Source organism: Mixophyes fleayi, chromosome 5 (genome assembly GCF_038048845.1).
Source record: "Mixophyes fleayi isolate aMixFle1 chromosome 5, aMixFle1.hap1, whole genome shotgun sequence".
Lineage (NCBI taxonomy): Eukaryota > Metazoa > Chordata > Amphibia > Anura > Limnodynastidae > Mixophyes > Mixophyes fleayi.
The window spans coordinates 230,093,404-230,165,492 of NC_134406.1; the positions used below are offsets into that span (position 1 = coordinate 230,093,404).

Consider the following 72,089-nt stretch of genomic DNA (forward strand, 5'->3'; position numbering starts at 1 on the left):
GCTTAAATTCTTCAACGCTAGTTTAGACAAGTATTATCAAAACTATGTTGCTATAATACACAAATAATCAGTATGTAATTCATGTTATAACAATGAAAACATTTCACAATACTGTCCATAGCACACATGGGACTGATTGCTCAGATTATAATAAATTAGATCTCTGTTCCCCCTCAAGTTTTATGTTTTCGTATTGTAATTTCATGCAAAGTTCACTAGGTTTGGCCATTTTATATGCTGGTATGAACTGTTTAGCCTAAAAAATTCAATTATGGTCAATGGTGAATTGCCATGTGTGTGTGTGTGTTCTATTTTTGTAAAGATTGGGTTGTTTTAAGAGTCGTCTCACATTTTACATTCCTGGTACTGGCACAAACAAAACACTTCAACTAGAAAGTTATTAGCTGTATTTCAGTTTCTGGTTTGTATTCCTTCATGTTCCTGCCCTCCCCTGCTGTCAGTCACTACTGTGGTAATGTCTAGATCTCCTTTGCATTAAGGATATTCTGTCACCCCCCTACCCTACACCCCAGGAGTCGCACATCTGCATAATGTACCATCATAGCTGCAATTTGCAGCTGTATCAGGGCACTAGGAGGTTTTCCAGGCTGGAATTTCCCATACAAGCTCTAATACCACTGCAATTTACAGTGCTGATTAAACATTAAGGGGTCTATGCATCCAGCTTAATTAACACTTAAAAGATGCGAAAACTACTGTTTCCTCATCTTTTAAGTATGTTTCCTATGCATGAACTGCCACAGCCTAACGGAGAAGAAATCTCCTCCATTAAGGCAAATACCTTTCATAAATTACTATGGGGACTGCGATGTTCTGCAATGCATTGAAAAGCACAGTGGCTAAGTGGTTAGCACTTATGTCTCACAATGCTGGGGCCATGAGTTCAATTCCTGACCATGGCCTTATCTGTGTGGAGTTTGTATGTTCTCCCCGTGTTTGCGTGGGTTTCCTCTGGGTGCTCCGGTTTCCTCCCACACTCCAAAAACATACTTGCAGGTTAATTGGCTGCTATCAAATTGACCCTAGTTGGTCTGGCTTTGCAGAATCCGATACAAGGTTACTGATACAACACCTCCTCCAGGTATGAGATAGTGGGAGGTGGGGGGGGGGGGTCATTTCACTGGGGCTCACAGAGTAGCCCTGGCATGATGCATTCAAGCGGTGCATAAATATGCATCACTGTAATGCGCAGTGATGCTTATTTAGTTGCCCCGCACCTAATTGCTGTGTAGACCCCTAATATACATAAAGCTGAATGCATCATGCTGTGATAGTTGCAGATTATTTTTTAGGAGGTGGGGGGGGGGGGGGTAGTGAGGCAAAGGAAATTTTTGCTCTGGTCTTTACTTGATCTGGAACTGACACTAATAACACCACTTTCAATTGAATAAAATGTTCAGTTTTTCTCCTAAAATAATTCTCAGTTTAGCCTTATGTATGACTTGGATATGATATCATGAGACTAAGGGGACTTTATGTTTTATTACATGTGTACTTTATTTGCAAGGTTTTATTACATTGCTTGGAGAGCACCTAGAAATGCACTTTCCCGCTGAAGGGTTACACTTTTAATGGAGCTTGTTCGGACTCACCAGTTGTAGTACAGCATTCTATGTGTACAGTCCCCTGTGTTAAAAAATATATAGTACATATTATAAAAACAGGCAGCATGCCCCCCCACCCCCTCTCCTTTCTTCAATCATCCGCAATTCAAGACAACCTGTGCTGGTTTCCACCATAACAGGGAAATCACAAATGTGTCTCATTGGGGGAGTGGGTGTGTAGGGTTTGCTCCTCCAGAGACCTACACTGAAAAGTGCTGGGGCTCTTCATGACGCCCCTTGGCCCAAACAAGGTGGTCTTTTTTAAGCTGGATTTACCTTAATTTACCTTGAAAAAGACCCTCTTGTTAGGGCCATAACGTGGATAATACTGGTGATGTGAGGCAGGAGCTACTGCTTGAATGAATAAGGGTGGTCAGCTACCATATGACATCTACTTGATATGCTTGCTATCTGCATGCATCTGGTAGGAATACCTGCACATTTTATGTGCCTGTTTGGATTTTTATCTGTTCTAGTGTAAAATAATACATTTTTATTTTATTTTTATTTTTTGCACTAGATATTTATTTTTAAATTTACATGGCTATGATCCATATGGGAATATTCTCTTCGTGATTTTGTCTAGGGATGAGCGCGCTCGGATTTCTGAAATCCGAGCCCACCCGAACGTTGCGGATCCGAGTCGGATCCGAGACAGATCCGGGTATTGGCGCCAAATTCAAAAGTGAAACTGAGGCTCTGACTCATAATCCCGTTGTCGGATCTCGCGATACTCGGATCCTATAAATTCCCCGCTAGTCGCCGCCATCTTCACTCGGGCATTGATCAGGGTAGAGGGAGGGTGTGTTAGGTGGTCCTCTGTGCTGTTTAGTTCTGTGCTGTTTAGTTCTGTGCTGTTTAGTTCTGTGCTGTTTAGTTCTGTGCTGTTTAGTTCTGTGCTGTTTAGTGCTGTGCTGTGCTGTGCTGTTTAGTGCTGTGCTGTGCTGTGCTGTGCTGTGCTGTGCTGTGCTGTGTTCTGCAGTATCAGTCCAGTGGTGCTGTGTGCTGTGCTCTGTCCTTCTGAGGTCAGTGGTGCTGCTGGGTCCTGTGCTGTGTCCTGTTCAGTCCAGTGGTGCTGTGTCCTGTGCTCTGTGCTTCTAAGGGCATAGTTATTTCCCCAATATTCCCCTGTGTTTAAAAAAATAAAAAAAAGTTTTTTTAAAAAATACCAAAAACTACTTTAATATTTTTTAATTACCACAAAATTTTCACAACCAATCCTGCAGTATAAGCCCATTGGTACTGCAATATTACCAAGTTCACACATTCAGCAGTAAAAGTCCAGTGGTACTGCAATATTACAAAGTTTACACATTCTGCAGTATCAGTCCAGTGGTGCTGTGTCCTGTGCTCTGTCCTGCTGAGTTCCGTAGTGCTGCTGGGTCCTGTGCCGTGTCCTGTTCAGTCCAGTGGTGCTGTGTCCTGTGCTCTGTGCTTCTAAGGGCATAGTTATTTCCCCATTATTCCCAAGTTTTTAAAAAATAAAAAAAAAGTAAAAAATAATAAAAAATTTAAAAAAAAAAATAAATATAATAATTATAACCAAATTTGCAAAACCAATCCAGCATTATAAGTCCATTGGTACTGCAATATTACCAAGTTCACACATTCTGCAGTATCAGTCCAGTGGTGCTGTGTCCTGTGCTCTGTCCTGCTGAGTTCCGTAGTGCTGCTGGGTCCTGTGCCGTGTCCTGTTCAGTCCAGTGGTGCTGTGTCCTGTGCTCTGTGCTTCTAAGGGCATAGTTATTTCCCCACTATTCCCAAGTTTTTTAAAAATAAAAAAAAAGTAAAAAAAAATAAAAAATTAAAAAAAAAAATATATATAATAATTATAACCAAATTTGCAAAACCAATCCAGCAGTATAAGTCCATTGGTACTGCAATATTACCAAGTTCACACATTCTGCAGTATCTTGTGCTACATATAATGGAGACCAAAAATTTGGAGGATAAAGTAGGGAAAGATCAAGACCCACTTCCTCCTAATGCTGAAGCTGCTGCCACTAGTCATGACATAGACGATGAAATGCCATCAACGTCGTCTTCCAAGCCCGATGCCCAATCTCGTAGTACCGGGCATGTAAAATCCAAAAAGCCCAAGTTAAGAAAAAGTAGCAAAAAGAGAAACTTAAAATCATCTGAGGAGAAACGTAAAGTTGCCAATATGCCATTTACGACACGGAGTGGCAAGGAACGGCTTAGGCCCTGGCCCGTGTTCATGACTAGTGGTTCAGCTTCACCCACGGATCTTAGCCCTCCTCCTCCTCCCCCCCCCTACAAAAAATTGAAGAGAGTTATGCTGTCAGCAACAAAACAGCAAACAACTCTGCCTTCTAAAGAGAAATTATCACAAATCCCCAAGGCGAGTCCAAGGGTGTTGGTGGTTGTCAAGCCTGACCTTCCCATCACTGTACGGGAAGAGGTGGCTCGGGAGGAGGCTATTGATGATGTAGCTGGCGCTGTGGAGGAACTTGATGATGAGGATGGTGATGTGGTTATTGTAAATGAGGCACCAGGGGGGGAAACAGCTGATGTCCATGGGATGAAAAAGCCCATCGTCATGCCTGGTCAGAAGACCAAAAAATGCACCTCTTCGGTCTGGAGTTATTTTTATCCAAATCCAGACAACCAATGTATGGCAATATGTAGCTTATGTAAAGCTCAAATAAGCAGGGGTAAGGATCTTGCCCACCTAGGAACATCCTCCCTTATACGTCACCTGAATAACCTTCATAGTTCAGTGGTTAGTTCAGGAACTGGGGCTAGGACCCTCATCGGTACAGGGACACCTAAATCCCGTGGTCCAGTTGGATACACACCAGCAACACCCTCCTCGTCAACTTCCTCCACAATCTCCATCAGATTCAGTCCTGCAGCCCAAGTCAGCAGCCAGACTGAGTCCTCCTCAATACGGGATTCATCCGAGGAATCCTGCAGCGGTACGCCTACTACTGCCACTGCTGCTGTTGCTGCTGTTAGTCGGTCATCTTCCCAGAGGGGAAGTCGTAAAACCGCTAAGTCTTTCACCAAACAATTGACCGTCCAACAGTCGTTTGCCATGACCACCAAATACGATAGTAGTCACCCTATTGCAAAGCGTATAACTGCGGCTGTAACTGCAATGTTGGTGTTAGACGTGCGCCCGGTGTCCGCCATCAGTGGAGTGGGATTTAGAGGGTTGATGGAGGTATTGTGTCCCCGGTACCAAATCCCCTCGAGATTCCACTTCACTAGGCAGGCGATACCAAAAATGTACAGAGAAGTACGATCAAGTGTCCTCAGTGCTCTTAAAAATGCGGTTGTACCCACTGTCCACTTAACCACGGACATGTGGACAAGTGGTTCTGGGCAAACGAAGGACTATATGACTGTGACAGCCCACTGGGTAGATGCATCCCCTTCCGCAGCAACAGCAACAGCTGCATCAGTAGCAGCATCTACAAAATGGCTGCTCATGCAAAGGCAGGCAACATTGTGCATTACAGGCTTTAATAAGAGGCACAACGCTGACAACATATTAGAGAAAATGAGGGAAATTATCTCCCAGTGGCTTACCCCACTTAGACTCTCATGGGGATTTGTGGTGTCAGACAATGCCAGTAACATTGTGCGGGCATTAAATATGGGCAATTTCCAGCACGTCCCATGTTTTGCCCACACCATTAATTTGGTGGTGCAGCATTACCTCAAGAGTGACAGGGGTGTGCAGGAGATGCTTGCGGTGGCGCGCAAAATTGCTGGACACTTTCGGCATTCAGCCAGTGCCTACCGCAGACTAGAGGCACATCAAAAAAGCTTGAACCTGCCCTGCCATCACCTCAAACAAGAGGTTGTGACGCGCTGGAACTCCACCCTCTATATGCTGCAGAGGATGGAGGAGCAGCAAAAGGCCATTCAGGCCTACACAGCCACCTACGACATAGGCAAAGGAGTGGGGATGCGCCTGAGTCAAGCGCAGTGGAGACTGATTTCCGTGTTGTGCAAGGTTCTGCAGCCATTTGAACTTGCCACACGAGAAGTCAGTTCCGACACTGCCAGCTTGAGTCAGGTCATTCCCCTGATCAGGCTGTTGCAGAAGCAGCTGGAGAAAGTGAGGGAGGAGCTGGTAAGCCATTGCGATTACAGCAAGCATGTAGCTCTTGTGGATGTAGCCCTTCGTACGCTTTGCCAGGATCCGAGGGTGGTCACTCTTTTAAAGTCAGAGGAATACATTCTGGCCACCGTGCTCGATCCTCGGTTTAAAGCGTATGTTGTGTCTCTGTTTCCGGCGGACACAAATCTACAGCGGTGCAAAGACCTGCTGGTCAGGAGATTGTCCTCTGAAGAGGACCGTGACATGCCAACAGCTCCACCCTCATTTTCTTCCACATCTATGGCTGCGAGGAAAAAGCTCAGTTTTCCCAAAAGAGGCACTGGCGGGGATGCTGATAACATCTGGTCCGGACTGAAGGACCTGCCAACCATTGCAGACATGTCTACTCTCGCTGCATTGGATGCTGTGACAATAGAAAAAATTGTGGATGATTACTTTGCTGACACCATCCAAGTAGACATGTCAGACAGTCCATATTGTTACTGGCAGGAAAAAAAGGCAGTTTGGAAGCCCCTGTACAAACTGGCTCTATTTTACCTGAGTTGTCCCCCCTCCAGTGTGTACTCGGAAAGAGTTTTTAGTGCAGCGGGGAACCTGGTCAGTGAGCGGCGAAGGAGGTTGCTTCCTCACAACGTTGAAAAAATGATGTTTATAAAAATGAATAATCAATTCCTCAATGAAGTACAGCACTGCCCTCCAGATACTACAGAGGGACCTGTGGTTGTGGAGTCCAGCGGGGACGAATTGATAATGTGTGATGAGGAGGAAGTACACACTGTAGGGGGAGAGGAATCAGAGGTTGAGGATGAGGACGACATCTTGCCTCAGTAGAGCCTGTTTAGTCTGTACAGGGAGAGATGAATAGCTTTTTTGGTGTGGGGGCCCAAACAAACCAATCATTTCAGTCAAAGTTGTTTGGTAGGCCCTGTCGCTGAAATGATTGGTTTGTTAAAGTGTGCATGTCCTATTTCAACAACAGACCTCTCAACTGCAGCTCATCCCTCCTCTGCGGGGATAATGTCTCCTGTGCTCTGACACGTCACTCTGTGTACTCTCAGCCTCAGGATCTGACACTACAGCTACCATGCCTCTTGTAGCAGCCCTCACTCCAGGGCCTCTTCCATGTGCAGTGTCCCCCTCTCTCTTGGGTTCACTATAGTGGCATGGAGTTCTCCCCCTCATCCAGGGCACACATTCCTTGCCCTGGCTCAGTCACCACGCTCAGACTTCCAGGCAATGCTGGGGGAGCCTGGGAGCTTCCACCCCAGGTCCCCAGCTACAACTCTCCTCTCCTGTGTCTTCTCTCTCTTTCTGACACTTTAAAGATCGTGCCTTTAAATGAAAAAGTCAGTCTTCATTGCACGACTATGTGCAAGTGCAACAGGGACATTTTTTTGGGTTTACAAAGTCAAACAATAACACTACGACCCTGTCTGTCTGGGGTCTGTCAATGACGAATTGTCTGGAGCATGTTTGGAGGAGGTATTGTGGCCCCGGTATCAAATTGGGTACCGGGGCCACCCCACTATGCAGTCCAGATACTTGTTTGGTGGAATTCTGACACGTGGAGGGTGTATTTATTTTATTGTGGCCCCGGTATCAAATTGGGTACCGGGGCCACCCCACTACGCAGTCCAGATACTTGTTTGGTGGAATTCTGACACGTGGAGGGTGTATTTATTTTATTGTGGCCCCGGTATCAAATTGGGTACCGGGGCCACCCCACTACGCAGTCAAGATAGATAGATGCGTATCATAGATAAAGTACATTCAGTGGTGTGGGGCAAATTGAAAAATATTCAAAATGCACTGACATTATCAAAAACAAGAGGTTGTCACACGCTAAAACTCCAACATGTATATGATGGAGAGGATGGAGGAGCAGCCGTATGTGTAGTGTAATGCAGACCTGTTGAAGGTTTTTTATATATTTTATTGTGGTGCCCAGTGCCCACTCCTCTAGGCAGTCCAGGTACATTTATTGGTGCGATTCATAAAAGTTCAGGGTTTTTAATATATTGTGGTGACCCACTCCTCTACGCAGTCCAGGTACAATTATTGGTGCGAATCATAAAAGTTCAGGGTTTTTAATATATTGTGGTGACCCACTCCTCTACGCAGTCCAGGTACATTTATTGGTGCGAATCATAAAAGTTCAGGGTTTTTAATATATCTTGTGGTGACCCACTCCTCTACGCAGTCCAGGTACATTTATTGGTGCGATTCATAAAAGTTCAGGGTTTTTAATATATTGTGGTGACCCACTCCTCTACGCAGTCCAGGTACATTTATTGGTGCGAATCAAACAAGTTGATGGTTTTCTTATTATATATATTGTGGTGACCCACTCCTCTACGCAGTCCAGGTACATTTATTGGTGCGATTCATAAAAGTTCAGGGTTTTTAATATATTGTGGTGACCCACTCCTCTACGCAGTCCAGGTACATTTATTGGTGCGAATCATAAAAGTTCAGGGTTTTTAATATATCTTGTGGTGACCCACTCCTCTACGCAGTCCAGGTACATTTATTGGTGCGATTCATAAAAGTTCAGGGTTTTTAATATATTGTGGTGACCCACTCCTCTACGCAGTCCAGGTACATTTATTGGTGCGAATCAAACAAGTTGATGGTTTTCTTATTATATATATTGTGGTGACCCACTCCTCTACGCAGTCCAGGTACATTTATTGGTGCGATTCATAAAAGTTCAGGGTTTTTAATATATTGTGGTGACCCACTCCTCTACGCAGTCCAGGTACAATTATTGGTGCGAATCATAAAAGTTCAGGGTTTTTAAGATATTGTGGTGACCCACTCCTCTACGCAGTCCAGGTACAATTATTGGTGCGAATCATAAAAGTTCAGGGTTTTTAAGATATTGTGGTGACCCACTCCTCTACGCAGTCCAGGTACAATTATTGGTGCGAATCATAAAAGTTCAGGGTTTTTAAGATATTGTGGTGACCCACTCCTCTACGCAGTCCAGGTACAATTATTGGTGCGAATCATAAAAGTTCAGGGTTTTTAAGATATTGTGGTGACCCACTCCTCTACGCAGTCCAGGTACAATTATTGGTGCGAATCATAAAAGTTCAGGGTTTTTAATATATATTGTGGTGACCCACTCCTCTACGCAGTCCGGAAAGATACCTTTTTGCAACGTTTTGGACTAATAACTATATTGTGAGGTGTTCAGAATACACTGTAAATTAGTGGAAATGCTTGTTATTGAATGTTATTAAGGTTAATAATAGCCTAGGAGTGAAAATAAGCCCAAAAACTTGATTTTTAAACTTTTTATGTTTTTTTCAAAAAAAATCCGAATCCAATACCTTAAATCCGAACCGAGACCTTTCGTCAAGTGTTTTGCGAGACAAATCCGAACCTCAAAAATAACGAAAATCCGGATCCAAAACACAAAACACGAGACCTCAAAAGTCGCCGGTGCACATCCCTAATTTTGTCAAAACGTCCCTCCATACACTATTGAGGAGCCATTGAGGCTAGAGATATGTGAAAAACCAGACTGTTTCCAGTAAGTGCGCCACCTAGAGGGGATATTCACTATGGAATGCGGTTCACAGATTCACACTTTATGATAAGTGATTCCCAAGTTTTGGTCTTGTAAGGAGAAGTCACACTGTGAAAGAATAAAAAGAACAAAAAGAATCACAGACTATATATTTTGAATGTTTACGATATATGTATATTAATTCATACAATATTACAGTATTCTGTTTGAATAATTATGTTTTTCATGTTTGGATCACACCATTGAGAATCCTATTGGGGAACACCTGCCCAAAAGATCAAATATAAGTATTTCTTATTTATATATTTGTAATATATATATATATATATATATATATATATATATATATATGGGAGATTGATAGTGTTCTAATCTTAATATGTTCTTGATGTTTAAAAAATTTAATAAGCCAAAAACAGACCTGGTGAATAACGTATAACACATTGAGATTCAAATTACACCAGTATTACCAATTAACAGACCTGGGGCCTAATTCATTAAGATTCTTAACTTGAGAAACTTCTTATTTCAGTCTCCTGGACAAAACCATGTTACAATGCAAGGGGTGCAAATGAGTGTTCTGTTTTGCATATAAGTTAAATACTGACTGTTTTTTCATGTAGCACACAAATACTTGTTAGCTTATTTGTACACAGACATTTAAAGTTGATATTTGTGTGCTACATGAAAAAACAGACAGTATTTAACTTATGTGCAAAACAGAATACTAATTTACACCCCTTGCATTGTAACATGGTTTTGTCCAGGAGACTGAAATAAGAAGTTTCTCAAGTTAAGATCCTTAATGAATCAGGCCCCTAATCTGTTCCTTAAACATGAGGCTTTTTGGATATGGATGATAGAATTGTACTTGATCCTTTTCTCTTACCTTGTTATAAGAGTAATCATGTGTCTAAATACATTTTACAGAAGTATAGATGAATGATATATGAATATTTATAATAGTTTACTTGTCATCAGTATTTCCTGATGTAGCTTTATTTTTAAATACATAGGGGGGGTATTCAATTGTTCGGCTTGACGGCCGAAAAACTCGCGCACTAAAACTATTACCATTAATACGGTAAAATTGCGCTTAAAAACCGTTCATACAGTAATTTACTCTCTGAATTTCAGCTTGCAGCTCAGGGAACTGCGAGCTGAAATTCAGCAAGTAATTATCGTATTAACGGTAATAGTTTTAGAGCGCGAGTATTTCGGCCGTCAAGCCGAACAATTGAATACCCCTCATAGTGTTTGTCTTTGTTTTTTATTTGTCTTTTGTGTATTCTTTGCAATGATGATTGGTGGTATTAAAATGAATATATGGGGTAAATGTATCAAACCTTCTAAAAAGTAAATGTAGGGGTGTTGCCCATATCAACCAATCAGATTATCGCTATCATTTTCTAGAATGTGCTAGATAAGTGACTTGTTAAGCCACGCCTTCTCATGAACTGACTTACATGTTCTGACTCACTAAGAGGTCTATTTGTGACCCATTGCATATTGTTCACATTAATTATTGCAATGATTGCATTTCTTATTGCAATGATAAGAGCGGAATTATCTTCATTTAGCTTAATTTATTAAAATTGATTAGCCAGGACAGGGGCGCCGATAGAAACCTATTAATTTGAAAGGGGTGATACTAAAGGGCTAGGGATGGTAATAAAAGGCTAAGGGCTAGTTTTGGATTATACATTATGCTGAGAGACAGTGTAAGACCATGTAACACCCTATGAGAATGAACAGATTGCTACGGCTGTCTTACCTGGTTTACTGGAGACACTCAGGAATCCACACAGACCCACCCAAGTTGCTCCTCCTGTTCACACAGTCTTTGCTGAGGGGCTGGCGGCCGGATCCGCCTGCTGGTGTTGATCCTGATGGTCTTCAGGAAGCAGAGTAGCTCTATGCCCTGACAAAGGCTCTCTGCCTCGGCTCACTGTTCTTGTCCGTCCGTCGCCTTCTTGCTTCTTTGCTTGAGTGCGACATCTTCTTTTTTTTCCGTCATCTTCCTTCTTCTACTGTTGCTCGCGGCGTCTTCTTCTCCTTCTTCTTTCGCACCATCTGTCCCCCGACATCTGCTCCCATTGAACTTATAACAATGGTGGTACATGCCGGCTTAAGTAGCCAGCAGCGTGCCAATGTCATACGGCCAATCAGGGCTCGCCATGGTGCCAAGCAATGAAGCCCACCAGACGCCGGACTCACTGGTGAGTTCCCAACAACCACAGCAGGAGTATGTGATCTATTTAAGTCTGCATTGTGTTGCCACCAGAGATCTAGGTCTGCATTGTTTTACCATCAAAGATTTGGGTGGTGACCTCAATTATAAAGACTGCAGAGATTTGTGGACTTTGCATTTTAAAGTCACCATAGGTTTGGGGAATAGGGTCTACATTGTTAAGCCACCAGAGAACTGGAGTCTGTATTATAGATATTGGCACTCCAGACTGGTTACTAGCATGCACTGTGGTTCACATAATGGTCAATAAAATGCTCTCTGTTTTCTATGTTGGTCACTCGGGGGGTCTATATATTGTGTATTTTTCAATATAATGGTCTCTGTATTGTATATCAGTCACTTAGATGCACTCTCTTATTTTATATCAATCACCAAGATCATCTCTGTTCTGTATCGTGGTCACTAGCATGCACTCTGTACTGTACAGAGGTCATTAAAATGCTCTATGAATTGTATATCAGTCACTCAAATGTTCTCTGTATTGTATATCAGTCACTTAGATGCACTCCCTTATTTTATATCAATCACCAAGATGACCTCTGTTCTGTATAGTGGCCACTACAATGCTCTCTGTACTGTACAGAGGTCATTAAAATGCTCTATGAATTGTAGATCAGTCACTCAAATGTTCTCTGTATTGTACATTGTTCACTAGGGTGCTCTTTGTATTTTTTTGTCACTGGACTGTTAACTATTTTACATAGCGGTCACTCAAATTCTCTTATTATTGTATATCGGTCACTATGGTTTCTGAATTGTTTATTTGTCACTAAAATGCTTTCTGTATTGAATAGGGGTCACTGCATTATATTCTTGCTATATGGAAACAAGAAATCTCTTTGTATTGTATGAAGGTCACTAGAATAAACTCTATGTTGAATACTGGCGAGATAGCGCTAGGTTGGGTCACATTCTAGCTCTTTAAAATAACAATTTTCCCTATATTTCATTGGCTGTGTTGAACCACACACACATTAAGCAAATCACGTTCACATCATAGTTTTAGCAGAACCCTGGACCTCTTATTTGAGCTTGCACTATCTTGTGTTTGCACTCAAGGCCAAAATTTGCCCACTCATCCCTGAGTTGTTACCCAGATGAACTAATGCATGGGTAAGAAAGTCTCTATCTTACACATGATCCTAACTTACCACACATGAGCCTACACCTAATCTGGATATTTATTAACCATTGGCGCCTGAGAAAATGGTGTAGGTTTGCCTAATGGTAGCGCCAGCCATGATAGGAGTCTATATTTATATTAGTTTTCCAATGCACAAAACACGTCTATTTATTGTTGCTTTATACTTTTCTTTGCATTATTAATATTATTATCAGTAGTAGAAGTGATTTTGTTTCTTTTAATTCTTCATGGTTACTACAGGAATATATACAAGGAGAAAATCCATGATCAAGCCTAATTAATATATTATGTAATTTATATCAATGACATCACAATAGCAACGTGTCATTAATATTGCAATACTGCTTAGGTTTTCAGGAGAGCTCGTGGATAGAATTTCAAAGTAACAATAAGTAATAGGACCCCATTTGCCACAACTACGCCCCATCCTCTTACCTGAGACGGAATAAAAGCAGAAGCATTGCAGCAGGTAAGACATTTCCCAAATACATTTTTTTTTATTTAGCAAAATTACAGGTATAACGATGATTGCATTGTTTAGTCTATAAATATGCCTTTATTCTAGTAATATGTCATCCTATGGTTGTATTGTATTCTTATATGGTACAAAAAGGCTATTGGTGGCTCTCATGTCTTTTTTCCAACTTTGTGGAGTGTAGTTTAAAGTTTAACTTTTTTTTTATAATTCTTGGCATTCATTTTGCATGTGGGGATTGCTTAGTTGTAGTTTGTTGGTTTGCTAATTGTTACTGTAAAATTACTGGTACATTTTTCTTTAGTATATCAGTTACACAGGTGTGTAACTAAATTGAATGAATGACACATCTTAGGGAACATTTCTTCTTTTTTCCCCAATGCATTTTGTTGCCTATTTAGAACATTGGAGCTGCTGGGGTACTGAATGGTGGGGTAGAGAGGCTCCTAGTGCCTGGTTCTTGTGAGTTACCTGTTACCGATGTCTGATGTTCATTAGAAGCTAAGTAGTTTACCTCCCTCATTACTGTCATCGCTGTCATTACCTGTCACCTACTGACTCCCCCATTCATTCTCAGTTTATAGTTATTATAACAATCAAGGTGTTTTATTTGCATCCTCTATTCATATGGATACTTTTGCTACACATGTGCTTTTCACTGCTACTGATTTCGTCATAGCTCTCACAAGAAGAAAATCCTTATCAGAAAGCGTTTTTACATAAAGTGTAAGCCGTTGTACGTTTGTGATTTTACTGGGAGAGATTAGTAAGGCATCAAGGTATTTCTACAACTACATTGACTATTATGTACATGTGTGGCATGATAAATTAACACAATTGCTGGTTTATTTTTTTGCAATGGGGTGCTTTACCTTGGAGTAAGTTGTTCTTTTACAACAGTCATTAAAACCACACATACATGCCAATATGATCCACAGCCAATTAGATTTATGCTCAGGCCTGTAACCAATCTAGTTGATTTCAATCTTATTTTGTTATTAAGTAAAGAGTTCAATTTGAGACCATACACGTGGTGATTTCAGAACGATGGCAGATGAAATCTCCTCGTATGTGACCAGCAGTTTTTTCAGCACATTTATCCTCCCAGAGATGGACAGGGGATAAAATGTGAAAAAAACAAAACATGCTCTATACCAAAAAATAACTAAAATATTTACTTAAATATATCTTTCTCATTATTTTAATTATTAATTTAAATAATGCATTCCTTTTATTTTATTTTTTTTAACTGTATATGATGTTTCCTTTGTTTAAATAAAACAAACATAACAATTAATTTAAGTTTATTGATTCATGTAATGCCTAAATTACTTTGTATCATTTAACAAACCACTTGGGATTTTTTTTGTGCTATCATTATAATCCCCTGTTTTATACACTCTTACGGTCTGAATTGAGCTAAAACACTGCATAATACAAATATTTTATTGTAGGGAAACTGATTACCGTCCTTGATTAATTATGAATGAACAGTGGATTAAGTTTCTTGCAGCCGAAAGCTCCATATGATAGGGACTAGGATATGCCCCCAGTTTACTTGAAGTTACAAAGTAATGTATAACAAGCTATTATTTCATTTGTTATTTAATACTTCAATATCCTCCCATGACTTGGAGTTTTATAAACCTCTTCATGTTCAAGAACAGAAGGCTTTAAAACATCTTGGTGACTTGGACTAGCTATTTATTGGTCTTCATAAAGAAAAGTAGGAAACATTAGGAATAAATTGAATTGATGCTAAAACGTTTAAGCTGTAAGCCAGTTAATAAAACATGAAACAGAAAGGAAATGAATAATGAACTTTATCACCTATAATTGCGATTAGATTTCCCTAAGGCTCATAAGGTTTGAATGGTAGAGTTAGTTTACAGCACAGCAACATATTTCCTGAAGATATCATGCACCACACAAAATTAGAACCTCCCTGTTCACAATTACAAATCAATGTATTCATATAGCCAGGTCTGTTGCAGTATATCTCATTTTGCTGGCACACTAAGTATATCTGTGTTTTTTTAACAGGGAGTACAGTTTGCAATATGGTTTAATACTTTAGACCATTCATTTTTAAACTTATTTAATTTTATTTCATTGTTATGTGCAAACACTTTCATGTATTTAATCAGTTTATATATAGTTTTACAGAGGATAGTTTATAAATTAAAATATGTAAGACTATTTAACAACTAATTAACAACTACACTTGATCTTTAATAAGATATTGACTTGTTAACATTCCCATAGATTGTAAGCTTGCGAGCAGGGCCTTCTCACCTCTCTGTCTATTTTACCCAGTTTATTTATTAGTTTACGTTGTTTGTCCCCAATTGTAAAGCTCTACGGAATATGTTGGCTCTATATAAATAAATGATGATGATGATGTGACTCCATGAAAATCACCCATTATAGGTAACGTGTTTAAACTAGTGACCCGTTGTGTTCTGGTGTATACTTAGTTTGTATGCAGTGCAGCTGTAATTAAATGACTTATTATAGTAAGTTACAATTATATTTTACTATTGTTCATTCTGTTAAGGCTGGTATATGTTGTATTTATTACATATTTTACAGCCTACTTTCATCTTGCATAATGTTGTGAACAATGAAATGAAAAGATAGGACTTGTAACTGCATCCCCACATACCACTATCTATTCTTAACCAATTTTACAAAAAAAACCAACTAATTCTCTTGAAGTTTCCTAGAACATGGTCTTTATTCCCCCTGGAAATTCCCAACATCCGGTCGTGTCAACTCAGCTGTGGTCTGTGGGGGTTGGCCATCCATCGATAAAGGCATTTGGAGATGGGCTGCACTGAGCGGGAGCATAGTGAAGGAGTGTATCCCTGGATTTTCCACAGGGATAGCTCCAATGTGGCTGGATGGAAAACTAGGGAAATAAGACAGTTAATCCAGAGAGAAAGGGCCACGATAAGATAGTGGAACTATGTATATGCTTACACAGGTGTATTCATTATTTCCTAATGACGGACTAGAAATGAATTTGATGGGCGGTCACAACTTGAGTACGAGAAGCAGGATCCATCAATTCACAGTTTTCAGCAAGCCCAGATTTCCTCCTTAATATTGAGGCATTTGCATTGTGCCAGGTATTCTTTTCCATATCAGCCCTCTTCCATGATGAACCAAGTTAATGGTGACATTTTATTCCTCTAACACGCTCCTCCATATTTTATTACCATGCTGCTTTTCATTATAATGTTTTTACCTTTATGGGAAATGTTACAGAGTTCCTGTAGTCTTGAATATGTGTTTATTTAAAGCTTACTCAACAATTTTAGTTATTTCAGATTTAATTTGTAAAAACCACTCTATAGGGAAGGAGAGGTGCAAGAACAGCCACCCCGATTATCAAAGGCCTTCAACTTGGAGATAGGGGTGATTTTCAAAACTGTTCCTCCATGTGAATTTGACCTTAAGTGTTCCACAAAGAATCTCCCTATTCCTACCCCAATCACACCACAGAAAATTATATCACTGGAACTTCGCACCTATGGGAAATGGAATATTCCACCATGAAAATTGATTTGAGTGACATTCGACCACTACTTTGCTCATCTATACTTCTCTTTAATGATAATCTCAAAGTGGCCATTTATCCCAACAGTGGACTTCTAACATTTTGAAATCATGGGCAGTAGTTGCAAAGGAAATATACAATGTCTGTGCTCCAAAGTTAAGATGTAAAATACGACCAGTATAAGGGAGATTGTAGTTCTGTTCCAAGTTAGGGAATGCAAACTTAGAGACAGTACAAAGAGTATGGCTTGCTAGTGCCATTCTATTAATCGGTTGTTATGACTGAGTACAGATTTGAGTAAAGATTTAACATTCCTTTGACATATGTGACATGTGCTATTCAATAAAAAAATGTATTTATTGTTTATGATATCCAAAGAAATGGTGGTATAGGGTCTGATTTTACATGTGCTATTCTAGATCAGGATGTCTGACCAGAGACAGCGTTCTTTGTCCACCTCAGGAGAGGCATTATATCAAACCCTTGGCTTGGAGAAAGGGGCAACTCCTGATGAAATCAAGAAATCTTACAGGTATATTTTTAACTTTCTCATTCCTATGCAATTGAGTTTGCAGGGCTTAAGTATTCGCAACAACGAAAACCAGAAAAATATTTGCAATGATTTTTGTGTATGAATAAAATTTGAATGCAAGCGTTGTATCCTTCTCTTATATACCTCAGACAAAAACTGTAGTTTAATAATGCCCTACACAAACACTCATTGGAGTCTTCTCAGAGGTGGTGCCCCAAACCCCGCTGCTTCTTACATTAGCAGGTAGGAGGTGGAGGAGGTATTTTATGCTCCTCAGACTGGGAGTGTGGCGCTGGGCTGTGACATCATAGTTCAGCGCCATACTCCCAGTATATCACTGACATTGTGGAGAAGACAGCCTCACAGGTTAGAAGTTGCCAGCTGCTTCTCCTCCGCGTCAGCGGCAGTACTCCATGTTGGGGGTGTTTTTAAAACCAGTATGAGTGTCATTATGTCCCTCATTCAGTGTTTAAGGCATCCTTAAATATTGGGGCACTACAATATCACCTAGGTTTCCTAATGGTAGTCCCAACACTAGCACTAAACAACAACAATTCTACATTCTAAAAATGTGTTGTAGGGTGTAACGTGCTTTTAGCAGGGCATCTCTTCAGTATGGAAATATTGTTTGCCCTATGTGCCCAATTATATTTTTTTGGGTGGGGTGGGGGAGGAGGAGCAATGATTTTGGACACGGAGCCATGAACCATGGTGCTAGATAGTTCTTATAGTTTAAGATAACAGGGCCCTACATATTTTGATCCCTTTACACCTACTATATAAATACTACTATATACTGTTCCATAGCACCTACAAATGGAGATTCTGACTTATTTCTATTGACCTAGTTGTTCAAATGGTTAGCTGCTACTGCTAATGAACTTGTGGCCTCATTGGATGGTGAAATTCCTCAATATGAGAGAATAACTCCTGTCTCTTCATGGTCCTCTCAATAGAAAACACAGTTCTGCATTTTACATAGTAATATATATTTTTGCATTCTTTGTATTTTCCCTTTTTTTGACAAGCCTATATCTGTTCTGTTTGCAATACTATTTTTTATATCAATATATATGACGTTCATATGCAATGTTTTAATATGTATTTATTTTATTGTGTGACTGAAGACAAAGTTTTATCCCCTGCTTATTGTAAAAAAGAAAAGAAAAGACATTGATAAAAGTTAAAGTGCTACTGTGCATTTTTAAATCATGGATACATTTTAAAAGATTGCCTTGGAAAGTCAATATTCTTCATAATTGTGATAATATAATCTTAGGGAAGATATGTGGTACAGTTCAAACATTGATCGTTATGAATGTAATGATCCTGAGCTGCAGTGGCTGACTGTGGCACAGCAACAAAATAATACAATATTGTACAGTTATTGGAACCAAGAATTGTGCCTAACAGGCTGTAGAATAACAGTGATATGTACACATATACTGTTGTTATTTGCCCTCTCCAAAGCATTGGAACATAATAGTGTATGATATGATATGTTTTGGAACAACACGTTGGTTATTCATTTATTCATGGTGCTCTTTGCTGGACCATTTTCTACTACTGTACATAACATAAGTATCATCAATTCCTCATTTATATTAATAATGTTAGCAATATAGAAATGTACACATATTAGTACTTCTGATTAATGCCTGTGTATTCCACCGCAGGTTTTCACATAAGTCTAATTTGCAAATTTATATTCCTTAGTTGTTTGAAAATCTAAGATTTGTATTGAAAACCAATTAGAATAGAAATGACACATGGCAGACAGACCCTGCTTAGATTACATATTGTTGGATAACAAATCCATAGAGTATATAAATCACTCTCCCATAATTTGCTTTATTTTTTTCAGTTTTAAAACTGAGACAATAATTTTCTGAACTGGTATTGGGCTTATTCTTATGCGTATTTCTAAAATGGTCCCACTAGCCGGTGTTTGAAGTTGGATTTAAAAACATGGGGCCTGATGTAAAATTGAACGCAACTTGGAGGTAATTCGCGGCCCAATAATACATATGCAAAAATAGCGTATTTCAGCCCATACGTGGAGTCGGAAGCATCTCAAAATGCGTTCTGCTCTGCATCTGTAGCGCATGCATGTAGACATTTATTTTTATAGGGAAAACCTATTGCTATTCGGCTTCATACAATACAACAGGTATAACCTTCCTTTTCATGTATGCATCAAACTACCAAAAACATTTTTTCGTTAAACACACACACAAAATCCTCTATTACATGCACTATCATTGGTGACAGCACCCAGCCGCTTCAGAGGCGAAATTGCAATCAGCCAATCAGAAGTGGCAATCAAGTGTGGATGCGTACAACTCATAGGTATAGGTACTTCACTTCAAAATCATGAATTCCTGGCTCTAAAGGACCATAATGGAGGTGCATGTATGAAAGTAGTTGAAATCATTTGCGATAATCATTTAGAATGCCATACCTGTAAAGCAGGGTAAATAGGACATTATCATTTCCTCACCCATCGTGCCTCAGTAGGGAAGAAAGTGAAGCTTAGTGACAACAGGTAGATCCTTTCAGTGACATTGTGACATAATATTTAGGAAAAATAAGTAGCACTTGCAACAGAAAACTGTCACTAATATGGCACTTGCCCTATGCCTGGTCAGACCTTCTATTTATGGGTCATTTATGAAAACTGTGCAGCTTTTCTGTTTTCGTGCGATTTTCCTGTTAGGGGTTCTGATTTTGTTTAGCGCTCAACCTAAAAGTAACCAGACTATATATATATATATATATATATATATACACATATATATATATATATATATATATATATATACACACACATATACACATATATATATATATTTATATATATATATATATATATATATATATATATATATATATATATATACACATACACACACTAGCTGAAGTACCCGGCCGGGTTCAAATCTTCGTTATTAAGTTATCAATGAGTTTGATGTAACTGTCAACATTTTAAAAATAATTAGCAGCTTAGCAGCTCTTCCAACACACCTATGAGGTAGCTGTTGAGTGTTTTTACATTAAATATCATCCAAATCCATTCAGTGGAAGACCTAAAACAGGCTCACCGGGTCAGAGTTCTGGCCAGCATAGTTCAATGTGAAGTCCGACCGAGACCTGAACCCCCTTGTATGTCTTCTGGGATCCAATGTTACCAGTCTGTGAAGTTTTCATCCAAATCCATCCAGTGGTAGGCTCAGAATAGGCTCCCTGGGTGAAAATTCAGGCCAGCATACACCAATGGGAGGTCTGACTGGGACCTTAACCCTCCTAAAACCTGGCCCGGATCCTACTGGACCAGCTCATGTTGGTTTCATCCCAATCAGTGCAGGGATGTCCAAAGGCATAACCGGACTGACAAACAAACCATATCCATCCAGTGGAAGGCCCAAGACAGCCATGTGCAATTGAATTTGAAAGTCCACATGGTTGGTTGTTGGCTGTTCAACTGGAGATTAAATGGGGATGTTATTCATTGGCATTTGAATAAGAGTGATCATCTTCCACAATGGTAATCATCACCCTCGCCATCATTGAAGATGTCTACATCAATTACATTTTCCATTCAATATAGAAGATACACCAAGTAGGTACTCGTTAGGCAGCATGTTTAAAAAATTAGAGAGGGTGAGCAGCAAATACATTGGAGAGGGTCAGCAGCAAATACATTGGAGAGGCGACAGCAGTGGCAGTATCAGAGCTCATTAGATGGACAGCATTGACATCAGTAGACATTCTTTAACAGATGATGAAACAACACCCAGGTGTAATACATACATGTGTTCGACAGCTACAGGATTGACATAATGTGATTGGTGGGCAGCATAATAGACAGGATTATAAAGTTGAAAATATAATGACATTAACAGTAGTATTAATTAAATTGTAGAAATGTAGACAGTATTTACAGTATTAGGTTGACAATTCAAATGCAGACAGTATTATGCCTAACACAATCCCGGTCCCTATTCCTAACTCTGTCTCTAGACCTGTCCCTATGCCTAACCCATCCCTAACCCTGTCCTTAACCATATCCCTAGTCCTATCCCTAACCCTATAATAATAGTGTCAACATTTCAATTGTCTACCTAATCATACTGTCCACTATGTGAATTGGCGACCTAATAATACTGTTGACCCTGGAATTTTTGACTGTTACATAAGCTGATAGACCAAGGCCAAAATGTAAAATAGTGTAAGATGGAATTGTCCTTTGGCCCACCCAGCCACCCATATGTTAAAAAGGACATGCACATAGTTTAACTAACCAAGCACTTCAGCGACAGAGGCTGCCACTTTTGTGGCTGAAGTGCTTGGTTTGTTTGGGTCCCCAAAAAAGAGAAAATAAAAACAAAAGAGAACATTATGGTTGAAGGTTGATGAACTGGACAGAATAGATAGCAGTTTAATTATATTTTTTACCGATTCTAATGGTCATTTGGCTAAAAGTGGTCATCTTCCTCTATTTTGATGACCATGTTGTCACCCTCATCCTCATCACTGATGTCATGATCATAATTATTAAGCAATATTAATTAATCTCCACTGTAATCTATACATTCTGTTGGTAATTGAGGGCAAGAACGGTATTCTTCATACAGGATGATGATTATCATACTTATTTACTCTTGCAGATGCTTGCTTCACAGACATTTGTCTAAAATTATGCTTAGTCATCTTGCTTCCCTTCTGTGTTGATGTATAACCCCCAGCAGCAATAGTTGTAGTGTGTAAGGATGTTTCTCCGGAATCATGGATTGCATTTAAGGGAGTCATTTGGAATTTCAAAGTTGCAGAACTACATACTAATAATGAAGAGGTTGATTATGAAGGTGTTGATGCCAGTGAGGATTGCAACTGTCTATCCATTCGGCTGCTAGCTGATGCTGGGCAGCTGGCTACTGTACACAATTTGCCACTTTTGGAAACAGGACTTGAATGAACTTACTTCAAATGACGTATGAAGGAGGAGGTGCCTAGATGATCAACGTTCCTACCTCTACCTATTTTGAAATAACAAAGGGCACAGATGCCATGACAAATGTTGTCTGGGTTTAGATAAAAATATTTCCAAATAAAAGAGGTTCTTTTTTCCTCTTCTGCCCTGGCATAATCATGCGCTTATCATGGGCATCTGGTGGTGGTAACACTGGTGACTGCCTTACTTCAACACAATCATCATTATCCTACTTATTATCTCATTGTCAGAAAGCACCCTAAGAGTTGAGTTATCAGAACCTGTTGTTGACGAGAGCTTCACCTATATCAACCCTCTTTCCTATAGAACCAGATATGTTCACTGGTACTCGGTTGTCCCCAGGACGTATTCTCGAGCAGTGATAACTCAACTCCGGTAGGTAGGCGCCACAGAGGACTTGACAGTGGAATGCTGAGCAGAGATCCGATACCTATGGTAGCTAGGATGCAGGATACTCCTGAACCAGATTAAGCAGGAACACAGAGAAGCAACAGGATGCAATACCAACCTCCACCAGCATAACAGGTTGGCAGTGTGGAGTAGAGGATGGTGTATTATCAGCTGTGGCCTTTGTGAGATGGAGCTAGAGAGCAGCACAGTGTCAGGGAATATGCCGGAGCAAGATAGAGCAGTAAATCTGTACTGTGAAACACTGCTGACACAGGTGAGTCTGATGGAAAGAATAGCTGGCACCATGATCGTGTGGCTGGGAGGTGATCTCTCAGACGAAAAGGCAGAGTTCGAATCCAGGCAGAGGTCAGGGCCATGAGCAAACAAGCAAGGTCAGAATACAGGCAGAGGTCAGGGTCACGAGCAAACAAGCAAGGTCGGTATCCAGGCAGAGGGCACAACAGGTTACAATCAGGTAATCAGGCAGACTATTTACAGACACAGGAGCACGGCGAAGCAAGCATGTGAACGCTGTAACCGGCAAAGGCAGAGTGGAGCTGACAAGTATTTAAACCAGTAGTAGCCAATCAGGGCAGATGTCAGATTGAGCTGCAGGTGTGAGGGGTTCAGGTGATCACACTCAAGCTGAGAACAACACTGCAGCAGCCAAAAAGAATGCAGCAGTTACCTGCTGTTCCTAACACTCGTTCATGTCTAACATATTAATTTTCAGATCCACAATTACCCCCCTCATCCTCTTACACATTTGCAGCTTCCATTGTAGCCTCCTCAATTTCTATGGATAAATCATCATCATCACTAATAACACTACTACCCATCCTCGCATTTCCAAATGGTTGAGGACTTTTCAAAGGAGGCTGCTCTATTATAACAGTGTCTGAATCTGAAACTTCAGACTCACATGTAGTATGTGTGTAGTACTCATGGAAACCCTTCTAAGACTCTCCTCAGGATTCTGGGAGTGCACAAGTTGTTCTTCGACCTCAGCGTTATTCTCAGGCACTGATTTGTCTGTTTTGGATAAAAACGTGTCTGTTTTGAAAGAGTCCATGGGACTTGATCCATGACCTTGTTGGCTTGAAGAGTGTGGTGCTGTCTGGTAAGCCAGAGTGGAAGCTGTTTATATTAGCACTTGTTTTAAAGAATTTGTACCTTGTGAGTTTTCCTGGAGCATGCTCAGTTCAGCCTGCTGTCGACTTCCGGTCTGTGGTCAATTCTATACATTCTGGAGGTAGATATATTATTCTGCCTATATTTCATATTCCTGCCTTTCACTCTAACTGATGGCCCGTGTACCAACTCCTGACTTTGTAAGACAACTCTCCTGGCTCAGACATCCGTTGCGTGTACGAGTGCCCAATTTGGTTTTGAATCTTTGGCTACCTCCCTTATTACCTCTCAGGTTTCCCCTTTGTTCTCCAGCTACTGTCTTTCATTCCTGCCCATTTTCCAACAGCAGTGGTTTAGTGACACTGTTTAAAACCCCAATGATGTTGGGTGCAAGATGAAAGAGGGAAGGTGTTTCATACACTGCAGCCTGCTGCATTTATAATGGAATCCTATGGAAACTGTTGTAATCAGAGAGGAGCTGTTAGAAATGATCCAACAGTGTGTTTCTAACCACAAAACCAACCAAGTAAGTAATTTTACACATAAAATAACCTTTTGGGTACAAGGTGTTGAATTATATATTATTTTTTAAAAGTGACTTAGCTTTTGATACAAAATAAAGCATGGCCATTAGAATATATGTAATCTTTATGGTGACATGATAAGATATGTATATTAGTAAATTCAATTTTATGGTATAGTTTGTAATGTAATACAGATATTTGGATATATAGAACAGGGTGTTTGCACTGCTGGAATCGAGTGATATGCAGATAAAAAATTATACATCTGCTATATGCAATTGTTTAGTTCAGATAGCCTTAGTAGCAATCTTGTCAAATAGAAAGGAAGAGACGCACAGGCTTCTGATTGAAAAACAACTTGAACCTCACTTAGATGGAACTGCTTGTATAAATGATAATGTCAATTATTTTTTTAGAATAATAAAGGTCATTTGAATAAAGTCGTAATACACAGAATGCCAAAGTGTCTTCATTTATTGTAAAGAAAAAAAAACAGTTCCTTGTTATTAATAAGTAATTTTTAAGAGCTGCAACTTTCTTTACTTCTAGTATTACACATACAGGGGTGAACATTTAGAATGATCCGTTTTCCTGCATTAGAATCTAATATGCAACCTGATTTTGAAGTCCTCAAAAGAAAGAGTTATCACTGCATGTAAGGTTGGAAAGGGTTACTGCACAAATTCCAGTTATACAAGGTTAACACAATCCATGATCAAGGTAGAGAGAAATCTAACAATAAATCATAGTCCAGCAGTTCACAAAGAACCACCATAATAAGGGTAAAAAGTAAGAATTTGCAGCACTCATTTGCATTGTCAGATATGAGACAAGTAGAAAAATAAATGAGTGTGGTATATAGGTGAGATACAAGGTGGAAACCTTTGTTCCCAGTCTATCTTAGGCTTGCCAATGATCACCTTGATTTTTCAGACTGGAAAAGTTGTTCTGCAGAAATTTAAGAAAGAAGTGAAGCTTTTTGGTATATATTAGAAAAAGAACCATGTCATACTAACAAAACAACCTCTTCTCAGCCATAAGAAATGGTGGTGTGGGTATCATGTTTGGGTCTGCTTTGTACTCTCAGGACATGAAGGAGGAGTGCAGAAGGTAAGTGGGAGACCATGTGTGAGGATGGAGGATGGTGGCACTGGGGTTGTGAATGCAACCATCAGCTGGAAAGAGGACTTTATATTCAGAGCTGTCTCTTTTGGGAAATTACGTAGTCTGAGAAGTGTCCACCATATGCACCGCTGTGATCACTTGTGCACATTTGGTGGTCCTTTGGTGGTCCTTTGGTGGACCTTTGGTGGTCTTTTGGTGGTCCTTTGAGGATCAGGATGTACAACTTATTTTTGCATCCCATCAGCAAAGAAGAAAGGGATCCAAGTAAAAGTACCAAGGAATATCATCACTGCTTTTTCTTCACAAGCTAACATTTCCTTTAATGTTAAAATAGTGTTGCAGAGATCACAGCTGAATACTTTAGGTGGGAAGGAGTAATTTTTTTTTTTTTTTCTTATTCCAACATGTGTTGAGTCAGGAGCGCAATAAATCCTTCAGGCTGTCATATGCTGGTGATAACCATAGTTAAGTGGATTTGACTAACTATAATGTGCCCTTACCCACCAGAAGAATAGCGGGATTGTGTGTACACAGCACAACTGTCAGACTTTTGGTATAGGAGAGACTTTCTTACCACCCTACTGAGCGGACAGATCAGTTGTCAGTACTGTTATGCTCCATATACTGTATCTTTGGACAGTCCACCAAATAATATTTACAAGTTAGGTTTCCTAATATAAATGTTTACAAAGCTCTTGTTGAAAAAGGTGTTGTCTTAACCCAAGTAGAGCTCTGAACCAATCGTTTATCCAATATATTACCTGCATTGCATTGCTTGTATAAGCAGATAATACTGCAGCAGGGATTAGTATAATAAGAACCAATCTGCAAAGCAATCGCATGATTGTTCAAGGTGCAGCATGAAGATTGAGTCACTAATTGCAATTCATATATCCTATATCCTATATCCTATATCCTATTTGAAGATGGATGATGAGTGATCGTAATAGTCTAATGCCTTGGTTCTCTGTTCGTTTAACATTATATCTTTTAAATACCAGAAAATCTGTAATGCAATAATATAATCACTGAAACATAGCATACTTCTGCCTATGGTGTAACTTCTACTTACTATACAAATATGTTGCTCTCGTTATTAATGCCACTGGTGTAAAATAGTAACACTAGAAATGTGCTGATCATTCAGCTAGTGATTATAAGCATCCATCTTGTGACATTCATTTGAAGCAGCCTCTGAAATCAACACAATCATTTACATATATTGAGATATGTGATAGATTGGTGATCTAAATAAAGTTTCAACCATTTGAAAAGCTGTTGCATGCAAACCCATTCATTACAATTCTGTCATGCAGAAGGTTTTAGCTTAAAGTTAGTATCTACATTTTCATAAATAAATTTATAGAACGCTATCATTATTCTCTTACACATGATTAAACCCTACATTTGCATTAAGGGACATGATTAGTAGCGTGCGCTGTTATAATATAAGGCAAATTAAATTACCTGTAGTCGTGCATGATTCCAACTAACATCACCATTTATTGTGAACACAGCAAATACAAAGAGTGCATCACTCTTCTGAATGGACTCAATAAAACAATGTGTCTTTAAGTGATTCTATTATGGTTGCATGGTGTACTGTAGACTCAAATATGCCTTGTGAATTTATTTTGACCTGTTAATTCATTTTTGACCTTTTAGTTTATGCCCTAATTAGTAGAATAATGTAGCATGGATCCAGCCTGCCTAAATTACCTGAACCACAACACCTTGTACCAAATCAGCAGTAGTCAACTAGATTCAATACTTATTTACAAATCAGAGACATTAAGGGCACTGCGCATATGTTTATGTAAATGTGCCTCATTGACTTTTGTGTCTGTGCAGACGCTTTGCTCAACCGTTGGTGGGAATGCAGTCAGTGATGTACACAGTAGCAAAAGTAAAAGCCGAGAGTGCCCCCCCTAAATGTGCAACTACCGTGTATCTTGTTGTAAAATATTGTTTTTCCATTTGGTCATATAATCCAGTATTCATCATTCCCTACCCCCTTTCTGCTTAGCTTCAATCCTTCTGAAGGAATAAAATGTTTGCACCCAGGGCCTGATTAAGGGTTCCGGCTGCCCCAGGCTAATACGGCTGCAGCGCCCCCCGAGTATATAGGTGTATTGGAATACCCCTGAATATGAATGTTCAGGTGTATTCTCCAGCATTCAAATTTAGACAGATTGTGCCATTGTCTCTTACCTGTCCTTGCTCTTCTCTCTTGCAGCTTTGTTATCCTCTCGCTGGCTTCTGGAAAGTTGGCATCCTGTTTTGAAAATGCAAAGCTTTATTATAATGCAAAAGGTTAACAAATCCTGAATGATTAGGCCCTTTAGTTAAAACAAAACACTCCATTATGGCCAGCTAAAAGTACCCCATATATAAGCAATATCTGAACATTTGTGGTCAATCAAATACAAACCTCTACCAGCCCCATCTCACTAATATTTAGTATTCTAGTGATTGCTGAGAGCACAGAGAGCATCCATGTAACTGCCACACAATCATGAGATTATGCTCCCCAAAGCTGCTCTATTTTAAAATACCCCCTACAACCATTTTCACTACCCCCCTGCAGCCATTTTCCTTACCCCCTCCTGCAGCCATTGCCCCCTGCAGCCATTTTCATTACCTCACACACTGCACCATTTTCCTTAACCCCCCCTTCCTTTCCTCCCAACCTGCATCCTTTCCCCCATCCTTGCAGCCATTTTCCTCACCTTTCCCCCCCGCAGCCATTTTCCTTAACCCCTGCAGCCATTTTCCTTACCTCCCACCTGCAGCTATTTTCCTCACTTCCCACATCTACAGCCATTTTCCTTACCTCCACCTGCAGTTACCCCCCCCCCAGTCACATCAAAATCCCCCCAGCCACATATATCAGCCCCCCTCTTCTGCCCTCCTTCACACATATCAACCTCTCTCCCTCCCTATAGATTTGTATAACAGCCCCCCCTCTCCCATCCTATAGATTTGTATGACAAACCCCCCTCTCCCTCCCTATAGATTTGTATGACAGCCCCCCCTCTCCCTCCCTATAGATTTGTATGGAAGCCCCCCTCTCCCTCCCTATAGATTTGCATGGCAGCCCCCCCCCCCCCCTCCCTCCCTATAGATTTGTATGACAGCCCCCCCTCTCCCTCCCTATAGATTTGCATGGCAGTCCACCTCACTTACCTGCAGTTGTACATGCCAGCGTCGCTGCTCAGATCAGCAGACAGGAAGTGAAGACTTCCTGCTTCCTGTCTGCTGCACAGTATTGTGGGTGCCTATACAGCTACAGGCAGCCTAGCGATTGGCTGCTTGTTGCTAACCACTGACCACCAATGACTTATGACAATTAATTAATTTAAAACTAATTTATGTGAAAAGAATCCGGCACACGCATACACAGAAGGATCCTGCACCAGCCTGGTGAGCTATAAGACTCCTCTTACTGCTGCCAGACAGTATCACCAGTAAGCTGAGCAGAGATTGAACATCTTCAATATTGCCCAATATTAATAGGGACTTTGGTCTTGTTCTTCTTAAAATATTTATGAACTGAAATATTAATTTCAGCTCAAACCTTCCTCGGATCAGATGAGTATAACCTTTATATTAGAATGCAGAAAAAGAAACACAATTTATCAGAAGCACCACAGAAACTTTATTTCTATTTTTCTATTCTGTATGTAAATGAAACTGCTATTATATAACATATGCAGTATCCAACCAACTTATTTTAAAGACAGATGGTTTTATAAATATGACCACCAACATGAATATGCACAATTCATGCACATCCTATAGTCCCCAAGCGCTTTAAGAAGTATAACAAATATATAACATGATATGTTAGAAATATTAAAACACTTCAATCAGAATGTAAGCTGTATTACAGCCGTGATTATGGACAGGTGTTGCCTGGATATGTACTCTGCTATCACTGTGTTTTAAAGATATACATTAGATGAAGAAAATGTGTTTTAACTTTTTCAACAAATCGGTTTCTGGGGTTCTGGCTTTTTTTCTGATCCTAAGTTGTATTAGCCTCATATTATGCAAAGAAATTAAAACGTTAAATCTCTCAAGATTTTATTTTGGAAAAGCAATCATCCTTTCTCCAAGCTACTAAACAGAAATGTGTAGAGGAAGGATTTCAGCAGATGACATTGTTTTCTTTGCCAGAAGTCTTGCAACCATCGCCTACACACAGTGGAGGCAGTTATTTTATAGACTGATCCGTATTCATGACAATGCAGCCTATCAGTTTACTAGGAACCAGTGACACTTCATTCTTCTTGCCTCAACTCCGTCCATCATGCCTCAGTGATATCGCTGGTTTCTTGTGAATTTATAGGTTTCATGCTCATGGGTATTGATTCAGTCTAGTGAGTCCACAAAATGTCTGTCTCTATTGTGGGCAGACGAATGGTTAACTCTAATGCTGGGATTGTGTAGTTTATATCTTGTACCAAACAATCTCTATCTTGAAAACTTAACATATATGAATACTTAAATGCATCTAAAAGTTGAGTACTGAAAATGGACAAGTTACACAAAGGGTTATATAAAAGCCATACATCAAGGGCATGATTTAGAGTGGGACATAGATCTGCTTTGATTTATTGCACGTGTGCTAAAACAAAGTGGAATTTTGAGTTACACGTAACTTGGACTTGCCATGGCAATTAATACAAAGTTGTCAAATAAAAATGGCACATACATGGCTAAAATACTGTTACAAGCTTGCTCATATAAAGCGCATAATATTGTATAAAAAAAACACTTGCATCTAACGTTTGATGTCCAACTGTAATTTACTCCAAAAAATGCCCATTGTCATATTGTAGAGAGAAGGGTCACAGGGTGGAACGAGGCCTCAGAATTGGGTGCGAGCAAGCATTTCCAAGATCCCCTCACCTTCGGGGCTTGGTCGCTGCCACACCCCTATATTCCACCTACAGTTCCACCTCTGGCTCTTGCTCTGCCCAAGGCACAGTCTGTTAATGTAATGTGTGTGTGGGCACAGTCTGTTAATGTAGTGTGTGTGTGTGTGGGCACAGTCTGTTAATGTAGTGTGTGTGTGTGTGTGGGCACAGTCTGTTAATGTAGTGTGTGTGTGTGTGTGGACACAGTCTGTTTATGTTGTGTGTGTGTGTGTCTGTGTGGGCACAGTCTGTTAATTTAGTGTGTGTGTGTGTGTGGGCACAGTCTGTTAATGTAGTCTGTGTGTGTGTATGGGCACAGTCTGTTAATGTAGTGTGTGTGCGTGTGTGTGTGGGCACAGTCTGTTAATGTAGTGTGTGTGTGTGTGTGTGTGTGTGTGTGTGTGTGTGGGCACAGTCTGTTAATGTAGTCTGTGTGTGTGTATGGGCACAGTCTGTTAATGTAGTGTGTGTGCGTGTGTATATGTGGGCACAGTCTGTTAATGTAGTGTGTGTGTGTGTGGGCACAGTCTGTTAATGTAGTCTGTGTGTGTGTATGGGCACAGTCTGTTAATGTAGTGTGTGTGCGTGTGTGTGTGGGCACACTCTGTTAATGTAGTGTGTGTGTGTGTGTGTGTGTGTGTGGGCACAGTCTGTTAATGTAGTCTGTGTGTGTGTATGGGCACAGTCTGTTAATGTAGTCTGTGTGTGTGTGTATATGTGGGCACAGTCTGTTAATGTTGTGTGTGTCTGTGTGGGCACAGTCTGTTAATTTAGTGTGTGTGTGGGCACAGTCTGTTAATGTAGTGTAGTGTGTGTGGGCACATTCTGTTAATGTAGTGTGTGTGTGTGTGGGGGGGGGAGAGGGGGGGCACAGTGTGTTAATGTAGTGTGTGTGTGGGGCTGAATTTGTGGAGGAGGGCTATTTATTAAATCTGAATATTAATTATTTAGTGCCGTGAATGGTTTTGGGAAATGGATATATTAAATATAAATGCTATTAAATTTAATGCTGGGGCTGTTTGGAGGGAGGGAAATAGGTTTATATATTAAACGGGATTACTATTAATTTAATTCTGGGGCTGGTTGGATGGAAATAAGTCTATTTATTAAATGTGTTTGCTATTATTTTAATGTCAGGGCTGGTTGGGGAGAAATAGATCTATTTAGCAAATGTGAATATTATTTTAATGTGGCAGATGGAGGGAGGCCTAATTATAAAATGAGGGTGCTATTGATTTAACACTGGGGGGTAAATGTATGAATGTCCGATTTCTGCATGTCGCCGGAAATCGTCGACTTTGCAGTGAAAATTTAACCCTGGGACTGGTTGGAGTTTTCTAAATTTAATGTACCCATTTTTTTCCAAATAGGGCCTCCAATATTCCAGGATCCAGACACCCAGCAAATGAGCTAAAGTAACCAGCAGCCACAAGTGGTGAAAGTGACAAGAACAGGTAGGATAGAACAGGATACAATGCCAACTGTCTTGAATCTGGTGGGACAGTCCTGAATTTGGGTGACTGTTTCGTTAGGACAGTTGGGAGGTATGTTCCACTTCACCGTGTACTGCACGTGAAGGCAGAATTGTGTTCACCTAACAGTAGTGCACACAGTATTGCCTGTGTATTTGTCTAAAATAATAACCATGATACATCATAGGGGGTTACCCTGTCTAAAGTGCCCAGGCCCCCCAGAGCCTTAATTCAGCTCTGGGCCTGGGCATAAAAATATATCTATGATTAAGCAACACTAAAATAGCCTCTTTTTGTATAGATAAATTATATATTGTACCAGAAACCACCCTTTAAGGATGGGCCACTACTTATGGGCCAGTGCTGTGTGCTTGTTCCCCGGGCTAAAGTCTGCCAGCCCTCCCCTGCTTGCAGATACCACAAACCTCTAACTATAATTTAATAAACCACCAGAAATTTGAAGTTCCATCGATTGCAATACAGCTGGAGATCATACTCCTGAAACGCTAACCCTTGTAGTTTTTCTTGTAACCCAACCCATAGGGACACAGTCATATACCAAAAGTGCTGATTTATCACAGGCAAAAGGAGATGTGACCATAGCCAAGGCTGATTGTGGGCAAATCACAGAATTCTCCTGTATAGATTGGGGTCTTGGTCTGTTTTTTTGATCAGAAGTATTAGAACATATGGACAGAGTCAGAAGCACTCAAGGTTCTATGTCAATCTGGAGATATAAATCTTTACAAGTTTTGTTAAGAACATCGTATTTCGACAATACCATAATAAATGCACTATGTTGCAAAAAGCAAATGTCTATTTCTGGCGATATATAATTATCTGATTATCATGTACAAGCCCCATAGACTGACACTTATTTTCTCCAGTTTAGCCTTGTCCCTATTTCTGGAGTCAATGGAGAAAACAAAACAGATCTCTGAAGGATTATCTAATTGTTAGTACTTCAGATGTATTTTTGACGTTGCATTTTACTTTATTAGCTGGCAAGATACTTGGATAGACAAGTTTATTTTGAAATGTTTTATGTATTTGAGTGGTTCATTATTTACTTGCTAAAGGTGAAATCTGTCATGGAAAAATTCACTATGAGGATAATTGAATTTTACATAACAGACACAGAAGGAATATTTACATAGCAATCATTGTTAAAACTGACAACATTGGTTTACTACACATAATAAGTAATTATGAGGTTATTAAATAGCACTTATGAATTAATGAATTAAATAGGTATCTCTGTAGCATTATTGTTGAATCGAATTGTTGAAACTGCAAGTTAATTGTTTCATTCATTTTGATAACTTTAATCATTATGTTAATGCACGAACATGTATTGTCGCACATTTTGTGAAAATATAAATAAATAGTTTTCTGTAGTTTTGTACCAAATCAAATCTTCATTTATTTGAAATCCTATCATTGTAGATTGGTTTGGTATTTCTTACAGCATGCTGTCTAATTTGGAATTAATTGTGATGACATAGCTGCCTCTGTGTTAAGTATTTATCATTAATTAACCAATTTTTTTCTTACAGTTTAATTTCTTTTATGTCTGATCAAATATTTCAAACCTCGCCTCCAGTAAATATATTATGCCAGGTGCTAAATTTTTCGTGTTTATTTTTAATTTACCTATTAGCCAAGTAACTTTTGTTCCAATAAGCAAAAACGTACAGAGTTGTACACATTTTCCGAAATGTATCTGTAAATGTAATAGATTTATATTAAACAATAATATATGGGAAACTTGAAATTGGGCTAACTTTCCATAATATGTATATGGTTTACGTAACCTTAATGAAAATAGGAAGATATTAGGAGTCACCAAAGAGTTCTCTGATCATAGGAAACTAGATGTCACAACGCTGTAGGAGAGATTCCTTGATGCACCACCAGACATCACCGTGATGTCTGGCTGCGTACATTGACGGAAATTACGGTAAGGATTCTGCACTCATTTGTCCTCATACTTCTATTTGGTCCTCAACATCAGCGTGATATGTCTCTGTGGATTGTTTTGTAGACAAATCACTGAACTGAATATCCCCCTAAGAATTATGAGCATATTTCACCCGACAGATCTACTGTTGTTCAGGAGTCTGTCATGTCAAAATAACTAAAATTTATGGATCTTTAACACATAGAATTTTCATATCAGTTAATAAGTAAAGGGTAGTGGATGCAGAAGTTTATTGGACTTCAAAGGGAGAATAGAGTTTGTGGGCAGTACAAAGGTAATGTGTGGATGATTTTGGCAAGTTTTTTTTATTAATATTAATATTTTATTAATATTTTTAAAAATCTGTTTACTTTAGTGGATATTTTCCAAATGACAGTTACTTCTCATATATAATATAGCCATAACCAATATCACTAATGTAACTTTTAATACATAGCTTACTGCACCTGGGAACCCTAATTCCAAATAAATGAAGTTCACTGTAATTCGCCCTTACAGGCAACAGATTAAAGGATGCAATAATCGGAAAGGAGAGAAAAGGTAGAAGTCAGACAAGAGAATTTTAAGTTAACCAAGTAGGCAGATATGATGAGACAATTTGGTTGTTTTGAACTAAATAGGCCCATCATTGCACCATGTGTGGTCATATGCAATCAGGTTGAATTTGATTGCTCAGAATAGAAAATCATTTAGTTGGCGACCCCCATGTGTGTGTGTGATATTTGGAAAACCGAAAGTGTCACCTTTACTTTTAGATGTTTTTTCAGCCCCATCACCAACAACTAGTTGTCCTATTTGTGGCTTTGCATGTGCATCCATGGTGACTGGTGATTTAGAAATCAGGCTAAATAATTGGGTCTGCATTTTGTGGGCAGCTTTGCTAGGGCAGTGAAAGAAGTAAAAATAATTTGTAGAGCGCAAAATGTTAGGATTAGAAAATAGATCAATGATGGGCAAGAGATGGCCCTAGGACTGCGTGTGGCCCTCCAAGCCTCCACCTGTGGCCCCCAGCTCTTTCCTTTTCTATGCCCCCGGCCCTTCTGTCAGCTTTACACTACATCACATTGAATTGCCAGATTTGTTTGTCATAGCTTATAACACTTGTTTGTCTTATTTTTGTGACTAAATGTACCGTTTTAGCTTTTTAATGAGATTAAGGCCCTTTTGTAGCTTAGAGTGCTGTACCTGCGCCCCTTCAAGTATATCAGGTTGCCTATTACTTTAATAGAGGAAAGAAACATGTTTGTTAGAGGATATATAGCAAATAAGTAAAACATTAAAGTTAAGTAGCTCATTGATTAAGGCGATCCCCTTAAGAAAACTACTGTCAGCTCCTTGTATACCAGGCACCAAAAGAGGTTGCAAGTTTGACTTGGGTGGAAAGCTGTGCCTCAATAATTATGTGTAGAATTCTGCATACAATTGTATGATTTATATAAAAGGTCCGAAGAGGTATAAAGACATGGCAGGTAAGAACAAAGAAAAGGAACAGAGTAACAACAGAAGTGATCATAGGTAGTAAGAAGAGAAGACACTGAACTAGCTTAGACGAAATGAAAAATAAAAATAGGACACAAAACTTTATTATTTAGGTATTATAAGTTATTTAAAGTATTTTGTATTCCTTTTCTAATTTATTACTCCAGTAATAATCATGTTTAATGTAAATGATATTACTGTAAAATAATGAGTAACAAAACATATATCCATTTGGCATTTATACAGTGCTAATAATTGCTTTTTATTTTTATTTTATTTCACGATGAAAGAAAACTGGCTCTAAAGCATCATCCAGACAAAAATCCACAAAATCCTCAAGCAGCGGAAACATTCAAGGAGATCAACAATGCGCATTCAATACTGAGCGACTTATCCAAGAGGAATATTTATGACAAGTATGGATCTCTTGGATTGTATGTTGCTGAGCAGTTTGGAGAAGAAAATGTTAATGCATATTTCATGCTGTCTAGCTGGTGGGCTAAGGTAAACACATCTACTATAGTTACCCTTGTTTGCATGAAAAAAATCAATAAGTTCAATAATGTTTCAAGTGGCCACTTCAGGCGATTTATTTGAGCGTTTACACTAGGAAAAGTTCACTGCCCATCCTCAAATATCATTACAGCATTTTTGCATTGATTATGGCCCAGATTATAGGAAAAATAAAAGGGCAAAATTTGCACATGATCCCTAACTACACTAAGGTGGATCAAACCCATATTCTATTGTGTTTTAAATCAACCCATGTATTTCAAATTCACTGCAACGGTATCTGATCCGGTGCTTTATCTTTTATTATGTTTAGGGCTTGTTTGCCATCTGTGGACTCCTGACTGGTTGCTACTTTTGCTGCTGCCTTTGCTGCTGCTGTAACTGCTGTTTTGGAAAATGTAAACCGAAATCAGCAGCAGAAGAGGATTATGAGTTATATGTGTCACCTGAGGACCTGGAAGAGCAGATCAGAACAGACATGGAATCAGGTAAAGTAAATGGGGAATTTTTAGAAGGCTGGTTTACAGGGGCTCCGTGGACTAGAATTGTCCACATTTTTATTAAATTATTGTTTTGCTATTGTAGTTAATAGTTGAAGATTTTACCTAGCATTTTAATGAGTAAACTATTGGGGGGAATAGATTTTTTCACTTTGACCCATGTGCAGAGGGCTAACATTTTAGAATTAGAAGTGGTAGTAATTGTCCCATTTTAATAATCCCAATACTCTCTGCTTTATTTACTTGATTTGCTGAGTAAGTAATAAACTAAACATGTTATTAATGTAAGTAATCTAGTTTGAACTACCCATTAAAGTTACCAGAGTATCCACTAGTGCGCCATGCCCAAAATTGGGGGTCATGGGAATGTACGCAAATTAGTAATTTAGCATTTTATGTCGTGCAGCTGCTGAATGTGTCGGTGTAAATGGAATATCTAGTCAACTATTATTACATAATCTGCACTCACAGAACAAAAACATCCAAAAGAAAAAGTATTATTCTTATTACTGTGAAAAGGGTGTGGCGTGCCACAGGCTTCTAAAAGCGGGGTATTTAGCTGGCAGTCTGCAGAGAAATGCTGCAAACAGTTACACATTTGTACAGTAGTTCACCTAAGGTAAAAAGATACAGGTGGAGGACATATGTGTGACAACAATAATTAAGTAAATTAACTTACATATTTTGAAATGGTTTGTAGCTCCTTTTTAAAGGCAAGGTGGGAGTGTCATCTGTCCATCAAGTTGGGTCTGTGGGAGGGGTGTAAAGACAGTGGCCGGTGTCTAGGGAGCTGGTCTCTGTTACTTTAGCATTAGGGCTACAACAAAAGTGTCTGCATCTCTATGTTATGAATTACTTTGCCATCCTGACAATAAAAAGCAAGAAGGTGTTTTTGTGTGCATCACCTGAAGTGTGCCTGTGGCACAAGTGGTGTCAGAAGTGCGGACGCTCAGGGAAGCAAGTTTTCCGCATCCAACACAGTGTAGACATTAACATGGATGAAGTTTTGAGGGCCTTTGTAAATATGGCCACTGCATAGCAAGAGCAGCAGGCTTAGGTGTTACGAGTTGCAGAGGCACAGAAGGAAAACACCAGGCTCTTAAAGGAAAGGTTAGACTAGGTGAGATGTGACAGGAATGTACCACCTGGTCTTGCTCTGCAGAAAATGTCACCAGCTGATGACATAGAAGCATGTCTGGTGTCCTTTGAGAGACCTGTAAAAAGGTCAAATTGGCATCCTGAAGTCTGGGCTGAGAGTCTGGCACCATACCTAACTGGCGAAGCTCAGCAAACTTATATGGATCTGTATGAGGACTGGGATGGTTGCAAACCTGTCTAACGCAAAGTGCTTTGACTGTGGCAAGCCAGGCCACTTCCAGGCCGAGTGTCCTAAACTACCGGAGCACATAGACTGTTCTGGTGCGCACGTTGGGCCTGCTTATCCAAGCTGTTATACTATGAGTCTCACATTAGGAAGTCCTTGTTTGTTCTGAGTGACTGTTCTTATTGGCCAAAATCTTGCCCTAGATTTGGTTGACTCTGGGAGTGAGCTTACATAGGTTTCCAGCTCTGCCTTGCCCGAAACTATAACTACTCGGTTGCCCAAGGTGACTGTTGTGTGCATACATGGGACAACTGAGAAATATGATTGAACACTTCTTCCAGTTACACTTAAAAACCAAACAGTTATGGTGGTGGCTACCATAGGGCCTAAACTACGGTATCCACTTAATCTGGGGCAAGACTTCCCACTGTTTAAAGAGGTCCTCAGTGAGCAAATCCAGCCGGAAATGCCAGCAACTGATACGACACCCAGAAGCCCAGTCTTAAACAATCTTCCTTAGAAGCCAGAACATCTGGACTTCGATCCTTGGGAACGGACCAAGTGGAATGCTCACAGTAGGACTTCCACAAAAGTATCCCTGTACGGGGAAGCATGGATGGTCCAAAGCAGCATTGGCTCCCCACTTGATGGTGAGGATACGGACTGGTCCGCAATACCAATTTTGTTCCCTTTGCAGAACTTTGCTAATGAAGGACATGTGCCAGTTGTTAGGGGTGACAGCTTGTCCCACCACCATGTACACAAACCAATGGCTTGTTGGAGAGCTTTAACTGCGTATTAAAGCATATGCTAAGGAAAGTGGTGGAGCAGGAAAAAAGACTGCGACTCTATTATCTCATATTTGATGTTTTCCATCCATGAGGTACCCGAACAGGGTTTAGTCCCTTTGAATTGTTGTTCGGGAGAGAGCTCAGGGGCATCTTGAATATATTGAAGAGCAGCAAGGCCCCAAGATGCCAAATCTGGTACAATTTGTGTCCCAAATGTATAGGGCTAATTGTGCAACAACATCTAAGAGAGACTCAGGAACTGAAGAAGAGACATTATGATAAAAGTGCTGTAGTCGATCTTTTAAGCCTGGAGACAAGGTTCTTGTCCTGGTCCTAACCCAGGAAACTCTTCGCCCACTGGCATGGTCGATATGGAGTCCTAGAGACTGACGGTCCTGTCAATTACAGGGTTCCTCAATTGGGAGGAGAAGGGAGGAAAACATACCATATCAATCTCCTTAAACTTTGGTATAGTGAGGACACCTCTCCTCAGGTAGTGAGTACTGTCATTGAAAAGTCTGAAGTGCCTATACAGCCAGTTTTATCTGTTAGGCACAAAAACAGACTGAGGAAATGATACGCTGGAACAGGGATGTCTTCTCTTCCATCCCTGGGAATTAATTAACATGATATTGTCACTCTGCCAGGAATTGTTGTAAAGCAGAAGCCGTACCACATTCCTGAAGCCAGATAGGCAGTGGAACAGCCCTATTGTGCTTGTCCCAAAGCTCAATGGGAGTATTAGGTTCTGCAATGACTTTAGGCAGCTAAACAGCGTATCCCAGTTCAATTCCTACCCGATGCCACATGTGGATGAACTGGTAGAAAATCTAGCTGGTAGTAACTATCTGACTACTCTTGACCTAACAATAGGTTATTGGCAAGTTCCCTTGACATCTTTAACCAAGCCAAAGACTGCATTTTCCACCCCTGATGGTCTCTTCTAATATAAAGTAACATCTGGCCAAAGTTGAGGAAGTCTTAGTTTCATTGAGGTCAGCTAATCCAGAAAAGTGTGCCATAGCTATGAGGGAAGCCAAATATTTGGGGTACATTGTCGGGCGAGTGCAAGTAAAACCCAACTAGACAAGTTGGAAGCAGTCAAAACCGGAAAAGAAATCAGTTAAGAACCTTGCTAGAGTTAGTAGGTGAGTAAGTTCTCTGTACAGCGCTGCATAATAATCAGTGGCGCTATATAAATAAATGATGAGGACGATGAGTTGGAAGTTACTCCTGAGGGAACAAAAATATGCAACTGTGGAGAAGGAATGTCTAGGGCTACGGAAGCTCTGCGCTACTATTTCCTATTTTCTTTTGTTTCCCTGTTTCCTCTACTGTACAAGCTACTATTTCCTAGGCAGAAAATTCTCATTAAGATCATGCACCATTGCGGTAGATAAAGGACAACCAGTAGAACCTAAACCCCGGGATTCTGCATAATATTGCAGATGCACTGTCATGAAAATTTGTGCTTTAGGTGAAGTCCGCGCCCCCTACTTGGTGATGCTAAGGGGAGGGATATGTGACAAAGGGAGTGGTTTGCCACAGGCTTCTGGCAGTCTGCAGAGAAAGGCTGCAAAGAGAGTTACACATTTGTACAGTAGTGCACCTAAGTTAAAGAAAAAACAGGTGGAGCACATACAGGATGTGTGACAAAAATAATATTAAAGTAACTTTGTAGCTCTTTCCATAGTTAGCAGCAGGCTGACAGGGTGGGTCTGCATTGATGCTAATCAAAACAGAACACCTGCAGGGAATGGCTGTTTTCATTATGCAGTGTGACTGATGCCAGACAGTGGCCGGTGTCTGGGGAGCTGGTCTCTGTTAGTTTAACGTTAGGATAACTTGAAAAATGTGTGTAACTTTATTTTATGAAATACTTTGCCATCCTTACAATAAAAAGCAATGTAAAAACAAGAAGGTGTCACCTGAAGTGTGCTCATGTCACATTATATTTTTTATCGTCTCTGCAAACATATAAACATCTCTGCAAAAAGAGTGTGTCAATATAAAAGTCACTCTTTGTAACTTGATTGTCAGCTCTTTATAACACAGCCAAACACTATGATATGTTAATGATGAAGTTAATTAACAGGAACATGACTTTAGACAGGAATACTATCCACATCTCTGTCCTACAATCAGACAACCAACACTCATACAATAATAGATACGACACCAAGCTTTGGAGAGAAAATGGCCACAGCTTTTATTTAAATTCTCAGATTTTTTGCATTGCTTACCAAGTCACGCTTGATAATGCACCACACATGGGTCACATTAATTATTTCAATCAATCAGCAACCTGACGCCTCCCATCGTGGGGACAAATCCAAACCAGGGTATAATCACCTGAACTGTGGGGCCAGAACCCCTCTCGTACTACTAACTTCAGTCAATACCATAACAGTTTCCACTCTTGGAAGGCTTTCCACAAGGTGTTGGAGTGTTTCTGTGGGAATTTGTGCCCATTCATTCTGTAGAGCATTTATGAATTCAGATACTGATGTTGGACAAGAAGGCCTGGCTCGCTATCTCCATTCCAAAGGTGTTTGAGGTCAAAGCTCCGATATATTAAACTACAGCAACTAAAGAACATTGGCATTGAACATGCAGATTCCTAACAACAGCCCACTCCCTCCCCTTAACCCTCTTTAACTGGGAGGGCTGGATGAGGTTGCTTCCGGTGTGAGGTTCTGAAAAGAGGGGGGAGGTGAGTAACCCAGTCTCTTTTATCTATCTGCACTCCCCAGAGCTACTCATCTGCTCCCCTCCTATTTCTCTCTGACAAGTTTGTGCTTCTCTTTGCAATTAACGTTGACTTCTGCCTTCAGTAGCGTTAATGCTTTGTAAAAGACAATGCAATACCATGGGAACACTCATTAAATCATACAGTACACTATACTTCAGATATTGATCGGGATCAGAAGTCTTTTTTTGTGCCAATTAGGTCTGCCCTTATTATGTTTTTTAAATAGGGCAGGGCCACACAAACGCACATCTGATCGTCATCCAATTGATTGAGTCCCCAGACTCTAATTATCCCCTTAAATGAATTGATAATCCTAAAGGTTCACATACTTTTTCCAACAAAGACATTTATTGATGGATCATTTAGATCAATAAATTATTGAAACATATTTAAGGTCACATTTAGACAGCAATTCAGAAAAAGTATTCACAAACTTCCTAGCACCACTGTACATGTACAATATTTCCTTGGCTCTCTGTAGTCATCAATACCTAAATTCCTATAAAGTTTTACATTAACTTGCAAAAGTCAACATAGTGAGTCTGTGCACGTTTCTGTTTTTGGAACCTAATGCATGTTATTAAAGCAGCCAAATTCCTTGAAGGTTTATATGAAATGTGGTAAAAGTAATAAAATCATCTATATGTGGCACGAACTCTCATGCCTGCCAGTGTATTGGCACAATTGGTTGCTCATAGGTCAAAATCAAGTCTCTAGGAGAGGAATTAAATCTTAATGATATCAGTCATCCAAAGCTAAGCAGCAATCAAAGACCATGAAACTTAGCTTGCTATTAAACATAATTTAAAGGACTACTAAACTTAAAATATAAGTTATAGCTATCGCGGGTACGGAGGGTGCATCAGCTATGGGGCCCGGAGGTGAAGGGTTTGGCAAAGCCAGATCACCACTACTTGCAAAGACCACGCTGCCCCCTGACATCCCCACTGATGCGAGCTCAAGCTTAGGAGCCCAGGATACATGCGCTGTACTGGTGCATTATCAAAAGAGGCCCCCACTCTTCTGATGATGCACCAATTAGGCACATGCACAATGGGCTCATAAGCTGGACTGCACATGCACAGAAGAGCTCCCCTCTGATAATCTTATGGAATCTAGTTTATACTTGCAGAATATTTCTGGGATGTATTATCCATGCCCCCGCAAGAAGGGGCATCGGGTGGGCAAGTTAGAGCCCAGACATGGGCCCCCCGAGAGGTGGTGACAAGAGCGGCTGCATTACTAAGGTAGGAGGACTGAAGCACCTAATGCATCCACTCGGCCAGTCACATCAGTTTTCAAGTCTAAAACAGATTTTCCGCGTACAGGGGCTGTGTGTGATAGCTGGGTCTCTGGAAGAGTTGTAGGACCCAGGATCCCCAGGCAATCCCGGGAGTGTATTTGCGGCAGGCGGGGGAGGACATCAATGAAATGTATGCAAGTAAATGGTGCACACGTCATCCAAAAGACCCCGCCACTGCTTTTAAATACTTATGCAACTGGGTATATGGTCATTGGAATCAATAGGTTCCCACCCCGCACCCATTTACATGCGTTTATTAGAATTAAAAAGTCCTAGTATATACATGATTTTTATGCCAGTGTGTAAGGATTCTAAAGCAGCAGCAAGTAAATTTGCCCTACTTTAAATAATTCCCACATTTGGCACAAAAATTCCTGCCTGAGACATCTATCTCAGATTTCCTCACTATAGGACCTCTATGGGACTGATGTTCTACTATTGCATAATAAGCAGGGGATAATAATGTGTCAAAATGTAAAATGATTTACAAAGCTGGAAAAAGATTATACAAGTATGATAGGTTACTGGAAATTCAGCGTTAACTTGTTTGAGAACCAGGCATTTAAATAGATTTCAAAGAATTGTTTTCCCCGTTACTCTGTTCATATTTTTCCTATAAGGATGAACGTGACTCTTTCTTACAATGTAAATGAATACAATTGAAGTGTTACCAGTAACATACAAAAGCCGATTGCTCTCTAAATTTGCATACTATAAGATACAATTCATCTCCATAATGCCATGGACTCTGATGAATTGAACTATAAATAGCTTTGTGTATTACATCATAAGACTTTCCATCTTTGAAGAATCCATTTCTGATATCATTCACTTAATTCACATTTCATATTATTTATTGAGCCACCAAAAAGTATATTTTTATTACGTAACCATCTGAAATTTGATTCAAATGTGTCAATTACGTCCCTGTAAGTCTTCAATAAACGTCTTACCTGATCATGGCCATAAATCTGTGACGGCACCGGATGCTATATATAGAAAGCAATTTGCTAAATTATTCACCAGAATTGTTATAAAAACCTATTGAAATGTATTTGCTCTGGTTTTGAGTTCATTCTAGTGCGCTATACAAAATACGCGTGTGAGGCTGCAATTTCATTTCATAAAACAATAATAGTAAAAGTAATTACACAAGCATGGCTCTACTAGGTTATATATTTCAGAGATTTATCACAATGATAACTTATTTAGGAACAGTCATAAGCACAGAGAGTAACAGTCATGAAGAGATTGTTCTCTAAAATCACAGTTTTCCATAGTCACAGTATTGTTAATTTTAAAGAACCAGATAGGTATTTCAAAATGTATTACCAGAAAACTAAACCTAAAAAGCAAATTGGTTTATTAACAATCCTCACCCTTACCTACAAGGCCCTCTCTCACTTCACTGCCCCTTACATCTCCAACCTCCTCTCTACCCACACCCCCATCCCATTCTCTGCGATCGGCCAATGACCGTCGCCTCTCCTCCACTCTGATCACCCCATCCCACTCCAAAATCCAAGATTTCAACGGGCTGCCCCCCTCCACTAGAACGATCTCCCTCGCTCCATCCGTCTCTCTCCTAATTTGTGCACCTTTAAACGGTCACTTAAAACTCACTTCTTCCTTAAAGCATACCAGCCATCCACCTATCCTGTTCTCCATGCCTGTTCTCCTCTGTTTCCTATATTCCCCTGTCCCGTTTCTTGCTCCTCTTGTGATTGTTTCCCTCTGACTTCCTATTGTGCCTCCTGTCTGTTTGCCCTCCCCTTAGGATGTAAGCTCTAACGAGCAGGGCCCTCTTCCCTCCTGTCTCTACCTATTCTTCTGCTCCATCTTCAATGTATATGCTATGTTTGGAGCTTTGAAGTCCTGGTACTTTTCGTTTATTGTTCTGTATGCTTTACCCTGTATGGTCCACTGTCTGTAACCTGTATGGTGCTGTGGAAACCTTGTGGCGCCCTATTAATAAAGATTAATAATAATAATAATAATAATAACAATCTACTAATAGTAATCAGAATAATATATGTGAAAGTTAAGGAGATTATCTGAATTGTAGTTGCGACAAACATTTTCATATGTGAGAGTTAGGCTGGGTTGACACTACAGATAATTTCTCCTGCTGCGATATAGTTAATGATTTTACCAACGACTGGAAAAAAAGTCCCGATCTCCATGCCGGTTCATGTGTACACAGTAAATTCATGTTTTAAAAGATTTACCTTCAGATCTGTGCTCTTCATCTGTCATAACCATATGCTGAATAGATCATCTCCACACTCCATAGAGATCTATGGAAACGGCCAGTCATGAGTGCATACACACTGCAGGATTGGAACAACATCGTTCCATCGCTGAACAAGATTTTTAGTTCAGTTTAAAAATAAAATGAAACGATACGATGAGCATCGGGGTGATAATAATTTGTAGTTGGAGCATACACACTAATGTGATATTGGGCGGACGGTCGTTTATCGTGTGATTGCCCGATAATTAACTGAAAACCAAGCCTCAGTATCCTGTACACAGCACATCAGTAAGATCAATGAAGGCCACTGTAGTCAGGCTATGTGAGCCTGACATTGAGCAACCAATGAGAATTATCTTAAATAATAATAACCTGCCCCAAGTAACCACAGTGGGAAGAAGCTTATATTGATAAACATTATATGGCCACTTTACCAGACGGCACCTGGTTTGTGGTTTCAAACTCAGTTAGAAGGTGTAATTAAAAGTTACTAAAAATAAATACAAATATATGATGAGCTTGGAAAAGAATTCATAAGTTAACAAAACTATTGTCATAACCTTAAATATTTGCTACAAATAATTGATTGTATAATATAGAGTAAGAAATCAAGTGGCTCTAAATACAAAACAAAGCAATAAATTCTTCTTTTTTCTGTAAAATTAAAAGATTTGATTAAAAAAATTCTGAAAGCATTATATGAACAATCAAAAATAACAAGAATATTATATGTATATAGATCATTTTAGATAGATAGATAGATAGATAGATAGATAGATAGATAGATAGATAACGGTGCAGTTTTTTAAAGTTGGTTGTATTCTTGTATTCCACAAATGGATTCTCAGGTGTAGAATTCAGTAATATTGTATCTTTGTTAATATCCCGTGCTACTTTTCAATAATTTCTCAAATTTTTCCTGAACTAAGAATAACTTTGATAATAATGAGAGAGACCTGATTATCTCTTACTCTTCAGGACTCGCTATTGATATAAATCTTGGTTAAAGCCATGTCATTTAGGTCTATTGGACAGCTTCTTTTATATCATTTTTCCAAACCCAGGGAAATTTCCTCTGGATCTCCTCCTTAAACAGGAAACTATGAGTTGCCATTTCAGGGAAGAGGTGAGTTCAGACAAACTCACCCTTGCCAGCGATGAAACACTTTTTGTCATACAGAGGTGGAGACTTTTAAACAGCGTTGGTGGGGGTAAATTCTCATAAACTGCTGGGTCCTTGGCACAGAACACCCACAGTTCTGCTAGCTTGGTAAGCAGAGATGTTGGGTGAAAATGAAGTCTTAGTTGCAGATACCATTGAGGCTAGCTCATTGTGGACACATTTTCACTATAATTACAAAATTCCCACATTCTATAAAACTATGTCTGGATACAGACATTGCAACTCCTGTCTTGTACATACTACCGGTCAAATGTTTTAGAACACCCCCATTTTACAGTTTTTATTGAAATGTAAGCAATTTAAGACCAATATATAACTTAAAATGATAAAAATGTAAGTGGTAAATGACTGGAGGCTAACAAAAATGTTTACGTTAGTAAAAATGTAAATATAATGTAGATTTCAGAGCTACATAAAAAGTGCTTTTTCAGAGAACAAGTAATGGGTTAACAACTTACAGCTGTTTTGCAGCAATGGAAGTATTATTATTTATTATTATTACCATTCATTTATATAGCGCCACTAATTCCGAAGCGCTGTACACAACTCACATCAGTCCCTGCCCCATTGGGGCTTACAGTCTAAAGTCCCTAACACATACACACACAGACACACAAAGACAGACAGACTAGGGTCAATTAAGCTACCAGTATGTTTTTGGAGTGTGGGAGGAAACCGGAGCACCTGGAGGAAACCCACGCAAACACAGGGAGAACATATAAACTCCTTACAGATAAGGCCATGGTCGGGAATTGAACCCCAGTGCTGTAAGGCAGAAGTGCTAACCACTTAGCCACCGTGGTTAAGTCTTGAAAGTTGATGCAAACAATTGCTACAGGTGTCCCAACTTTTGTTGATTACTTGATTGCAAACACCCTGTTTGTATAAAAGCACTGTTGGAATAGACTGTTATTATACCCTCTGAACATTTATTTGGACAATATGGTACTGCAGGAAATAGTATATTGCTCTCAGAATGGTGAAAAAAAATGTAACTGACAAATGAAGACAGACTGACCATAATAAATCTTAAAAGTGTAGGTATTTCCTTTAGAGAAATTGCAAAGAAAGCCAAGAAGTCAGTGACTACATTTTTCTACACTATCAAAAGGCACTTGGAAACTGGAGGAAACTTTAGCAGGAAGCGGTCTGGTAGACCCAAAGCTACAATAGAATCAGAAGGCAAGTTTCTGAGAGTCAGCAACTTGTGTGATAGGCAACTCACAGGACAACAGCTTCAAGGACAGCTTAACAGTGGTCGAAGTAAGCAAGTCTTAGTTTCAACTGTCATGAGAAGACTTCGAGATGCTGTTTTGACAGAATGGGTGGTAGTAAGAAAGCCATTGCTAAGAACAAAAGAAAAAGAAGCTAGCTGGAGCCATGAAGCAACACCAGTGGACTACTGAAGACTCGAAGAAGGTCTTATCGAATGATGGATCAAAGTTTGATATCAACTGTCAAACAAGGAGGAGGAAATTGGGTCTGGGGCTTTTTTGCTGGATCCATTTGGCGACTTACACAGAGTGACTGAACCAATAGGGCTACCACAGGATTTTGCAGCTCCATGCAATACCTTCTGGTCTATGCCTAGTTGGTCAGGGGTTCATCCTACAGCAAGACAATGACCCAAAACCTATGTCAGAAATACCTTCAAGGAAAAGAACAAGATGGTAGGCAAATCATAGAAAGGTCAGCACAGTCTCCAGACTTAAACCCCAACGAGATGGTTTGGAATGAACTGGACAGAGGGTTAAAAGCAAAGCAATTTACAAGTACAACGCATGTGTAGGAACTTCTGCAAGAGTGTTGGTACAAACTTCCTTAACAATATATGATGTCTATTGTAGAAAGACTGGCAAGTGTGTGTTCAGTGGTTATATATGTAAAAGTTGGCTACTTTGAAAAGTCAAAAGTTTAGATTAAATTTTGTTAAACAAAATAATTCTATGGTTTCAATTTTGCATCCACTTTTTTATTTGTACTATGCTTTAATTTCATGGCACATTAAGACATTAAACTGCGTAAATTTCATTAAAAAATGGAAAAATGGGGGTGCTCTAAAACGTTTGACCGCTAATGTAATTAGACAGGATCCTCTGCATGACATGCATAGAAATCCCAGGCAGGCCATCTTCTGACATTAACATGTATTTTGGTGGGCCATACGTTGGTTGAAAATATAATTATGACAAGGATAAGGAGGCTGATGAGGGTACTGTAGTCATAAAACATGGGTGCTGTGGTCCCAAAATTGAGAATATCTTGGAAGCTTAGCTATTGAAACCCACTACCAGAAAGTGATGCATATAAGACTCATATTGTACTCTAAAGACACAGTAAAATATAATATTATTGTGTTTTCTTGTGTTAAAAAATGTTAAAGGGTCATTTTAGGCTTGGTCTTACCAGTGGATCGGTTGATATATTCAACACCATTCCAAACCTTGACACTACTATGAGTCACCATCAACTGTGGTCTCGCTGCGCTTAATACTATAGAAGCCTAAATCCTCTAGTGGGATGCCTGTCAATCCTTCTCAATGAAAAAATGTTTATTCTATTCCAATCAACCATGAAAGAAAAAGTTTTAAATGTTTTTCCTGTTAACTACACTACCTGTCAGAAGTGTTTATTCCGTCAAATGTACTAACTACATGATATTAGATATTAGAGATTGTTTTTCTAACCACAACTCAAAATTAATATTTTACATTTTTAATTATTTTTGTTCTAGATGGTCATACGCCGATCTCAATGCAGCCAACAAATGCAAACGAGAAAACACAGCTGATTGGAGACAGTCGTCAAACTTACCAAACAGACTCGTAAACTATGAATGCAGGAATACAGTTATTGCAAGTTATACTGTATATGAAAATATAATCCACCTACTATAAATAATAAAGATTTTATAAGTTACTGAGAAGTATCAGGTCAAGGAAATCATAGTTGACTTGTAATATCTGTAATAGTTTATAGTAGAAGGTGAGTTATTCCTTCTAATGCAAAAGTTGTCCCCCCTGAATATTGAACAGGTGACATCAAAAGTCACAGATATGAGAACTCAAATATTTGTTCAGATATTATTTACAGAAGTTTTATATCACTTGTTTCAGCATTACTTGTGTATTATATATTAATAAATATCTACAGAGAAAATTATATCTATATTCAAATAAGTACTTACATGATGGGTGAATATTATCTTTGAATGGTCTTTTGCCCATTTTTAAAAATAAGTGTCGGATTGACATATCTGCTTGAAAATGACCTCAGATTTATTGAATATAGATACTGTAAAGTATCATATAGTTGTTATCCAGATACTGTTAAAATTAGAAATGTCACTTTGAATATTATGAAAATGACACTGTTTTCAGGGCTTCCTGAACTATGTGCCTAATATTAAATCATAGCTTAAATCCCTCAATTATTTTAGTGGTTGTTCTGTTTAGACAGTCAGAATAAAACTGGGCTTAAAAAGCAACCTCCAGCCTGTGCCCACTCCCAAGACTCAGATCTGGTATAGTTCACTGAGAAAAAATGTGTACTAAATCTGAACTGTAGGGGTATGAACAGCTAAGCCTGGAGGCCCCTAGCAGGGATGGATGTAAATTTAAAGTTGTCTAAATCTGTACTTGCTGAGTGCAGTGAAAAAAAGCAGGGCGCACCAGACCCAGACACGCCTAAATCCTGTATGCGATGACATCATTGTAATGTGAGAACCTGCCCTCATGATGACATCATCACATATGTATAGGTATGGGGGATGTCAGTGCTGGCATGCTCCGTTACATTGACCAATTGCAGGAATATGAACTATCGTACCTAAGGTACGATAGGCCATCACGCCTATGTACTACCTACTATCACTTTTGCACATCCTTAATTAATTTTACCTGCTTTTTTCTCCTAACATATTGCTCATTAGCGCTTTATTTATGTCATAAACAAGTCATGAGTATTAGGGGATATTGGGACTGCACTGACTTCATGTGTCATCTTTGTATGCGCCAAGTAAGTAAACATAATTTTTATCCCTTTCATACATAAACCCTACTGACTGCTAATGTCCTAATTCATGCAATATTCTCCTTATAATATGGAATGGTGAAGAATGCTGACAGCATCAAATACAATCAAGGTCAATTACAAAGGGAAAATGTATCAGCGTACAACCACATTATGTCCTTAAAATAAATATATTTGTGGAATATTGAGTTAAAAATATTATAGTGGAAAAAATAAAAACATCACTACAACACTTTAGGACCACCCCCATTCATTTCAAGGCAATGCAAAATTAAATATGTAATTTAAATTAATATCCTCCAATTGATAATATGATAATTTGCAAACAATTATGCTTCGTTTAGTTTCTATGTTTACAATGATCAGCCTCCATGCGGTACCACGGGTTAACAGTTTTACAGAGAGGAACAGCATTGTTTCAACAATGTAAACAAAATAACACACAAGTCTTGGATGTCTGCCAAGTTCTATTGTAGTACATAGGTAAAGCTGGGCACACACTACAGGTTTTTCACCTGATTATCGTGCCAATCAGAGACAGATTTAGACCTCATGGGGCCCTAGGCAAGAAACAGGTTTGGGGCCCCCTCCCTGAAAAAATCCATAGCACTATAGTTTTTAGCATAACATATATCCCTATTCAGGGGCTGGCTGGCAGACTTTAGCCCAGGGGGGCAAGCAAATAGCACTGGCCCATAAGTAGCGGCCCATTTTTAAAGGTTGGTCTCACCTCCGGCCCTGGGAGGGCCCTCTGGGGACCGCTGGGCCCTAGGCAATTGCCTAGGTTGCCTAGTGATAAATCCGGCCCTGGTGCCAATCACCCGATAAACGGACCGTTAAGTCGGATATTGCATTAGTGTATACGCTCCCACGATCATGTTTTATTGTACCAAAGCACATCTTTTCGTTTAATTTGATTTTATAAACTGACTATAAATCACTATGAACGATGGAACAATGTTGGGCAAATTCAGTAGTGTGTATTCTCTCACAACCAGCAGTGCAGGCAGATCTCTGAAGAGTTTACAGAGTCACAATCTTTTCAGTAGATGGTTATGACGAATGAAGAGCACAGATCTGAAGGTAAATCGTGTAAGTGTGTACGCATGAAACGGCTGCTGATCTTGACTTTCAGTCGTTGGTAAAATCGTTAAAAATTCAGGAGAAATTTTCTGTAGTATGTAGCCAGCTTAAGGGAGCAAGACATAAGAGCTCTGACTACGTTATTATCAAATGGAATTGATACATGTCAGCTGAACTCTCCAGCTCACAAGCAAACTGTTTAGGAGAATGCAATATGTGTGTTTTCAGATATTGCTAACTATATAACAGCTCAGCTCACATTACATTTATATTTTCAGGGTGAACTGTGTCAGATAGACTCATGACATTTTTTTGGAAAGAACATACGTCATACGGATTATGTACATTATAATATCACTAGACTCATTAAGTAAGAAACAATGGTATTTAAATTTCCCGCTGTCTGGCTGATGTCATCATTTAATCATTTATTCACTGCACTAAGCTAATAATTCTAATGATCTTGCACTGTGCATTATCTGCCATGTGGGCGGCAGAGACAGGCTTGCAGTGGAATCTGGGTCTTAGACAGTAAGATCTCTTATTTGGGTGTGGTGTGGCTGAGCTCAGCGTTAATCAGATCTGCTTAGAGATTCAGTGGGGTTGGGCCCAGTGGAGATCAGAGAGGCTGAGAGATGATAGAATACACAAGCGAGTAGCTGGGAGCGTATAGAATGTACCGGCAGCGCTACAAAATTAATGCTCAGTTTAGCCGCATGTATGTCTTAATGTTGAGAGAGTGGATCGTCTTTATTACATGTGACACTTTTGCGTGCTTGGATGTTTCTATTACCTTGATCGTAGTGCACCTCAAAATGTGCTTACAAGTGCACCAATAGTGAGTCCTCTTGACACTTTAGAACAACTCCTGATTACAAACACCTAATGGGTTCCAGTAAAATCTAAGTCTATTTGCAAAGAATACAGTAAAGTCTTATTTTTGCATGTTGGAGTATAAGTCAGTGCAACTATGTTCCTAGCACGCCCTTAGGGAAAGACAGCCTGACCTGTCCAGATCCTCCCATCAGAACTTACTAAATTTTGCTCCCCAAAGATGGTGTCATCTTGGCTGTCCTAAACGGGTGCACAATGCAAAAAATAAGCCTCTGGCTTCATAAAACAGCACTTTTGCATTTTTAATAATGACCTTTAGTGACTGCCAACAACTTCATTCTTGAAATGTGTTCTTCTCTTTCATTACTCCGAGACTCTGCTGTCTCTTAATCAGCACTCTCTATCTCTATTGATTGACAATTAGAAAAACCTCTCCGATATTCATGGAGAGGATTGTGTTCCAAGTCATTTGTACACTTTGAACCTAGTAGTTGCTGGATCAGCAAGTTAAATAGCCGCCAAATGAACTGGATACTAGAAATCTGGAGAAGGCAGCTATAGTTTGATGTGCATATGTTGGCTCAGACAAGTGGAAAACATATAATAGAGTAAATATATAATATATATATATATTAAATGTTGAATTAAAACATAAATATCAATAAAATGTTGCTAAATTATTTACACAGCAGGAAAATAATTTTTGGACCATACTTATTGAAAAGTTAAATGTGTACGTACATTCATCCTGTTATTGTTACACAAATATTCCTTATATATTCAAAAAGTTTATGTTGTGTCCAACATTACTTATGGTATTTGAATAAATGTGTATTATAAGAGCTTATGGAGTGGTTTACTTTATTCTAGAACAGGAAGGTACAGGAAGATCAGGGTGTTCTATAAGGAAAACTGGACATTCTGACCTTTAAAATTATCACTACTACTATGGTAAAATATATTTATGTTGATGCATAAGGGTGGGTGATGTTTTATGGGATTGGAGGTACCACCATCTGGGCATGGCAGTGTGTGGCGTGATATTAAGACTTAAGATAGACCAAGCCTGACCCGTCTTGTTGGTGCATGTTGAAGTTCTGAGATAGCATCCATTCAGTTTCATGTCGTTTCAGGTTAGTCCTGACCGTGACTCTCCTCAGGTTTTAAGATTCCGAGAGGGGGTCTCTGGAACCCAGTGAATGTAGACTGAGCTGACAGTGGAGTATAATGCTAGTCCGCGTTCTGAAAGGGAAGCTCCTGAGTATAGTGGATGATATGTGGAACAGGAGATAAGCAGTGTATATGAGAGCTTGATATAAGAGACCAAGGTAGAGTGTAGCAATTCTGTTGTTGAACTGAATAGTTAGGACTGCTAAGCCTGATTACAGAGATTGTTAGCAGGGGCAAGTGTACCAAGGCTATGCCGAAGATACCCAACGGTGACAGCTAGCAGAGACCAAGGGGAACATACAGAGATTGACAATGTTGAGGTGAGAGGTCAAGAGGCAGAGTGTCAGTCCAGAATGAGATTGCCAGCTCTAGAGATCATCTGTGTGAGGTGGTCTGGCATCAATTCCTGTTAAGAACTGTGTGTGTACTGTGCTAGTACACCTGTGTCAGCAGCTCATTAACACACTTGTTCCTAAACCTGTATGCTCAGAGTCACCTGTTGACTTTACTGCACCAGAAATGGGCAAGCCTGAGTGTTATCCAGAGGAAGGACCAAGTGGTACACATCTATACCACACTGCAAGTAACAGGGGATAACACTTAATCATATAAAGTGCACCTGTCAAAATGAACATAAAATTTCAGATTAGAAATAGAAGCATTATGAGATGTAGTCTTTACCCAAGCGATATGTGTACTCTACCAACTTAGCACTGGCTTTCTGACTGAATTAGTCTGATCTCAGTTCAATTTGTGATGTTACAGTCTTGTTTAGCACAATTAATGAATTGATCCAAAGGATTATGTCAGATAGAATGGGTCAGGTTGACAACATTTACTTCTCCTAGTAAACCCTCCCTCATATCAGAACATTTTGTGCAAATAAAAAAAGGGGAAACCTTCATTAGGCTCTCTAGTAGTGTAAACAGAATAGCGTCCCCTTCTGCCTAATAACAGAGAGAAATGCAACGGAGGCAGCCATTTGAACTAATTTATCCTAAATTCTCCTCCCTTGTCTTCCACTTTCCACCCTTTCCTTTCTCCTCTTCTGCTGGAGGCTATGAATGGTAGGCAGAACTAGTGCTAGTGGCAGAAGTGACAACCGTGTCCAATACCACAATTAGACCCAAGGATGGCAGGTAACCTGATTTCTGATTTTAATAATTTAGTGTCTGAATAATAAACTTTTGGTATGGGTCTTATTCATCATGCTCAAAACACCATTAGTACATGCGCTAATGGTGTTTTGAGACACTGTTGGTCAGGGATTTTGAATGCAATAAGTGCTGATTTACTAAAAGACGAAAAGCCCTTTCATAATTTAGCAACACTTGTTCTTACTTCAAAGGGTTACTGCCAGCGTTAATGCTGCCGTTGCCAGCGGTAACCCCTGCTAGTGGAAAGATTGCCTTTTCATGGGGAAATCTATTTATCAAGTATTGTGTTGGTACTTGTACCACCACAATACCTGTTCTGTAGTCGCCATCTCAGTCATTGGCCTGACTTACCACTGTTTTGACTAGGGCTAATGGTGCACTAACCCTACTTTGTGTTGGCTCCACCTACAGTTTTGACACCGCCTACATGAGGCCAATCTTTTTCTAGGGCCACTTTACATACCCAATACGCCCCTTCTACAACCTGTCCCTCCTGCAGCCTACACCTACTAATTTTCTTCTAAAGTCTAACCCTGACTTATCCAACTACTGCAGCAACTGCTCCTGGAAAACTCACTTTGGCATCTACATATCACATGATATTTGTTTCATTGTTTTATTCCATTGTCATAATTGACAACATTTAAAAATATTTTCCAGTCACCCTTTGTTGGCAAGCAGATGCTTCTAGCATATTGGGACTGATTCTTTAAGGTATTCAAACTGAGTGCACTGTGCGTATGCTTCAGACTGCACGTAGCACTGTACATGCCCGAATTCAGCAAGGGATGGATCTGAAGATACGTGCGCTATGAATACGGGTGTAGGTCTGCTGTGCTCTACTAGACAGGACACCGCAGGATGCGTCCAACACCTATGTGGAATATAGATTCGCAAAAGAACACACTAGAAAAAATACAAATATTGAATTAATGTCACCTGGTAATAATAGGGGCATTAATGACAAAGCATTAAAAAGAAAAATAATGTATTTTTTCATATGAAATACATTTATTAGTATCTTATAAATGTCTACTCAATGTAAAACATATTTTTATAGTTGCTACTGATTGCCAACACATGTTATAGAATGCATACGAGTCTGTCATCATAGTACTCAGGACTTAAATTACACCTGTAACTGGAGCAGAAGAACAAGTACTTCTGAGATGTCTGGAGCTTGGATCAGACGCTGCTGTGCGTTCTCACGATTGGCACATCCATACTGTACATTGACTACGGGCAAATGCCCCTTCCTCGCCCCATTCCTTCCCTGAAATCATTGGCTGTAGTAAGCGTCCTTAGTGCTAGAAGATGAATTGAACACAGCTGTGTTTTGTGGCGTATGAGCCGGATCTGGTAATGGACAGAGTAATTTTGCGGATGATATGCGCAAAATTGACAGATATGGTCCTTGATGAATGAGGGTCATTATGTGCTGTACTGTGTAGATGTACAGTGGTACACTACAATACCTATCATGACACAGCTCTGCATATGGACAGAAATACACTTCTTTCCTGTGCTCATTTGTATAATAGTAAGTTACTCATGATTTGCACCCCTCTCAGAATGGGTTGGGTACGTTTAAACGATGATTGTAATGGCGACAACGGATAACACGACAGGAATACAGCGAAGGTGTATTCCCCAACAAACCTGTAATCGTGACAGCTTGGAACATAGACTTTAAATAGTGGCGACAAATGAAGAAGCCGGCAGGTAGCGATGACGTCACTTTCAAGCTGCACACTATGTTTCTTGCTGTTAACCTGGTGATTTAAGGACACACCAACTCTACAATGTACTCGGCTTTTTAAATAACATTGTAGAGGCGGCACGATGTCTGTGTTCCAAGCTGTCACGATTACATGTCTGTCGGGGAATACACCTTCGCTGTATTCCTGTTGTGTTATCCGTTGTCGCCCTTGCAGTCAGCGGGGTTAAGACTACCACCGCTCAGAATGACCCCCTCTGTATCTTTCACATGCGGCAGAAATGGATGCTGGTCAGGAAAGGTTTTCTGTGACACACTGGGACAACCAATGCTAAGATAATTGTATAACTTTATCTATAATGGAATAATAGGCAAGCTAGTGACCATTCATCAGAATCCTTATTTAGGCATTTCCTATCTATTTCCCAGATAGTCATTAGCGTTTTGCTACAGTCTCTGCAGTGCCATAAACTGACTGCTGATGTTGGCTGTTTGATACTTGAGATCTAGATAATGTAGGTATTGGAACCATCTGGTTAAATTCTTCTCTTCCAAGTTTCTATAGAGTGGCTAAAGAAACGATCCAGAGAGAATGTTTCCTTATGTTGGAACACACATTGTTATTTGACCTCACTGTGAAACAAATCAGTCTGTAAAATCACACTTGTCTGTAATGAAGACTTATTTAAATTCATTTATATCTATTTCCATTCTGTTTCTCAAAATAATGTATATATATATATATATATATATATATATATATATACACATACACTTTTAAAAGGTTATCAGTATTTAATGCTAAAGTATGAATTCAATTGATCACACCTTAATAATTACATATGTTGAATCTTCAAACTGTGATTTATAGCATTATTGTAAAGTTAAAAGCCCAGATACAGATATGAGCATTTAACATATTTAATCATAATTATAACACTAGCCTTAATAGAAAAGCCAATAGCTATGGTCCCACTAGGCTAAGATAATAATAATAATAATAATAATAATAATAATAATAATAATAATAATAATAATAATATCATCATCATTTATTTATATAGTGCCAACATATTCCGTAACGCTTTACAATTGGGGACAAACATAGTAAACTAATAATAGCAAACTGGGTAAAACAGACAAAGAGGTGAGAAGGCCCTTCTCGCAAGCTTACAATCTATGGGATAATAGTAATAATAATAATAATAATAATAATACAGTCTTATAAGGTGTAGGTATGATAATACCATTATGTTATTGTAATAATCTAGGTATATATATAGGGTGAAATTCTGCATTTTTATATTTATGTTCTGGAAAAATCAACAAAGCCAAACAAATAAGCCAATTCCAGGGACTGTGTAATGCAACTGTTTAGTCCTTGTTCAAATTCTAAATAGCTACTTTAGTATTCCTAGTTTGGAGGTGATTAGAACGAGCAGCAAACAACAATAATGTCTAAATCTATAGAAAAACAAAGATAATCTATAAGGCATAATGCACCCCAGGGACCTATTTACATAGATTTAAAGTGCTTTTTTCCCCCATACTTTCTGACAAAGCATACCATCATTATTCGCTTGTTTATGGAAGTGCATTGTAATATACATCACAAACATCAACCTGGTTTACAGTTGTTTATTGTTTTCACCTGAAATCAACACTGTCAGCAATCCTTCACCAATGTGAGATCTATTTAAAAAACATTTATATGTCATTAACACCTCCTTTTTAAACAGTTTTCTTTAAGATGCATTTCACGTGTTTAGTCCAGACCCATTACATTCTATGGGGTTTCAGGAGAGCCATTACTTTCATTTAGAGTAGGGATGAGCGCGCTCGGATTTCTGAAATCCGAGCCCACCCGAACGTTGCGGATCCGAGTCGGATCCGAGACAGATCCGGGTATTGGCGCCAAATTCAAAAGTGAAACTGAGGCTCTGACTCATAATCCCGTTGTCGGATCTCGCGATACTCGGATCCTATAAATTCCCCGCTAGTCGCCGCCATCTTCACTCGGGCATTGATCAGGGTAGAGGGAGGGTGTGTTAGGTGGTCCTCTGTGCTGTTTAGTTCTGTGCTGTTTAGTTCTGTGCTGTTTAGTGCTGTGCTGTGCTGTTTAGTGCTGTGCTGTGCTGTGCTGTGCTGTGCTGTGCTGTGCTGTTTAGTGCTGTGCTGTGCTGTGCTGTGTTCTGCAGTATCAGTCCAGTGGTGCTGTGTGCTGTGCTCTGTCCTTCTGAGGTCAGTGGTGCTGCTGGGTCCTGTGCTGTGTCCTGTTCAGTCCAGTGGTGCTGTGTCCTGTGCTCTGTGCTTCTAAGGGCATAGTTATTTCCCCAATATTCCCCTGTGTTTAAAAAAATAAAAAAAAGTTTTTTTTATAAAATACCAAAAACTACTTTAATATTTTTTAATTACCACAAAATTTTCACAACCAATCCTGCAGTATAAGCCCATTGGTACTGCAATATTACCAAGTTCACACATTCAGCAGTAAAAGTCCAGTGGTACTGCAATATTACAAAGTTTACACATTCTGCAGTATCAGTCCAGTGGTGCTGTGTCCTGTGCTCTGTCCTGCTGAGTTCCGTAGTGCTGCTGGGTCCTGTGCCGTGTCCTGTTCAGTCCAGTGGTGCTGTGTCCTGTGCTCTGTGCTTCTAAGGGCATAGTTATTTCCCCATTATTCCCAAGTTTGTAAAAAATAAAAAAAAAGTAAAAAAAAATAAAAAATTTAAAAAAAAAAAATATATATAATAATTATAACCAAATTTGCAAAACCAATCCAGCATTATAAGTCCATTGGTACTGCAATATTACCAAGTTCACACATTCAGCAGTAAAAGTCCAGTGGTACTGCAATATTACAAAGTTTACACATTCTGCAGTATCAGTCCAGTGGTGCTGTGTCCTGTGCTCTGTCCTGCTGAGTTCCGTAGTGCTGCTGGGTCCTGTGCCGTGTCCTGTTCAGTCCAGTGGTGCTGTGTCCTGTGCTCTGTGCTTCTAAGGGCATAGTTATTTCCCCATTATTCCCAAGTTTGTAAAAAATAAAAAAAAAGTAAAAAAAAATAAAAAATTAAAAAAAAAAAAATATATAATAATTATAACCAAATTTGCAAAACCAATCCAGCATTATAAGTCCATTGGTACTGCAATATTACCAAGTTCACACATTCAGCAGTAAAAGTCCAGTGGTACTGCAATATTACAAAGTTTACACATTCTGCAGTATCAGTCCAGTGGTGCTGTGTCCTGTGCTCTGTCCTGCTGAGTTCCGTAGTGCTGCTGGGTCCTGTGCCGTGTCCTGTTCAGTCCAGTGGTGCTGTGTCCTGTGCTCTGTGCTTCTAAGGGCATAGTTATTTCCCCATTATTCCCAAGTTTGTAAAAAATAAAAAAAAAGTAAAAAAAAATAAAAAATTAAAAAAAAAAAAAAATATATAATAATTATAACCAATTTTGCAAAACCAATCCAGCATTATAAGTCCATTGGTACTGCAATATTACCAAGTTCACACATTCTGCAGTATCTTGTGCTACATATAATGGAGAACAAAAATTTGGAGGATAAAGTAGGGAAAGATCAAGACCCACTTCCTCCTAATGCTGAAGCTGCTGCCACTAGTCATGACATAGACGATGAAATGCCATCAACGTCGTCTTCCAAGCCCGATGCCCAATCTCGTAGTACCGGGCATGTAAAATCCAAAAAGCCCAAGTTAAGAAAAAGTAGCAAAAAGAGAAACTTAAAATCATCTGAGGAGAAACGTAAAGTTGCCAATATGCCATTTACGACACGGAGTGGCAAGGAACGGCTTAGGCCCTGGCCCGTGTTCATGACTAGTGGTTCAGCTTCACCCACGGATCTTAGCCCTCCTCCTCCTCCCCCCCCCTACAAAAAATTGAAGAGAGTTATGCTGTCAGCAACAAAACAGCAAACAACTCTGCCTTCTAAAGAGAAATTATCACAAATCCCCAAGGCGAGTCCAAGGGTGTTGGTGGTTGTCAAGCCTGACCTTCCCATCACTGTACGGGAAGAGGTGGCTCGGGAGGAGCCTATTGATGATGTAGCTGGCGCTGTGGAGGAACTTGATGATGAGGATGGTGATGTGGTTATTGTAAATGAGGCACCAGGGGGGGAAACAGCTGATGTCCATGGGATGAAAAAGCCCATCGTCATGCCTGGTCAGAAGACCAAAAAATGCACCTCTTCGGTCTGGAGTTATTTTTATCCAAATCCAGACAACCAATGTATGGCAATATGTAGCTTATGTAAAGCTCAAATAAGCAGGGGTAAGGATCTTGCCCACCTAGGAACATCCTCCCTTATACGTCACCTGAATAACCTTCATAGTTCAGTGGTTAGTTCAGGAACTGGGGCTAGGACCCTCATCGGTACAGGGACACCTAAATCCCGTGGTCCAGTTGGATACACACCAGCAACACCCTCCTCGTCAACTTCCTCCACAATCTCCATCAGATTCAGTCCTGCAGCCCAAGTCACCAGCCAGACTGAGTCCTCCTCAATACGGGATTCATCCGAGGAATCCTGCAGCGGTACGCCTACTACTGCCACTGCTGCTGTTGCTGCTGTTAGTCGGTCATCTTCCCAGAGGGGAAGTCGTAAGACCGCTAAGTCTTTCACCAAACAATTGACCGTCCAACAGTCGTTTGCCATGACCACCAAATACGATAGTAGTCACCCTATTGCAAAGCGTATAACTGCGGCTGTAACTGCAATGTTGGTGTTAGACGTGCGCCCGGTGTCCGCCATCAGTGGAGTGGGATTTAGAGGGTTGATGGAGGTATTGTGTCCCCGGTACCAAATCCCCTCGAGATTCCACTTCACTAGGCAGGCGATACCAAAAATGTACAGAGAAGTACGATCAAGTGTCCTCAGTGCTCTTAAAAATGCGGTTGTACCCACTGTCCACTTAACCACGGACATGTGGACAAGTGGTTCTGGGCAAACGAAGGACTATATGACTGTGACAGCCCACTGGGTAGATGCATCCCCTTCCGCAGCAACAGCAACAGCTGCATCAGTAGCAGCATCTACAAAATGGCTGCTCATGCAAAGGCAGGCAACATTGTGCATTACAGGCTTTAATAAGAGGCACAACGCTGCCAACATATTAGAGAAAATGAGGGAAATTATCTCCCAGTGGCTTACCCCACTTAGACTCTCATGGGGATTTGTGGTGTCAGACAATGCCAGTAACATTGTGCGGGCATTAAATATGGGCAATTTCCAGCACGTCCCATGTTTTGCCCACACCATTAATTTGGTGGTGCAGCATTACCTGAAGAGTGACAGGGGTGTGCAGGAGATGCTTGCGGTGGCGCGCAAAATTGCTGGACACTTTCGGCATTCAGCCAGTGCCTACCGCAGACTAGAGGCACATCAAAAAAGCTTGAACCTGCCCTGCCATCACCTCAAACAAGAGGTTGTGACGCGCTGGAACTCCACCCTCTATATGCTGCAGAGGATGGAGGAGCAGCAAAAGGCCATTCAGGCCTACACAGCCACCTACGACATAGGCAAAGGAGTGGGGATGCGCCTGAGTCAAGCGCAGTGGAGACTGATTTCCGTGTTGTGCAAGGTTCTGCAGCCATTTGAACTTGCCACACGAGAAGTCAGTTCCGACACTGCCAGCTTGAGTCAGGTCATTCCCCTGATCAGGCTGTTGCAGAAGCAGCTGGAGAAAGTGAGGGAGGAGCTGGTAAGCCATTGCGATTACAGCAAGCATGTAGCTCTTGTGGATGTAGCCCTTCGTACGCTTTGCCAGGATCCGAGGGTGGTCACTCTTTTAAAGTCAGAGGAATACATTCTGGCCACCGTGCTCGATCCTCGGTTTAAAGCGTATGTTGTGTCTCTGTTTCCGGCGGACACAAATCTACAGCGGTGCAAAGACCTGCTGGTCAGGAGATTGTCCTCTGAAGAGGACCGTGACATGCCAACAGCTCCACCCTCATTTTCTTCCACATCTATGGCTGCGAGGAAAAAGCTCAGTTTTCCCAAAAGAGGCACTGGCGGGGATGCTGATAACATCTGGTCCGGACTGAAGGACCTGCCAACCATTGCAGACATGTCTACTCTCGCTGCATTGGATGCTGTCACAATAGAAAAAATTGTGGATGATTACTTTGCTGACACCATCCAAGTAGACATGTCAGACAGTCCATATTGTTACTGGCAGGAAAAAAAGGCAGTTTGGAAGCCCCTGTACAAACTGGCTCTATTTTACCTGAGTTGTCCCCCCTCCAGTGTGTACTCGGAAAGAGTTTTTAGTGCAGCGGGGAACCTGGTCAGTGAGCGGCGAAGGAGGTTGCTTCCTCACAACGTTGAAAAAATGATGTTTATAAAAATGAATAATCAATTCCTCAATGAAGTACAGCACTGCCCTCCAGATACTACAGAGGGACCTGTGGTTGTGGAGTCCAGCGGGGACGAATTGATAATGTGTGATGAGGAGGAAGTACACACTGTAGGGGGAGAGGAATCAGAGGTTGAGGATGAGGACGACATCTTGCCTCAGTAGAGCCTGTTTAGTCTGTACAGGGAGAGATGAATAGCTTTTTTGGTGTGGGGGCCCAAACAAACCAATCATTTCAGTCAAAGTTGTTTGGTAGGCCCTGTCGCTGAAATGATTGGTTTGTTAAAGTGTGCATGTCCTATTTCAACAACAGACCTCTCAACTGCAGCTCATCCCTCCTCTGCGGGGATAATGTCTCCTGTGCTCTGACACGTCACTCTGTGTACTCTCAGCCTCAGGATCTGACACTACAGCTACCATGCCTCTTGTAGCAGCCCTCACTCCAGGGCCTCTTCCATGTGCAGTGTCCCCCTCTCTCTTGGGTTCACTATAGTGGCATGGAGTTCTCCCCCTCATCCAGGGCACACATTCCTTGCCCTGGCTCAGTCACCACGCTCAGACTTCCAGGCAATGCTGGGGGAGCCTGGGAGCTTCCACCCCAGGTCCCCAGCTACAACTCTCCTCTCCTGTGTCTTCTCTCTCTTTCTGACACTTTAAAGATAGTGCCTTTAAATGAAAAAGTCAGTCTTCATTGCACGACTATGTGCAAGTGCAACAGGGACATTTTTTTGGGTTTACAAAGTCAAACAATAACACTACGACCCTGTCTGTCTGGGGTCTGTCAATGACGAATTGTCTGGAGCATGTTTTGAGGAGGTATTGTGGCCCCGGTATCAAATTGGGTACCGGGGCCACCCCACTATGCAGTCCAGATACTTGTTTGGTGGAATTCCGACACGTGGAGGGTTTTTTAATTATATTGTGGCCTCGGTACCAAATTGTGTACCGGGGCCACCACACTACGCAGTCAAGATACTTGTTTGGTGGAATTCAGACCAGTTGAGGGTTTTATTATTATATTGTGTGGACCACTCTATCTATACCACACTACAACTCTATACCACTCTATTTCCTACTTTAATTCTATTTAATTCTATTTCCTACTTTAATTCTATTACTAATTAATTAACATAAAGAGGAACAAAAAAAACCAATTTTACCAAAAGTATAATATGACTTAGACTTACAAACACTACACTTGAAAGATCGTGCCTTTAAATGAAAAAGTAAGTCTTCATTGCACGACTATGTGCAAGTGCAACAGGGACATTTTTTTGGGTTTACAAAGTCAAACAATAACACTACGACCCTGTCTGTCTGGGGTCTGTCAATGACGAATTGTATGGAGCATGTTTTGAGGAGGTATTGTGGCCCCGGTATCAAATTGGGTACCGGGGCCACCCCACTATGCAGTCCAGATACTTGTTTGGTGGAATTCTGACACGTGGAGGGTGTATTTATTTTATTGTGGCCCCGGTATCAAGTTGGGTACCGGGGCCACCCCACTACGCAGTCCAGATACTTGTTTGGTGGAATTCTGACACGTGGAGGGTTTTTTAATTATATTGTGGCCTCGGTACCAAATTGTGTACCGGGGCCACCACACTACGCAGTCAAGATAGATAGATGCGTATCATAGATAAAGTACATTCAGTGGTGTGGGGCAAATTGAAAAATATTCAAAATGCACCGACATTATCAAAAACAAGAGGTTGTCACACGCTAAAACTCCAACATGTATATGATGGAGAGGATGGAGGAGCAGCCGTATGTGTAGTGTAATGCAGACCTGTTGAAGGTTTTTTATATATTTTATTGTGGTGCCCAGTGCCCACTCCTCTACGCAGTCCAGGTACATTTATTGGTGCGATTCATAAAAGTTCAGGGTTTTTAATATATTGTGGTGACCCACTCCTCTACGCAGTCCAGGTACAATTATTGGTGCGAATCATAAAAGTTCAGGGTTTTTAATATATTGTGGTGACCCACTCCTCTACGCAGTCCAGGTACATTTATTGGTGCGATTCATAAAAGTTCAGGGTTTTTAATATATTGTGGTGACCCACTCCTCTACGCAGTCCAGGTACATTTATTGGTGCGATTCATAAAAGTTCAGGGTTTTTAATATATTGTGGTGACCCACTCCTCTACGCAGTCCAGGTACATTTATTGGTGCGAATCAAACAAGTTGATGGTTTTCTTATTATATATATTGTGGTGACCCACTCCTCTACGCAGTCCAGGTACATTTATTGGTGCGATTCATAAAAGTTCAGGGTTTTTAAGATATTGTGGCGACCCACTCCTCTACGCAGTCCAGGTACAATTATTGGTGCGATTCATAAAAGTTCAGGGTTTTTAATATATTGTGGTGACCCACTCCTCTACGCAGTCCAGGTACATTTATTGGTGCGATTCATAAAAGTTCAGGGTTTTTAATATATTGTGGTGACCCACTCCTCTACGCAGTCCAGGTACAATTATTGGTGCGAATCATAAAAGTTCAGGGTTTTTAATATATTGTGGTGACCCACTCCTCTACGCAGTCCAGGTACATTTATTGGTGCGATTCATAAAAGTTCAGGGTTTTTAATATATTGTGGTGACCCACTCCTCTACACAGTCCAGGTACATTTATTGGTGCGAATCAAACAAGTTGATGGTTTTCTTATTATATATATTGTGGTGACCCACTCCTCTACGCAGTCCAGGTACATTTATTGGTGCGATTCATAAAAGTTCAGGGTTTTTAAGATATTGTGGTGACCCACTCCTCTACGCAGTCCAGGTACAATTATTGGTGCGATTCATAAAAGTTCAGGGTTTTTAATATATTGTGGTGACCCACTCCTCTACGCAGTCCAGGTACATTTATTGGTGCGATTCATAAAAGTTCAGGGTTTTTAATATATTGTGGTGACCCACTCCTCTACGCAGTCCAGGTACATTTATTGGTGCGATTCATAAAAGTTCTGGGTTTTTAATATATTGTGGTGACCCACTCCTCTACGCAGTCCAGGTACATTTATTGGTGCGATTCATAAAAGTTCAGGGTTTTTAATATATTGTGGTGACCCACTCCTCTACGCAGTCCAGGTACAATTATTGGTGCGAATCATAAAAGTTCAGGGTTTTTAAGATATTGTGGTGACCCACTCCTCTACGCAGTCCAGAAAGATACCTTTTTGCAACGTTTTGGACTAATAACTATATTGTGAGGTGTTCAGAATACACTGTAAATTAGTGGAAATGCTTGTTATTGAATGTTATTGAGGTTAATAATAGCCTAGGAGTGAAAATAAGCCCAAAAACTTGATTTTTAAACTTTTTATGTTTTTTTCAAAAAAAATCCGAATCCAATACCTTAAATCCGAACCGAGACCTTTCGTCAAGTGTTTTGCGAGACAAATCCGAACCTCAAAAATAACGAAAATCCGGATCCAAAACACAAAACACGAGACCTCAAAAGTCGCTGGTGCACATCCCTAATTTAGAGTAATTATTCTCAAAGGGCCAATTACTTTCAAAGGAACATATGTATTAAATGGGAAATTACTGGCACTTCAAATTATGAAGTATTCATTGGAAATATTTTACAGAGTAAAGTTCCCTTCTTCTAGTAAAATGGAAGTTGAAATCTTTAGTCCAAAATGTGAAATGACAATGCAGCCTGTAGACGTCTAGGTGTGAAGCTCAAACCAGCTGCACCAAATCACAGAAGAGACAAGGTACTAAGAATCCTCTCACCATGCAAAATGTGACTTAGCCAAATATTTATGTTAGCAGAACATAAGAATCATACAATGTTTTGGGAAGATGATCTTCATCATGTGCATATACAGATATGAAAAAAAACATATTACTACTCACACATAAAATAAAACAAGCTTCAAATGTGATGAGGGCTGGAGAAACATAAACCAACCTTTCGCATGTGATCAAAGTAAAGAAAGTAACAACAATATCAATGTCATACTTGCCTACTCTCCCGGAATTCCCAGGAGGCTCCCGAATTTTGGGGACTCCAATAGACAAAACTCCCGAAATTTGGCGAAATTAATGGCAGTGAATGGAGGGGGCGGGGCTTAATCGTGTCATTAATCTCCGCCCCCTCCATTCAATGTCGTGAATTTCAGCTTTTTAGAGTGGGGACGTGGCCCTCCTCCTGCCCCATGTCACATGACTTCTCCCCCGGATCTCCCGGGGGAGGAATCTTAAAAGTGGGCATGTATGATCAATGTACCGGAAAGAACGTAAGTATATAACCGCTTTGGGAACACTATAAAGTATGCAACAGTCTTAAAACAGTTTTAAAAAGTGCTACCAGAATTGTAGAAAATGTTTGATGCAGAACTTGGCATGTAGATATTAAGCTTGTTTAGCATCTAAGTAACTAATCCATTTTCTCATTTGTGCAAAATTCTCTTACGATCAGCACCTTCTGTTATAACAACACTTTCTATTTGAGCCCAGCAAGCCTGTCTCTTCCTCCATTTGTAAAAATATTGAGCTGGAGGAGAATCCTTATATTTTTCTTATTTATAGTAACAATTTTGACACTCAAGGTACAGAAATGTGCCTGTTTCGGGAGTGGAAAGAAAACATTTTACACTCTTTGGTTATTTGTCTGTATCTGCCCAGAAAAAAAAAAACTTGACTAAATCTGCTAGAGATTTATAATTGAAATGTTTTCCATATGTGCATCCTTGTGATTCTTATGCAGCCTAAGTGCACCTCTCCCAAAGCTTCTCACCGCCTCTGTTCACCATTATTCCATTCTCGTGTCACCTGGCACATTGATTGTACAGGCAGGAGGCAGGTTGTATTTCTGGCACTGGCCCACAAAAAAGGTTGAAAGGGCTGCTGTTTGCTTAACTCCACAAAGGATTTTAACAGCTTAAATTGCAGATTTTAAAATTTAAATTGCAGAAACTTAATTTGCTGTTTAAATAGTCAACATTTAGCAGGTTATGTTAGGTGTGGTGAACAACAAATTTAAAGCAAAAACCTTTAAAATAGGTCACATAGAGCAGTGATCAGGGAACAGGGGTAAATGACCCCAAATGGGGCAAATATGAAATTCCTGGGGGTAATGTTGCCGATTCACATGCTGTCAGTTGGATTGTAAACCCCCTTAAAATGTGAAATTGCTGCTGTACCAGAAGAGCCTCAAGGGTTGGCAGAGACACTTCTTGAGCTTCGATGCAATAATGAAGCACGTATTGCATTTGAAAACAAAGCAGATCTGTCATATTTTTGGATGTCGACAGCTGCAAAGTCATTCAAAATTACACAGGAGGAGGCAGTCAAAAAGTTGCTGCCTTTTGCAACAACCTACCTTTGCGAACAAGGATTTTTCACTCCAACGAATATAAAAACAAAGCAGAGAAATCGATTGGACGCTGAAGACTGTATCCAAATTGCTCTGACATCAAAATGCCCCAATATTGATGCTCTCGTATCAGAAACAACATCATTTCTCCAAAACCTGAAGTTTTGAAGTTGAAGCTTTCAAAGAAATTTTGAATAGATTTAATACAATTTTGAATTCCAATAATTAATAATATATGATTTCCTTCTATTCAAATCAAGGGGGTAACGTCGGCGCATCTAAATATATTTTGGGGTAAAAGGTAAAAAAGTTCCCTGACCCCTGGCCTAGAGCAAGTTGTGATAATTTCAGTAGGCCTTAAGGACTTTTACAAACATATAGAAGGTCTATTTAAGACATTACTGGGCCCAGCTGAGATATCACACTAGTTTGCCACTATAACACTATGCAAGATGTAATACCCGTGTGGTGTTATTTAGAGTAATAAGTTGAAGTTGCACCTTACCACTATTAGATAGTTCTCTTTCTGGTTTCAACACTTCAGATTTTCTATGCACCAGAGAGGTAAGGAGATTTATCCACAGAGATTTAAAATGACACAAGTGTATTCTGAACTAATTTCCTTTTAAGAATTACTCTGGTATTTATTTTAGAAGCGCACAATTATTTTTAAACAACATTTTATCACTTTGAAACTATTTACAATTGACAAACCTTTAAATTCACCATACTAATAACACTGATATCTTATTGAAATTCTATGTCTATAGATATTTCTGCCAGGATAAATTATTAATCTTCACATACATATATAGATATATTGGGGCAGCACGGTGGCTAAGTGGTTAGCACTTCTGCCTTACAGCACTGGGGTCATGAGTTCAATTCCCGAGTATGGCCTTATCTGTGAGGAGTTTGTGTGTTTTCCCCATGTTTGCATGGGTTTCCTCCGGGTGCTCCGGTTTCCTCCCACACTCCAAAAACATACTGGTTAATTAGTTGCTTACAAATTGACCCTAGTCTGTGTGTCTGTCTGTGTGTGTGTGTTAAGGAATTTAGACTGTAAGCCCCAATGGGGCAGGGACTGATGTGAGTGAGTTCTCTGTACAGCGCTGCGGAATTAGTGGCGCTATATAAATAAATGGTAATAATAATATATAATTACCTAACATTAATATATAACTTAACACGATAAAGTGATGAATTGCTCAATACAAACTTTAAGACCTACATCAAATATTTCAATACCTATTTGTAGAAGTGGTGCACGTGGTTGGGGCCCATAATTATTTTTTTTTATCCCGATGGGATAAAAAAGAGAGAGTCACTTTATTAAGTGATTGTACATAGCTCAGTCTCTGGTGTGTATTCACAGATCTCTCTATTCTCTCTCCTCTCACTGTCCTCAGTACATAGCTCAGTCTCTGTTGTGTATTCACAGATCTCTCTATTCTCTCTCCTCTCACACTGTCCTCAGTACATAGCTCAGTCTATGTTGTGTATTCACAGATCTCTCTATTCTCTCTCCTCTCACACTGTCCTCAGTACATAGCTCAGTCTATGTTGTGTATTCACAGATCTCTCTATTCTCTCTCCTCTCACACTGTCCTCAGTACATAGCTCAGTCTCTGTTGTGTATTCACAGATCTCTCTATTCTCTCTCCTCTCACACTGTCCTCAGTACATAGCACAGTCTCTGGTGTGTATTCACAGATCTCTCTATTCTCTCTCCTCTCACACTGTCCTCAGTACATAGCACAGTCTCTGTTGTGTACTCACAGATCTCTCTATTCTCTCTCCTCTCACACTGTCCTCAGTACATAGCACAGTCTCTGTTGTGTACTCACAGATCTCTCTATTCTCTCTCCTCTCACACTGTCCTCAGTACATAGCTCAGTCTATGTTGTGTATTCACAGATCTCTCTATTCTCTCCTCTCACACTGTCCTCAGTACATAGCTCAGTCTCTGTTGTGTATTCACAGATCTCTCTATTCTCTCTCCTCTCACACTGTCCTCAGTACATAGCTCAGTCTCTGTTGTGTACTCACAGATCTCTCTATTCTCTCTCCTCTCACACTGTCCTCAGTACATAGCTCAGTCTCTGTTGTGTATTCACAGATCTCTCTATTCTCTCTCTCCTCTCACACTGTCCTCAGTACATAGCTCAGTCTCTGTTGTGTATTCACAGATCTCTCTATTCTCTCCTCTCACACTGTCCTCAGTACATAGCTCAGTCTCTGTTGTGTATTCACAGATCTCTCTATTCTCTCTCCTCTCACTGTCCTCAGTACATAGCTCAGTCTCTGTTGTGTATTCACAGATCTCTCTATTCTCTCTCTTCTCACACTGTCCTCAGTACATAGCTCAGTCTCTGGTGTGTATTCACAGATCTCTCTATTCTCTCTCCTCTCACACTGTCCTCAGTACATAGCTCAGTCTCTGTTGTGTATTCTCAGATCTCTCTATTCTCTCTCCTCTCACTGTCCTCAGTACATAGCTCAGTCTCTGTTGTGTATTCACAGATCTCTCTATTCTCTCTCTTCTCACACTGTCCTCAGTACATAGCTCAGTCTCTGGTGTGTATTCACAGATCTCTCTATTCTCTCTCCTCTCACACTGTCCTCCGTACATAGCTCAGTCTCTGTTGTGTATTCACAGATCTCTCTATTCTCTCTCCTCTCACTGTCCTCAGTACATAGCTCAGTCTCTGTTGTGTATTCACAGATCTCTCTATTCTCTCTCCTCTCACACTGTCCTCAGTACATAGCTCAGTCTCTGTTGTGTACTCACAGATCTCTCTATTCTCTCTCCTCTCACACTGTCCTCAGTACATAGCTCAGTCTCTGTTGTGTATTCACAGATCTCTCTATTCTCTCTCCTCTCACACTGTCCTCAGTACATAGCTCAGTCTCTGTTGTGTATTCACAGATCTCTCTATTCTCTCTCCTCTCACACTGTCCTCAGTACATAGCTCAGTCTCTGTTGTGTATTCACAGATCTCTCTATTCTCTCCTCTAACACTGTCCTCAGTACATAGCGCAGTCTCTGTTGTGTATTCTCAGATCTCTCTATTCTCTCTCCTCTCACACTGTCCTCAGTACATAGCTCAGTCTCTGTTGTGTATTCACAGATCTCTCTATTCTCTCTCCTCTCACACTGTCCTCAGTATATAGCTCAGTCTGTGTTGTGTATTCACAGATCTCTCTATTCTCTCTCCTCTCACACTGTCCTCAGTACATAGTTCAGTCTCTGTTGTGTATTCACAGATCTCTCTATTCTCTCTCCTCTCACACTGTCCTCAGTACATAGTTCAGTCTCTGTTGTGTATTCACAGATCTCTCTATTCTCTCTCCTCTCACACTGTCCTCAGTACATAGCTCAGTCTCTGTTGTGTATTCACAGATCTCTCTATTCTCTCTCCTCTCACACTGTCCTCAGTACATAGCTTAGTCTCTGTTGTGTATTCACAGATCTCTCTATTCTCTCTCCTCTCACACTGTCCTCAGTACATAGCTCAGTCTCTGTTGTGTATTCACAGATCTCTCTATTCTCTCCTCTAACACTGTCCTCAGTACATAGCGCAGTCTCTGTTGTGTATTCTCAGATCTCTCTATTCTCTCTCCTCTCACACTGTCCTCAGTACATAGCTCAGTCTCTGTTGTGTATTCTCAGATCTCTCTATTCTCTCTCCTCTCACACTGTCCTCAGTACATAGCTCAGTCTCTGTTGTGTACTCACAGATCTCTCTATTCTCTCTCCTCTCACACTGTCCTCAGTACATAGCTCAGTCTCTGTTGTGTATTCACAGATCTCTCTATTCTCTCTCTTCTCACACTGTCCTCAGTACATAGCTCAGTCTATGTTGTGTATTCACAGATCTCTCTACTGCTTAGTAATTTTCAGCACTTTCCTTGTTACTCAGCCTCTCTTTTGATCACTTCTTCTCTTCTTACACTTTCTACACTTTTAATCTGCTTATATATCACTGTGTCTGATTGTCATTCTGTCCCTATCTTTTCTCTCTCAGTTTATCAGACCCAGGGATCTCTCTCAGTGGTCCTGAGTATCACACTCCTCTCTCCCTGTCACCCCCGGCAACCACCAACCACTCCCAACTGTCACTTCTCCCTCAAGAATCTTTTTTTTTTTAAATCTTTATAAACACTTATAACAATTAACAAATGTAACCACATCTAAGCAGGCAGGTACATGAACATAGCCATGAGTACACACATATATTTACATATAGATACACCTCAGGGTACTCAGGGTTTGGGGTATCACAAAGACATGGTTGGTAACTTGCAGCTGCATTCCAACAGTAGAATGCGTTACCTTTGCAAAGAATGGCAGTAGAGTAGGCGATCAGTATCCAATTTGGCCACATACATAGGAGGCCAAAATGGATGATAGCTGTTAGCTCAGATCCTTTTTATACCAAATGTGTGCTTGTTAGAGTGGGTGGAATATGACAATGCATACAGGGTAATAGCAGTCATCCCCTGACTGCATTTCTGGGCATG

The 72,089-nt window shown here is 40.1% G+C and overlaps 1 protein-coding gene across 1 annotated transcript; it reads left to right on the forward strand.

Moving 5' to 3' along the window:
- Positions 1–17,110: 17,110 nt before the first annotated feature.
- On the forward strand, positions 17,111–49,056 carry DNAJC5B (DnaJ heat shock protein family (Hsp40) member C5 beta). The gene is made up of 4 exons (XM_075211376.1): positions 17,111–17,217; positions 35,543–35,756; positions 36,079–36,253; positions 48,607–49,056. Exons 1-4 carry the CDS (start codon positions 17,111–17,113, stop codon positions 48,699–48,701), a joined length of 591 nt encoding a protein of 196 aa, XP_075067477.1. The 3' UTR covers positions 48,702–49,056.
- Positions 49,057–72,089: the final 23,033 nt, after the last annotated feature.

Coding starts and splice junctions, on each gene's coding strand:
- DNAJC5B (XM_075211376.1), top strand. CDS start 17,111: ATGTCTGACCAGAGACAGCGTTCTTTGTCCACCTCAGGAGAGGCATTA. Junction 17,218..35,542: donor GAAATCAAGAAATCTTACAG/GTATATTTTTAA, acceptor TCACGATGAAAG/AAAACTGGCTCTAAAGCATC. Junction 36,254..48,606: donor CAGAACAGACATGGAATCAG/GTAAAGTAAATG, acceptor TTTTTGTTCTAG/ATGGTCATACGCCGATCTCA.